The sequence below is a fragment of the Lygodium microphyllum genome, chromosome 27 (assembly GCF_053477565.2).
Source record: "Lygodium microphyllum isolate KBCC chromosome 27, Lygodium_microphyllum_v1.1.10, whole genome shotgun sequence".
NCBI lineage: Eukaryota > Viridiplantae > Streptophyta > Polypodiopsida > Schizaeales > Lygodiaceae > Lygodium > Lygodium microphyllum.
Genome location: NC_141161.1, coordinates 11,234,505 through 11,306,593, shown reverse-complemented (window position 1 = coordinate 11,306,593; position 72,089 = coordinate 11,234,505). Strand labels below are relative to the sequence as shown.

Genomic DNA, 72,089 nt, shown 5'->3' with positions numbered 1-72,089 from the left:
GGATGGGTGACCTCTCAAGAATGGGAGGTACAAGGGTCCCCACCCAATTTATAACTTGGTATCAAAGCTCAGGTTGTTAAGCTTGGGTAGCACTAGGATCTCAACCAAGGTATGGCTTGAGGGGGGTGTTGGAAATGCAATCCATACAACTTGCTAGAGAAAACTAATTCACTATCAGTGCAGTGGCGATATCTTGAGTGAAAGGTGAGAAGGATTGAGCAAGAGAACATGAAGATGAGAGCTATGGCAAATGGAACAAGAGCAAGAAAGAGAGAGACTCCAAATGTGGGAACTCCAACAGTCACAATGTGTGATTGGCCTTTCCTTTATTCAAATGTCACTGAAAGAATAAAGAATGAAGTGACTGTGATGGGTGCCCACCGCTTGTAGTGTGTAGGTATGGGTATTGTCAATGTAGTAACACACGAGCAGCTAGGTGGAGGCACCTTTACCCCCAACAACCTCCCACTTAAAGGCAAAATTGCCTCAATGAAGAGTGAGAAGAAAAAAGAAAAAAGACACTACAACATGTACATAGATACAAGAGAATGAGGAAAGACGTCATCTCATCCAACGTCCATCAACTTCCTAAGGAAGGCAAAGCGCTTTGTAGAGAGGCTTTTTGTGAGCAAGTCTACAGGATTTTGGTCAATTGAGATCTTGAAAAGGTCAATAGACTTGTCATCAACAACCCCACGAATGAAGGGATATCTCATCTTAGTGTGTTTTGTCTTTGCATGGAATACCGAATTCTTGGCTAACTAGATAGCACTCATAGAATCCGAATGCAATGTAGGGATAGCATTTGCAATACCAAGGTCATCAACCAAACGATCCAACCGAATGGCCTCCTTGCAAGCCTCACTGGCTACAACATACTCACCTCTGTAGTAGAAAGGGGCTTGCATTTTTATACCCTGGACATCCATGAAACAACACCTCTAGCAAAAGTGAACACATATCCAGAGATAGACTTCCTACTATCTGCATGTCCTACACAGTCAAAGCCAGTGTATCCCACAACTCCTATATACTGGCTACCATAACATATGCACATATTCCAATGCCTCTTGCCAAGCCATATAGCATGCCACAACACCAACTACAAAAGCAATATTTGGACAAGTGGCTATCATGGCATACATAAGATTTCCCACTATGGATGCATAGGAAATCTTGGCCATCTCGGCCCTCTGCTCATCTATCTGTGGACAATCGACATGTGATACCTTCACATGAGAAGAAAATGAACAACCAATAGGCTTTACATCTTGCATACGGAAGTGCTCAAGGACTTTATGAATGTACTCTCTCTATGATAGATAGGATGCCTATCACACATAATGTGCATACCAAGAATATGAGAGGTCTATCCCAGATCTTTCATCTCAAAGCTCTTCTTGACCTAAGCCTTAAGAGCATCTAGCTCATCATGATCTTTCCCTGCCAAAAGCATGTCATCCACATAGAGTACCAAAATCAATAAAGATCCGTCACGGGCTTTCTTTGTGTATAAGCATGGATAGCACTACGGTTGTAGCCCTGTGACTGCATAAATGCATCGAACTTATGATACCTTTTCCTCTATCTGCACACTAGTTGTTCCCTGCCAGGCTCTGCAAAGCCCTTAAGCTACTCCATGTAAATCTCATCATGCAAGTCTCCATTTAAGAAATCTGTCTTGATATCCAAGTGATACAAGTCCAAGTCAAGATGTGTAGCCAAAGCCAAGACTAAACATAGGGTGGTCATCTTAACCACAAGAGAGAAGACCTCATCAAAGTCAACACCATGCTCTTGCTAAAACCCTTTGCTAACAATCTGGTCTTGTATGCCGACCTGGGGTATCTAGGGGTATTTTTCAACTTGTACACCCACTTGCAAGGCAAACTCCTCTTGGCACTAGGCAAGGAAACCAAATCCCACGTACAATTCTTATGCAACGAGTCAATCTCAGACTGCATAGCCCTCTCCCAGGAGTGACTATCACCCCTGCGCATAGCCTCATCATAGGTGACACGCTCTCCTACATCTGTAACCAAAGACATAATTTATGGAGGGTTCATAGCGGTCATGAGGTCATCTATCTCTAGTAGAACACCTCAATGCAGGAGGTTGTGCTACATGTCCAATATCTTGTCTAACATCCCATCTAACAGTCTTTATCTAACATCTTGTCTAACATCTTGCCCATGAGGATCAGCAAATAACCATGCATATCTCAACAACTTTCTCAGGCTGCATATGCATTTTGTCCTCATGGAACACAACATCATGGCAGATCACTTTTCGCACATGCGGATCCCAAAGATGATATCCCATCTCAACTATATCTCCATAGCCAAGGAAAATGTGTTTCACACTTTTAGGATCCATATTATTGTGTTTATCCTTGGGCACATGGCAAAAGGCCTCACATCCAAAGACATGAAAATGAGCATATGAGGGAGGCTTTCCTATCCATACCTCCTCTGCAACCTAGAAGTCAATACCACTACAAGGTGACCTATTAATGAGATGCACAACAATAGAGATTGCCTCATCCCAAAAATGTTGTGGTAAGCCTACTTGGCTAAGCATGCTACAGACCCTCTCTTGGATAGTCCTGCTCATACTCTCAGCATACCATTCTAGGGAGGGGTGTAAGGGGCAGTCAACGGATGCTTAGTACCCTGCTCGTCACAAAATTGCTAAGGCACGCGAGACATACTCACCCCCGTTTATTGGTTCTTAGGCATTTTAGCCTATGCCGAGATTGATTCTCTGCTAAACCAAGCCAACGCTGAAAGATGACCAAGGCATCAGATTTTTGCTTTATGGGATAAGCTCAATCCTTACGTGAATAATCATTAATAAATGTGACAAAGTACTTCGCACCCCCTAATGACTAACAAGGCATGGGTCCACATACATCTGAATATACAAGAGATAAAGACTCACCCATGCGTGGAATACTAGACTTTTTATGTAAATTCCTAATCTGCCCGACATATAAACAATGATCACACGACTCAAAATGTGAGTAGTGAAAAGGAAGAAGATACTACAAAGTACTAAGCATTTTCATTCCCTTAAGTGATATATGCCTAAGACGAGCATGCCAGAGAGATACATGTGGGATAGAACCCACTGACAAAACATGGTCAATAGTACTAGATACAACTAAGGGGTAGAGGCTGCCAGACTTGGCACCTCTTTTGCAAGAACAAGCCTACCACTATACAGAATCACCAAAGCATATATGATAATTTGCATCATCAAGATTCCTAGCAGACATAAGGCTTTTAGTCAATATGGATACATGATGTACATTATGTAGAATAAAAGTGGTACTAGAGGGAAACTGTAGGGTGACATCACCAATGCCAACAATAGCAAGAGACCGATCATCACCTAAGTTCACAGTAGCAGATACGCTACAATAGGTATGAAACCACTCACGATAGGGGGTCACATGAAAAGACACACCCGAATCTAAGAGCCAACATTGTGCATGAATAGATTGAGCCTTGATTAGCTGAGAGGCATTACATGAAGAGGCTACTAAGATGTAGTCACCATCGGACTCCTCAAGCTGCATGACATTTATCTCCTCAATATTTATGTTGGACTTTGCAAGTATAATGCTGCGATCATTGGATTTCTCCTGCACTTTTTCCTTTCCATTTTCTTTTCCCTTGTCATCATGCATCTTATGGCAATGCAGCTGTATGTGTCTTGCTTTCCCACAATAATGGCATGTAAGATTAGTCCAGCCTTACGTCCCAACGGGACTTGCTACATCCATGTGACTTAGACCGGGACTTCTAAGATTCCTTCCATGATGATCATTATATTTCTTGCTACTTTTGCCACCTCTAACGGATAAAGCATGTGAACTGCAAGAAGCATCATTGTTTTTCCTGTGAATTTCTTCAGTCAAAAGAGCACTCTCTATATCTTGCAATTTTAGTCCATCAAGTTTATTGGTACAAATTGTAGTACGAAATACATCCCAAGACTTAGGTAAAGTGCCAAGAAAAAACAAAGGATGTAGATTATACTAAAACTCAATACCCTATTGCAGCAAATTCTTCATGATAGAATGAAATTGGCTAAAGTGAGCAGACCATGGGGTCCCCTTCTTCATGAGGAGATCCATCGACTATTCAAGCCAATACAACTATGAAGCAAGGCTCTACTTTACATAAAGTTCCTTAATCTTTTCCCATAGATTCCATGCACTCTAATCTTCATCTTCAACAACATTATTATGGACCTCTTCAGAGAGTGATAAAATGATAGTGGATTATTATGGACCTCTTCAGAGAGTGATAAAATGATAGTGGACTTGCATAGTGCATCTAGATCAGCCCAATCATCATCATCCATATTCTCAAGTTTAATACCTTTGTTTCTTAGTGGCTTAATCTGCAATTTCTATACAAAAATTGCCATATTTGAGATTTTCAATAGTTATAATTGGTGCCATCCAACTTGGCAATGATAAACAAAGCCATACCTGTGAGATGGCTAGCCATAATGAGTAAAAAAATAGAGACAGACTATGTAGAAAATAGTATGTTTTACTTAGCAGTAAACAGGTCAAAACCGTTGCCAAAACAAGTTGAAAATAAGAGAAACTACTAGAATGACCAGCTATCCACTAAATAGTACCAAATCTACATCAAATGGACATGATTAAGCTCAATAATACATCATAGTCTGCATAAAATGGCTTGCTGTAATAAATGGCAGCAGTAAATGAGAGTAAACAGTGAGCTAATAGAGATCCAATGACAACAGTAACTACCAAGTCCAATCCTACATCAAGCGGGCATAACAGAGTCACTATGACAGCCAATGAACATGAGCCAAACACCCAAATGTGTCAAGAGAGTCCGTTAGTACAACCAATACATCCCCTAAGTAATAAGCAAGATGTACACACCATTGGTAAAACTTGACAAAGGTCAGTGTATGCTCAATGAATACAGATCAAATCAGCTCATAAGCATCCAAGAGTAGACATAGAAGCATCTACCAAGCAAATATCATAGTCAAGGATGTGTAAGAGATCCTAGTCTCAAATCTCAAGTAATAGCTCAAATGCATAACCTGCAAGCTCTGGGTAAATCCAAGACCATCAGCATAAAGCTCCCACTGGCACAACATTCGATGGAAAATAAGCAACCAAGCTCAAAGATAGCATGTAAATGCATAAGACGTCTCATAGCCAAGACCGTACATCATGAGAGCACCAAGAGCATGTAAGCAGTCAAGCATATGATAGCATCCAAGTACATCATGTACAAACCCAAGTCAATCTCTGACAAGCCAAGAAACATCCAAAAGAGGTTCCAAAGTATCCAAATACAAGCCCAATTGAAGCTCCAAGTGGCAAAGAAGCTCAAACAATGTACGTAGCATGCATCACTGACATATGCTTCAAAGCATGTACCAATTGGTCATGCATAGACCATAGGTATAACCTCTATCACAAAGCATGCCAGTGTAGACCAATGTCAAGTAAGTGCCAATAAATATGGAGCTCAAACAAGGCTCAAAATACATTCCGAAACCATCCAAGTCATTTGCCAACCTCCATTTGCATCCAAATAGTCATAACAAGCATCTAGGTTGGATTGAAGTATATCAAACCCACATATCAATTCCAAGCTCAAGCCTTCAATGCCATGGTTGAAGCATGCTCCTATGCCTCAAATGAGACCTTTGTGTAGTGCCAATGGCCTGAAGAGGTGTTGGAGATGAAGGCCATGTTTTTGACACAGGCTAAGAAAATAGGGCAACCTGCTAAAATCACATTTTTGATGTTGCTGTTGCACACTACTTGATGGTTAGGGAGCTTCTATGGCTCCCAAAGAAGCTTCCCAAGAGGCCTCAATAGGCATAGAAGAGAAGAGCTCAATTCCAAATCTTCATGGGGGGCTGAGCCATGGCTACCCTGTTCTTCAAACCCTATGGATTCAAATAAAGAGTGGAATGAGAGCTCCAACACTTGTAGATGAATGCCCTAAGGTTTCCCAAGAAGGCCCAATGATTGCTCGAGAAGGATGAGAGTGACCAAAAGCTCAAAAGGTGTGGCTATGTCTGCCAAGAGTGAAGACAAGAGTGCAGGTATTTGAATGAATGCTAAAGGAGTTCCTGACCACATTCAACACCTTGAAGAGCCAAGCTTTGATACCATTTGAAAGGTGAGAAGGATCGAGCAAGAGAGCATGGAGATGAGAGCTATGGCGGACAGAGCAAGAGCAAGAAAGAGAGAGACTCCAAATGTGAAAACTCCAATAGTCACAATATGTGACCGGTCTTCCCTTTATTCAAATATCACTGAAAGCTAAAGGAGTTCCTGACCACATTCAACACCTCGAAGAGCCAAGCTCTGATACCATTTGAAAGGTGAGAAGGATCGAGCAGGAGAGCACGGAGATGAGAGCTATGGTGGATAGAGCAAGAGCAAGAAAGAGAGAAACTTCAAATGTGAAAACTCCAATAGTCACAATATGTGACCGATCTTCCCTTTATTCAAATATCACTGAAAGAATAAAGAATGAAGTGACAGTGATGGGCACCCACTGCCTATAGTGTGCAAGTGCAGGTACTGTCAGTGTAGTAATACACGGGCGGCTAGGCGGAGGCGCCTTTACCCCCAACATTGAGACTAGGTTTGAATGCTAGGCCAAATATGGATGAATATTTCCATAATTAGATAGACCAGAGGTCATCCATCACCTTAAGGTTTTGGAGGCTAGATGGCTAGTTCAATTATGGGAAACTTCTAGTTAAGTGTGCATTGGCGTGAGCAATATTGGGATGGGTGACCTCTCGGGAAAGGGAGGTACAAGGGTCCCCACCTAGTTTCTAGCTTACTCTACATTACTTATACTATCTGTGGAGTATTTTGTAAAATTCATCCACCATATTATGTACCTTTAATTAGATTGACATAACTTTGTGGCATTGAATAGCATACTATTGTTTTAGTAGGTGCCTTTAGTATTGGACTTACATATATAAGTTGTGGAAAGTGCTAGGTATTCTATTTGCAAGGAGCTTGCAAGACATTAAAAAACCTTAGCATTCCAACATGTATATCTTAGTTTTACTTGAATCAATGTGTATTAAGTCATCACAACAAGCAAGGGAGGGTGTCTATTACTAACTAAGGATTCACTAGTCCAAGTAGACCATTGTAGTATGCTTTGTGTAAACTAATATGAGCCTACTAAGTCAATGTACAATTGAATCATGAGGGGGTTAAACATTGTTAGCAATAAATAGTTGTGAGAGGTGAATAGCCTTACAAAGGAAAGCACAAGGAGGACCACACCATTGCATTACAAAGTATGTTATGCAAATAGAAAAAGGCTTGAGTAATAAACTAAAACAAAACCCATATTTTCATGCCATAAAGCCAAGTTCTTTTATGCATCTAAGAGTGCATGTACTCAAAAAAGTGACATACTACTTACTATGCAAGAATGGCATCAGATATTTGATAATAGATTAGTAAGAATAGAAAGTGATTTACTAATCCCAAAGGCACCTCCTAATACCAAAGGCACCTCCTAATACCGAGTTATTTATTACTCGTACCAATGCAAGAATGATGAGTCACTAATAAAATTTGATCTTATGTTCCTATTATGAAATTGATGAGCATATGTAATAGTGTGCCCACAATAATATAGGTACTACTATTAGCATATCACAACACAGTCACTGAACGCCCATAAGCTAACCTAATAGCAAGCCCGATCAGATCAATGATACTTTCGATGTTATCGTGTCATCCCACTCCATGAAGCCTTGATAAGAAACCATGTTCGCTAACCTTAGGAAGTCTACAACAACAAGCATACATAGACTTTAAACTCATCATTAGGTATTCTCATCTTTGATGCACAGGTATAGCTACAATGCATGCAATTTCTTTTGATCCTAATGATTTGTTTCATGACAATCACATGCATACTATCTAACCACTATTATCATTGTCTCACCTCACCAGTTATATCCATGTTATTCTTGTTCAGTTTCTAAGGGCCAATTAATTTGATAAATATGAACCCAATAGGTCCAAAGATATGTTACAAGCGTGCTTGTTGGTTGTGACTGCGACTATAATAAGTACTAGAAGATTTAAATGGTTATATAAATGGAACAGTGAGACAATAGTGTGCCATTGGCAATTACATTAGCCCCAAGCATTGAGATAAGTGCTTGGAATTCCATGCTTAGAGCTAGGTGGTGAAAAAGGCCAAGCACATTGTTGCTTGATCACCTTAGTTGGAGGATCTTAGAGGGGCATTGAGCAAGTAAATCCCTTAGCAACAGTGTGAAACTTAGAGGGGCATTGAGCAAGTAAATCCCTTAGCAACAATGTGAAACTTAGAGGGGCATTGAGCAAGTAAATCCCTTAGCAACCTATGAAAGGAATATGAAACTTTACCACACTTGGTTCAAAGAGAATGGGAAACGAGAGGGATGCACCGCTCAACCTCTTTGTCCATAGGGCATAGTCCCATTCCGGTCCCCTAAAACGACATGAATCGGGTTCTAACTTAACAATACCTAAAGTCATCCGATGATAAATACTTTTGAGAAGCCTCCAAGTTCTCTGGGACCACCCAGCCGTAGGACTGATCTGTCGGGGATTCCATCCACCCGCTTCCCTTGATAGCTTTAGTTTTCTAATTAGATCCTACCACATTTATGTGTGACATTTAAAATCAGCTTCATTAATTAAGCCTTTAAGGATACAGAGTTCATTCACGTAATTTACAACACATACGAAAAAACAAAACAAGTAGTCTTTTAATCAAACAAGTTCCTTAACTTATCTTTAAATTAATCTTTGTCTCGTGCCCAGACAGGAGAATTATGTACCCCTTCTGTCCAACAGAAGTACCTGGTCCAAATCACATGGCACCGAAATTTCCATCATTTATCTAGAATAGGATCTTCCAACGTCCCAGACATTGGGCTCACAAGGATCTCCAACTCCATTCTGGAAATGCAAGGGGTGTCCAAAGCTCCACCTGACCCACAAGTAGTCTAGGAGTGAGATGCCATTTCCGTGGTTGGCCTTTTCACCACTCGACCATCGGCCTGTGAATCAAACAGTGCCCTCTCGGGATAATCCGTGGTGCAATCTTGGAGATGATCCACGCATGCAAAATATCATTCCTTAATTAATCCAATTAAAATACAGGCACAATCAAAGCAATCAGCCCTAATACATGACGTAAGTCCTATCATTCCAATGTAATTTAATCAATCTAGCAATAGCATTTATGCCTCTTCTTTGAGTGAAGATTATCTTTTAGCATTTTCCTACTATGCAACATTTTATCTTGACTTTATCTTCCTTTCTCCTAAGGCAAGGAGTTGCATGTCATTGATGTAAAGTTCACATAATCTCTCCCATGTATGTATCGTCTATATGCATTTGTGAACCTTAAACAATATTATCCTCAATAAAGATTAATCAAAGACTCATTGATGCTCAATACTTTAGTATCACATATGTTGCTTATGCTATGCATGGATTCATCATATAGCAATTAGGTGCAATTTAACTCCCTTTGATACAAGCACTTCACAAACTTCATCTTTGAATATTTGAGATGTAATTTATCCTTTTCACTGACCTATTCTAGCACCACAAGGTACGGAGCCTAATGTATCTCTTGCGAGCATTAAAACAAGCATCTATCAATTTGAAAATACATTACTTACGATCGGTACCGCAATTGGATTAATAGTGATGCCTTCGCTCGAAGCTTCGTTGCTAGTTGTAGGATTGTCATCCGCATGCGACATTCTTTGCTTGGAGGCCATCGTCCGCAAGTAGACTCAAGAGATTAAGAAGGTGGAATAGATTCGAGATGGGAGAGCGTAAGAGAATATGGTTAAATCGAGGATCGAGATAGAGGGAAACTGTGTAGCCTCTCGCGGTAACTCTTCTCTCTCTCTCTCTCTCTCTCTCTCTCTCTCTCTCTCTCTCTCTCTCTCTCTCTCTCAATCTCTTGGAGGGGTATCCTCTCTCTCTCCCTCTCTCTTGCAGCTTTTCGGGGTCTCCTTATGCTCCCTTGTGCCTCCCCATGACTCATATTTATAATGAATTAGAGAGGAGGGGATAAGGCTGAGAACAAGAGTGGAGGGGCTCTTAGAAGACTTGGTGATATGATGCTCAGATCATAAATCTGATGGTTGCATTGACTCCAAAAGGGGGGTAAAACCTCAAGTCACTTGCTTGGAAAGCTTTCAGATCACTCCTTCTTTCTCTCCCTGTTCAAAGTGCTATCTATTGCCTGTAGACTGCAATCGTGGCGCACGCGATTTCGCTAGTCACTTTTCTTTTTTTTCCTTTTATAAAATCTCCAAAACTAACTAAAACATTAATTTTCTTTTCTTTTAAATGACTTTTAGTTCTATATTTTTAGGATAATATCTAAAATATACTAGTCTTTTTTGCCCAAAAATCTAATATTTTTGGACCATCCAAACTATACACATTAATACTAGTGATTAATGTGGCTCACAAGTCTTGTTCACGTTGTAACTTCCGTGAAGGGTGGCTACGGTCCTTATCAATATGAGAAAAGTGTCGAATTTACGACACTTGATTTTTTAAATATATTTTTAATTGAATAAAAATTATTAAATATTAATATTAGTTAGGTTTTACCTTAGTTAGTCTTTAGTTAGTAATCTCACTAACTTATTAATTGACTAACTAACTTTCAAACTAACCAACTAACTTTTATTGCGTGGAAATATTACACACATCTAGTTTGTATATAGGTTTGGAGGCTTCCATGGTTGGTGGATACTTCTTTGACTTATTTTGTTAGCCATTTCTTATTGATCACATTGGGTATTGAGTATCAGGATGTGTTGTTAGAAATACATATGCTTCCTCACAAAATGCTATTGGGTTCCTTTCATGCAGCACTCATAGTGAGTCCTCTCAACTCTTGTCCATGTGACCCTCTCAACTCTCGTACCACTTGTAGCCTATGTGAAGGAAACCCTACTTGACACCCCATATATAGTGTGATACTCATTGTTCACTCACTCTTGCTTGATGCTTAACTCTTGGCTCCAACTTCTTTTGAGTGTTCTTGGTGGCTCGCTTTGGGATAACTCTTGTGTTATTTTTTTCATTGTTGAGTTGTTTTCCATTTGTCCTCGGTGAACCTTTTTATGCATCATATTACCTTGTTACAACTAAGCGCATGATCTTGTGATGTTGTAAACACATGCACTCTCTCTTTTTCTCTCCCATCCCAATCTCTCTTGAGCCTACCACAACTAAGTTCTCCTAACCCTATCTCTCCATCTTATGACTTTAGTAAAGGGGCATCTCTTTTTCTATTGCTCTTTTAGCTTACTTAACTACTAATTCCCATGTTTTGAAAGTGTTTCTTCTCCTTAAAATATCAAATTCATCCTTTCTAGATTTATTTTCTAGAGATATCCTGGTTGCTATGACTATATCATCAATGAAGACATTCTATCCTCTCTTTCCTAGTGAAAAATCTCTATAAGCCAACAAAATCCTTATCAGATAGCCCAAAATCCTCTTCATTTCAAAAGGATCTTTCCACTTATAGGTGTGATTATTCCAAAAATACAACCATCTGCTAAGACCATTACTGGACATCAAGTGGCTAAATCCATTTGCAAGTGAGAATGATAGGTCAAATGCTCTTGCTAATAATCAAATATTTGGAAACAACTTGAGGAAACTCCTCATCTATCTATGAGTCTTACCCATTTTTAAGATTCCACCTCCTTCCTCCAAACATTAGCTATGGTCTTTGCTTTTGTCATCTACTCCTTATACATCATTCTAACCTACCACAATATAATCCGTTCTAATTCCCCTTTTTAATGGTGCATCAACAATTCACTTTTGCACAAGTTAAATCAATGGATGACCTTGTTTTAGCCTCTTGAATCTAATGTAATCATGTTATTGCATGCAAAATGATTGCACCAAAGTCCTTGAATAATAGAAGTGAAAAGCATTAGTGGAACACACGCTATGTTGAATACAAATGTAAGTGGTGATAAACTTGCAATTCCATTGAGTGTACATACAAGACCATGCTAGAACATGTTGATTGTCATAACTTATAGGTGTGGACTCATTTTGTTTACTATTTGCAAAGTGATTTGTTTTAAGAAGAAAATACACTCAAAAACCAAATGCTCTCGTCTTTACACACACACACACACACACTCTCTCTCTCTCTCTCTCTCTCTCTCTCTCTCTCTCTCTCTCTCTCTCTCTCTCTCTCTCTCTCTCTCTCTCTCTCTCTCTCTCTCTCTCTCTCTCTCTCTCTCTCTCTCTCTCTCTCTCTCTCTCTCTCTCTCAAAATGAAGATATTTACAACATGAATTCATTAAAGTGCTATTATGTTATTGTGTGGAAGCATGAGAAAAAGTCAAGTCACATTAGCTTTTATCATCTCTTAAAGCAGTGTATTTTGATCCTATGGAAGTAGTGGTATGAATAGTTTTCGAGTTATTTTTCTCAACATATTAGATCTTTTGGCAATATCAAAGAGGATTGTACTTCTCAACATATTAGATCTTTGATAGTGAGGTAGAATTTCATTTTGTAGAGCAAGGAAATTAACACTTGCCCTTTCACTATCAAAGAGCTACAACTACACAAAGCCTAAGTTATGTATCCCTAATTGTCAATTGTCTATGGGCACAATACACTTTTCTCCAAACATTTCCTCTCAATTAGGTACAATGATGTTTTTAAGAATAGTGTATGTGAAAATAGACAAGAGAGAAGAGAGGTAAAGAGACCAAGAGCTCACATGCAAAAGCAATGGAGACTTGAGCACACACAAAGACAGGGTTGAAATCTTCTTCTTCTTCCACAAAAAGGAACTAAGTCTATAACATGATAAAAGACTAATATGAAAGTACCACACACATGTAATAGTCCAGCTATAGAATCACTGGTGTGTCCTCATATTGGTCACCTATTATTCCAGTGAATAATATCGTGCCACATCACCAAGGCATATAGTGGATGCTAGCTCATGTAGAGCTTGACATTTCAACACTCCCGCTCAAGCTCAACATGAGCTCGTGAACTCCAAGCATAGTCCTAAAACATTGAAGCTTCTCATCTCCTAAGGCCTTAGTGATGATCAACAGCTTGATCCTCCATGCTAACATAAACCAAGTCAATATCACTTGCTAGAACCCACTCTTGAATGAAATGGTAATGGATCTCTATGTGTTTGGTCCATGCATGATACACTAGGTTCCTAGCCAATTGAATGCTACTAAGGTTATCATAGTAGATAATGACCTTCTTGTCCACTTACATCCCCAAATCACCAAAAGTAGCTTGCGTAACCAAGCCACCTCGCATATTGCAATTGCAACATCTCTGTACTCTACCTTTGTACTAGACAAGGTAACTATCAATTATTTCTTGCTACTCCAAGTAACAGTAGCACTTCCAAAGGAAAACATAAAACCACTGGTAGATCTCCTGTCTGAAATGCTACCAATCCAATCTGCATCTATGTAACCATGCAAATCTAGTGGTACACCTGCAGAGTAGAATAAGGCATAGTCCAATGTGGACTTAACATGACACAATATGCACCACACTGCATCCAAATGTGGCTTCCATGGAAGCTGTATAAACTGACTCTCCAAAGCAACTGTGTAGTTTAGGTTTGGCCTAGAGATCATCAAATAGATAAGGTTGCTCACAATCTTTTGTACATAGTGACATCCTCAATCAAATCACCCTTATGTGCATTAAGCTTATCATTAATATCCAAAGGTATAGAGATAGGCTTGCAATTAGCCATACCATATTTCTTCAACATATCTAATACATACTGTCTCTATGACAACCATATACCCTCTAAAGTCCTAATTATCTCTATCCTCAAAAAATAGCATAGCTCTTATAAATCCTTCCTCTCAAATTCATCCTTGAGAAGACCCTTCACATTGTCAATCTCTATCTTTGGATCACCAACAATGATCAAATCATCCACATATATAGTAATGACCACAATACCTGTATCATTCTCACATATATAGAGTGAGTGATCAATATGTGCTCTGCAAAATGCAATGCTCACAATATATTCTGTAATCCTGTTATTCCATGCCCTAGGTGCTTACTTCAATCCATACAAGGCCTTATGAAGCATGCATACATTATCTGGATGATCCTCACTCACATAACTAGGTGGCTAATCAACATAAACTTCCTCTTGCAACTTCCCCTACAAGAAGGCATTCTTAACATCCATTTGATGCGTGATCCAACCTTTTGATATAGCCACTACTATGATAGCCCTTATAGTGGCCATTTTAGCCACTAGAGCAAAGGTCTCCTCATAATTAGTAGTATGAATCATATCCTTTGGCAACTAGGCATACCTTATAGTGCTCAATAGACCCATTTGACCTTATAAACTCGATTATAGCCAATAGCTTTCTTTCCTTTAGGAGGTAAGGCACTAACTCTCATGTGTCATTATCCATAAGTGCAGTAGTTTCTTCATCCATAGCATGATCCCAATACTCATTACCCACTGCATCCTCAAAACCCATATCTTACACAACCTTAGCCATGCATAGTGATGAGCTACATAGCTATCATATGTCAATCGTTGTATTGGCTTTCTCACTCTACTTGACATGTGTGGATCTGGATCACTACAAGGTGCTTTAACATCCTCTTATGCCTTCCACACACTAGGTGTTTTAATAAAAAAAATCCCAAACTCCTTATCCAAGCTTGCTCAAAGCCATCTGAATCAACATCAATGTGAGAGAAACCTGATGATGCATGTATCACAATAGGTGAGTCCCCAACTTTCTATTTACCTTTTCTTGATATCTATTATGTACTTGGTGAGTAACTTATGACCTCAACCTGCCACTCCAAGGTCTATCAACAAAACCATGACTAGGAGACTCTTGTGGTCCCCTCAACGACTATGTGACCACTAACCTATTTTCTATACAACCACTTTCATGCTCATCAACCCCAACTATATTCTATAAATAACTATACTAACTACTCATTTCATAAAAAACAACATCCCTACTAATTTGCAACTCACGTGTAATAGGGTTATAACATTTACATCCCTTCTACTCAATAGAATATTCAACAAATACATATTTTTTTGCTTTGGGGTCCAATTTAAAGTGCAACTCATCTCAGGAATATGCAATAAGATCCCAATGCTTTTAGATGAGACATATTTGGCTTTCTACCTATAAACTTCTCTTCAGGTGTCATACCATGTACAATAGTAGTGGGTATCCTGTTCATAATGTATACGGAAATAGAAATTGTGTCGGGACCTAAAACAATCCAAAAATTGGCTCTATGGCACTAGCCGGGCCTCTACTGCTCACCTCAAACCACCCCACACAACCTCACGGCCAGGATCATCTAAGGGGTATACTACCCTAACCTTGAATACATAACTTTACGTTTGTAAGGTTTGTAGTCCAACGGATATCTTTCTATACACTCCTTAGAGGTAGTCCCTACACATATTGGTGCTATACACCACTTAAACACACACAAAGGGAGCACCCCTCGGTTGATTACCGTGGCTCCACTACGGCTCTCCTACACCTTATGGATTAGCCCCAAGATGTGTCATGAATACATAGAATACATTCGAAACAAGCTCTGCTCTTTTGATTGAATCGATCCAAGAGATAATAGATAGACCTCACTAAATATTCCCCAAGGAACCAAATCTCTAACCCTATAACTTAGGGTACCTCGCACTCTCAACATAGGTCATCACTCATACAAACAAGTGCTATGCATCTAGGATGATACCATATGGTGCATGCAATGGAGTTTTGTATGACTACCATGCTCAAACAAGCTTATTCATTAACAATCAGCATTGTAAAAGTGTGAAAATAATTTTTTTCATAAACTTTCCAACTCCCAAATCAAATAGCTGCTTTATAACGTCAAACCTTGCGGGGATTAAATGGGGATTCAAATGGACTCTGATTGATGAACTGAGACTTGTATTGGGTTCTTGGCATCAAACTCCATCAAGAAAAACTCCAGCTCATTGATCCGCAACCGTTTCATTTTGCATGAAAAATTGGCCTTTTATGGCCTCCTAGGTTCTTTTTTGCTTCAAAACAGAATCTAAAAATCCACTCTCAAATTGCTTCAATCCTATAGTAATGAGGCAAGTTTCTTTCTAATTCCACCTCTACAATATGCCTATTTTTCTTCTCAACAACTCCGTTTTGCTACAGAGTATATCTGCATGTGTACTGCCTCTGTATACCATTTTTCTACTAGAATTTTGAAAACTCATTGGAGAGATATTTTCCCCCTCCATCTGACCTTAGGCGTTTAATATACAACCCTGTCTCCTTCTCAACCAAAGCCTTAAAGCTTTTAAAGTGAGTGAGCACCTCACTTTTCTCACACATGAAGTAAACCAATACTTTGCGAGTATGATCATCAATGAAGGAAACATAATACCTACAACCAATCAAAGTTGTAATATTTTAGGGCCCCACACATCAGAATATATCAATTCAAGTGACTTCTTGCATAGATGCTTTTCATGTGGAAATGCATACCTTGCTTAGTTTCCAAATTGACATGTTCTATATACTTTATGCATCCCATCAACTCTAAACTTGGGAAAGCCATCCATAATCTGTTTTGATTGCATGTCTTTTAATGGCTACACATTTACATGACCAATCCTCTTATGCCAAATTTCAATATCAACCACAACACCTAAACCTTGTGCAAACATGGCAACATTTATTCCAGGTATACTTACATTAAAAGTAAACAATCTACTAGCACATTTCTATTTTGCAATCAACTTGCAATCATTTTTTAGATCTTCTATATAATGATCATCATATATGAACTAAACCTGCAATCCTTGTTCTACCATTTGACTAATAGAAACCAAGTTTTTTGTAATATTTGGTACATGCAGTACATCAACCAAGTACTTAGTTTTGCTATCCTACAAACTCAAAGGAACATTTCCAACATAAGTAATGGCGTGAGTTGTATCATCCCCTATCTCCACATAGCCTGAAGACTCTAGAGTGCATATCTCTCTAAACCACTCTCCATGAGAGGTCGTGTGGCTAGAGACATCTGACTCTACATACCATACATCATTCTTTGATGAAGCATAAGCAATCATAGTATCCATAAAGTGTTGCATAACAAACAATTGTTCACTTCTATCATCGTTATTTTTGCTCTCGATGCATAATTACCTTACTACTTTTTTCCATTTCTAATTTTAGCTTTCTTTGTGAAGCAATTTTCAAAAATGTGGCCTTTCTAACCACAATGCCAGTACTCTCTATTGTCACCAAAATGTTTTGCCTATTAGATTCTGCAACTTGCTTTCTTTGGCTTCCCCTTCCTCAATATTGTCCTTTATTTTGTTGTACATCATAACATTGACCATGACCACCACCTTGGCCTCTACAACAACCTCTACCTCTATTAGTAGAGTAAAACACCTGTTCAGACTTGTGTTTACTTTGAGAAGAAGAGGAATCCAAGCTAAGGTTCTTCTCCTCAACTATCAATATAGAAATCAAGTCTACAAAATCAATGATATTATCTCTTGTATTCATAAATGACTTGAAGCTCTTATATTCATCTCCAAGTCCATCTAAGCATGTATGCACAACATGATCATCATCGACTACCACATTAATAGATCCAAGAGCTTCCATAATACTCTTGATCTTCAAGATATAATCATTACTAGACAGGTTCCCTCTTTTCACTTGGTTCAACTAACTTAATCCATAGCCTTCTAGCCTTTGTATTTATTTAGAATAGCCTTGCCAAAATTTTCCATGCAATTAGCAAGAGTTTCAGATTCCTGCAAATAGCCCATCGTGCTATTTGTGACACTAACAGTCAACCAATACATGACTTTACTCTATATATGCTCCCAATATTTCTTAGCCTTTAACTATTCTACAATAGCATTTTGTGCAGGAACTTCATGTGCTATTGCCACGTCTCCATCAATGTAATTCCAAACACCTTTGCTCTTCAAGATATTTGTCATCCTAAACTTCCATGTAGGATAATTATTATTATCAAGCTTCTCACTTAGAATTTGGTTGAAGTTGTTTGACATTTTGACAAAATAGAAAACCTTGCAAAAACTTGCAATTTGCAAGCAAGCTGATACTAGGTGCGCCACAACTAAACACACAGCCTTTTTCATTGACTGTATAATAATAACTGCAATTTGCAATCTATATGCAAATGCCTTTTGTGTTTGTAACCCAAAAAATACATGAAACTTTATAGATTCAAAATCTGTAACATGTGCACTTGTAAATGGTGGACAAAGCGAAAGCTATAGCATACCCAAAAACTGTTGTGGAGACCATTTGTAGGTCCAAATGGAGAAATGACATCAGATGCCAAAATCATTGTGGAAGAGCCCTTAAGGATGTATTTGCAATACATACACTATTCTTCCTGCTCACAAAGTGTCAAAGTAATCAGAGAGTGCAGACTTGCCAACCTCAAGAGCCTCTTATTGCAGCTATAACCTAAGGCAAATCGAGCCAAATGAAGAGCTTCTCACCCATTGCTTGCTTGCTTGCTTTCATGCTCCAACACTTTCACTTGAGCCTTCAAATTTGAGCTTTGTATAGCTGTGGGACGGCTTTGGTACCATGAAAACAGACAATAGGGAAGAGAGGTGAAGAGAGTAAGAGTACACACAAAAAAGCGATGGAGACTTGAGCACACATAGAGATAGGGCTGAAATCTTCTTATTCTTCTTTCTTCTTCTTCCACACAAAGGAACTAAGTCTACAACATGATAAGGACTAATATGAAAGTGCCATAATGTATGTACACATGGTCACTAAGTGTGAACGCATTGGAAAAGAAGAGGTAGCACAATGAATGTACCATAACCAAGGATGGACTACATGGGTGTAGTCCAATTATAGAATAACTGGCATATTCTCATATCGGTCACCTAACATGCCAGTGAATAATATCATGCCATATCACCAAGGTACGTAGTGGATGCTAGGTCATGTAGAGCTCGACATCTCAAGAATATATATTTCAACTTGAATTGCATGAAACTTCTAGATAATAGTTGACATTTTCTTTTTTGGTGCTATTGCTTTTTGAGCAACCTTTGGGCTTGTGTTACTTTTTCAAATCAAGGAATGCATCTATCCTCATGCATGAGAAGGGTAATGGGTTAGCAAATCACGCCTTACTGACACATGCTCCTTTTAAGAAATGGATTGGAAATCCTTGAAGGAATCTTTTGAATTGGTATGTATGTCTGCCATCTATTGCATGTACATATGCATATGGTATAAAATGGTACTTTGTGACACCATTTCATATAATGATAGATTTCCAATAGACTAGAAAATTTAATTACCAAGGTAAGATTGTGAGGATAGCCATTTCCTAAAGAATAGACAAGCAACATTAGTGGAATGTGTGAACCCCAAGATATATCATAATGATGTGCTTCATGTAAATAAAAAATACTTTACATAAGTTTTTGATCAATGAGCTTGTACACTATAATGTGTGAAATATTTTTTGCAATAAAATTCAAAGCCTTGAACAACCTATAAGTTTTTTCATTGAAGGCTTTTTGTATTGGGTTTTAAAAATTGTTTCCATATACATTGGTTTTGCTAGCTTTCTCTTTGTTTGAGCAAGATAGTTACACTCGGTCACAAGTGCTTGACTATGGATTCCAATATGTGACAAACAAGCAATACCAATATGTGAGTGACACAACTTCAAACAATTAATTAAATAATGTTATCACAAGAGAAACCAATATGTGAGTGACACACCTTCAAATAGTTAATTAAATAATATATTATTTTATTGGATTTTGGCTCAAACAACAAGAAAGTTGTTTGCGTATGAGTGTTGATTTGCCAAGAGGTGGTTGGGTGTCTAACCAACAACAAATGCATTCAATGGATGAAATAATAAAGAAAGAAGCCAAAATTGACATTTCAAAATGCAAAGTTACGTATGGCTTGTCATTGAATTAGCAACTTCAAAGATGTGATAGAATCTAAGAAGCCCAACAACTATGCAACATGTGGAGTGGATACTTGACCTTTTTAATGACGAATACATTTTTTTTCTTTAGCATGATGTTTTTATATCAAACTAAGCCTTTTTTTGGCTTTGGCATTATCTCTTTAAAGTAATCGTAATATTATTCACATAGAAAATGTATTTGCTAGAATATGAAATAACAAGAATGGTTTCAAGGAATATGTGCAAAGGTTGCTTTTATCTACCAAATATCCACTTCTTTGGTGAAGTGGAGCATAGCAACAATTTATTTGAGGTATTTAGGGGATTGCTCAATAGGTAGTAGCGCTATGCCACCAATGTGAAAGGATCCTCCATGTTTCTTTTGTGTCCTTATCCACCTTTAAAAATTAGGTGACCAACAAGACAATTAGTTCCAAACATATTTGGATAATATGTATCTTCTATCAATCAAAACGTAAAAGATTACAACATCTTAAATGTGACATGGATTTAACTTTTTGAAGAAAAGTTTCAAAAGCCAATGCTTTGCCTTGGCAATTCTAAAAGGATAGATGAAATCTCCCATTCGAGCACCTGAATACATTCATTAGGCAAGTGTATTCCCATGATCATTAAAAAAAAAAACCTTGTAACACAACTCCATTGTCTTCAAGAGACCAATGCTGAGTCTCTTACATTTGTGAGCCAAGGCTTCAAGCCCAACACCCCCTCTATTTGTAGTATGATACTCCCAACTAATTTGAGGTGGCCTTCTTTTATCTTGATAAGACCATAGAGACCTTTGATCAACTTCTCAATCTTATTCCATGAGGATGGCTAAAGCACATCAAGGAACTAGTATAGACTACTAATGAAGTCATAGCACATTTAGCTATGGTGACCTTACCAACAAATGAGAGTGGGATTGAGTGATTATCTATTCAATTTACCTTCAAACTTGCTACAAAACGATTGAAACCTTTACTTTAGAGTAATGCCAACTCCAATAAGAATTCTAGGTATCTCACTATTTCTCTTGGCTTGACTAGCTTGAAGCCATACTCGAGCATTGACTGCTCAAGGTAGTTTCATAAGAGAAGAAAGAGCTCAGTTTTGAACGAATTCACTTTAGAGACTAGCAACTCTGAGAACTCTATATAGGTCTCTAAATTCCAAAAGCTTGTCCACCAACTCTTTATCTACGATGGATGCATTGTCATCCATATACTATTGAGCAATGCACTAGAAGCCATTAGAAAGGGGCAATCCTCTTGACCTCATCTTACATCCTTTTGTCAAGCTTACTAAATTAGAGAAAACACTAGGGGTGCTAATGGGCACCTTTGTCTAATAGATCACCCTAACATGAAAGGTTTAGTGATGGCCCAATTGATGCTGATTAATGTTGAAGCATTCTTGAATAAAGTTTCTAGCATGCCACTCAAAACAACACAAATCTCATAGAGCAAAGAGTACCCCTAGGATAAATGCTTAGCTAAAGCAATCATATGCCTTCTCATATCCCACATTGACAATGATGAAATTAGATTGAAGGATTACAGTATGATCCATCGAAAAGGTGAGATTCAAACTCACATCATGAATACATCGGCCGTGCACAAAGTGGAATTACTTGGAGGGTATTTCCTTGGAAAATAAAAATTTCACATGTAGAGCCAATGCTCCAATTGGAGGCCTTAGTCCTCAAATGTTATTTAGGCACCAATTTGATTAAGCCTCGATTCCAACTAGTTGTTCCAACTCTTATTACATAGTTAAGCATGGCCATCAAATTTGAAGCACAACTATCCCACAATGTTTGGAAGACCTCCAATGGCAAGCCGTATAGACTCCAAAGCCTTCCAACTTTCATTTTGAAGAAAAAATCTTTGATTTCTTTGGCAATGAAAGGTCTGTCAAAGAGAAAAGCTTGCCAAAGTGGGATCAAGACTGTTATATCACAAAAAATTTCTAAAGCTTCCTATCATAGTCAAACCAAACTCTACATGCATCTTGTATAAAAGCTAATTGGATCTTGAAGAAATGATGTGTCAAATCAAACTAGAGGGGGACCATTGGTACTCCTAGAAGTAGTGACCATTCTAAATATAGTTAAAACAAAGATGTGATAAAAAACTGGGACATCATATAGATAGTAATAAGCAATCTCTCGACATAGACAACATGCCTTTCTTGGGAGGCATAGATCCTATCGAGCTTACTACCCCTCCATGTTGGCCCTAGATGCTTGTTGTGCCAAGTATAGCTAATGCTCGTTCTTGAAGTCACCAAGAAAGCCAAGTCTTCCAACTCACATGCCAAGGCTAGATCATCCCATGATCTTCTTTCTTCAAAGATCATCAAGCATCCCCCATGTGAGTGATTGGATTCAATAGATGCCATATTCCAATCCCCACCAATTACTCTAGCCTTGTGCTTCACATGTAAAGTCCCATTGCCTAGGCTTGATTACATACACATTCTAAGCATATATTGAAGCAATTAGAGCATATTTTTGCTTATTTTGATACTTATTGCTTAGAAACTTCCATCTCCCTCTTTGTACCTATAGTAAGGATCAAATTCTTCCTTGATCACCCATTAGAAGCCAATAAGACTTGGGATCTAAGGGCAAGAAAGCTATTAGCAGTAAGTGGGTTTACAAAATTAGGCGTAATGCATATGGTTCTATTAGTAGGTATAAGGCTAGACTGGTTGCAAAAGGCTATGCTCAAACATATAGCATAGATTATGTTCAATCCAGTTGCTAGGTCGGCAACTCTTAGATATGTGATTGGTTTGGCAACAACCAAAGGTCGGAATTTGCAGCAAATGGATACGAAGAATGTCTTTTCATATGGTGAATTGCAAGAAGAGGTGTATATGGAGCAGCTAGTAGGTTATGACGATTTAGAGCATCCCACATATGTGTGCAAGTTAAAGAAGGCGCTCTATGGGTTGAAGCAAGCACCTACAGCATAGTCTAACAAGATTAGAGAGTATATTGTCAACATTGGCTTTTATGTTTTGATATTGATCGCTCACTTTATGTGAGAAAGGGGAATTTAGGTTTGGTCATCATAGTCATCTATGTGGATGAGATGATTATTATAGGCGACAGTGATAGTGGGATTCCTGAAGTCAAGGAATTTTTGAAGAAAAAGTTTGAGATGAAGGATTTGGGTGAGCTAATGTACTTTCTTGGTATTGAGGTGATAAGATGTGATGATGGTATATGGCTATCCCAAAGGTAGTATGGCTTGGATATGTTATCCAAGTATGGTATGATAGTGTGTAAGCCTCTTTCAATGCCATTGGAGCAAAATGTGAAGTTGAGTCCTGATATTATAGATGAGATAGAAGACCCTACTATGTAGGGAGTTTGATTTACATGACTATCACAAGGCCAGAGAATTGAGTTATGATGTTGGTCTTGTCAATCAGTATTATGCAGATGGCTAGAAAGCCTCATTTGGATGCAATTAGATAAATATTGAGGTATGTGAAGTCCACTTTGCATTATGGAAATTTTTATGAGGCAGGTAAGGATATACAGGTGTTTGGATACACAGATGCAGATTACACTCGTAGCATGTCTTATTGAAGATCTACCAATAGATTCATGTTTTCCCTTGGTATTGCACCAGTTACGTGGAGCAGTAAAAAGCAACCTATGGTTACTTTAACGAGTATAGAGGCTAAGTATAGAAGTGTTGCTATGGCAGCATGTGAGGTGGTATGGTTAAAAAAGTTATTGTGTGATTTGGATATGGAGGGAGATGGTCCAATTGTCATTCACTATGATAACATGAGTAGCATACAGTTAGCTAAGAAACTAGTGTTCCATGCTAGGACAAAACACAATGAGGTGTATTACCACTTTGCGAGAGAGAAGGCACTTGTAGGTAAGATTAACTCGGTATATGTCAGCAGGACTGTAGTTCACATTCTCACAAAGGCATTGGGTGCAGAGAAGCTTCAAAAATTTCGAAGCTTACTTGGAGTTGTAGAGATACAATTGAGCTTGAGGGAGAGTGTTGAGATGGCAAGCTCAACACGTACAGACATTGATGATGGACCGCTAGTTAGATGGGTCCACACATCTACACTTACCATATCGATGGTTATTATGATCCTCACATGGCCACTGACTTATCACTTATTATATTTAGTTTGTTGCACCTGCCTACAAACTGGCATAGTTATAGTGCTAGTCGATTAGGGTAGTCAGTTATACACTATTTGCCTTAGTAGGCCACTTTTCTTTATGTTGTGTCTTATTTATAATTTGTGTATATTGTATTGTATGAGAAAGAAGAAGAAGAAACCGGCAAGAAAACGTTTTGAGCTCCATCTCTCTTTTTATGTTTTTGAGTGAGCTTCATCTTGTGTGTATGGTGTGTGTTTGATGCAACAACTTAAGCAATTTTCCCCACCATGTGATTCTTGACAAAAAAATGTGAGTTCTCTTGGCATTGATACATGCATATTATCTAACAAAACATTTCTAAAACTTCATTTTACTAAAACTTCCTTTTACTAGATAGTGCATCTAGAGATTTTTTAAAAGAGTAAGGAGCAAGTTAGCAGCTACTTGTTCAATATTGATGATGACTTATGTTTCTTTATGGGATTTTTTTTTTTGCTTGGAAAGGTAGGGGGTGTCATCTTTCTCTTGAAGCTCCATGTCATTCTTCTACTTTCTTCATTGATGACTGTGTTGCCATTTTCAACCACCATGCAACCATAGATGAGATTTAAGTCAAGAAATCTCATGAACGCTCTTGCCATGGAGCATAACTAAATTAAGCCAACTATTCCATAGGAAAATGCCTCTTGGAATTGTCTAGAGAGGGGGAGTGGACCATTAGTTTCCATTGAAAGAAGCTTTTTCCAAGTAAGCTGGGAGGTTGAAGGGGGGCCACAGTTTTGTGTAGGATTTGAAGGACTTTGTGGTTTGTTTGATAGTCATAAAGAGGTGGGGAATTGTTTTATGGGCCATGTCACATCTGAATTTGACTAATGCCAATGCCTATTTCATGGCATTTGCATTACTCTAGATGCTTTTGTGGAGATAAGCCATGAGAAGCAAGATAGGCGAAACCTATTTGGTTAGAACTCCAACTAATGCCCCATCCCTTATTAAGCTTTGAGATCAAATTTCTATTAGACTTAGGGAGGTTGGGAAGAGGGAGCATGGCATTTTTCACCTCTCACACAAAGGAGTAGGTTTTGATGGGGTATCCCATCTAAATGGAAAGAGGGTTAAGCCTTTCCTCATTCTTCTTTTTTGTACAAGGTTTATATCCCTTTAAACGAGTCTATAATATGCTTAAGGTCTTGATAAGAGATCTAGTATTTGGTGAAGTATTCCCAAATGTCCTCTAAATTCTCCTTTAATGCTAAGTCTAGATTCCATGTTAAGCTCTTCCTAATGTAGAAGAGGGATGGTGAAACTCAACCAAATGGAGTCATGGGGTGGACTAGGTCATTTAAGAGTTATTGGGCTTTTTAAGTGGAAGTCTCGCCTTACACTTGTCTAGGGAAGCCAAAGACCTTTGACTAAAGGAAAGGCACCTTTGGGGGCGAAGTCATAAAATGAACAAACTTAATCACATGGAGGGGGAGGTCTTTGTATATATTTGGGGAGAGAGAAAGTATAGAGAGAGTGGGAGAAGAGGATGGCTTAGTCCTCATCCTAATGCTCACAACACAAGGCCACCCATTTGATTGCCAATTCATAAGCAAGGTTTCAAGATCAAGAAGACCAAAGCCTCCCCCAAACTTGGGTAGGGTACAAGTACTCTTAGCAACTTTGGGAATTTTGAATTGATTAAAATGCCCTCCTCCCTAAAAGGTTTCAACATAAGTAGTCTAGTTGATAAAGGTAGGTTTGCGGGAAATTCAATCAAGCTAAGAAATAAGTGATAGCAACGATAATGATGTGCTTGAAAGATAATGCTGGAGGCAAATCCCCTTTCAAAGTACTTTTTGGAACTCTAGCTTGGTCTTGACTTTGGCCCATAACCCTATCCATCTTTGGCTAAGATTGACTCCAAAATCCATGGGGATGCCAAAGAACCTAAGATACAATATTCTTTTATTACTTGAGATTTGTTCTCTATCCACCACCACCATGGGTCAATTGAGATGGGTGATTAAGGTAAAAGAGCAGTATCATGGCACCTATGCTAGCCCCTATTGAAAAAACATTAGAATAAAAAATTGAAAACTTACTTTCATGCAAACATTCTAAGTTGTAAGCCAAAGTAGGGAAATAAATCAGGGGCTATATTTGTCAGCAAATGAGGAGATCTACAAGTGCAAAGACAATTGTGAGGTTCAAAAATGGCTCGATAGATGCTGGCAGTACATAGTTATAAGTAGAGAAGGAAAGCCACATCAAAAGTTTGTGCTCCCAAGCAATTATATTTGGTGATTTTTAGTTACTATTGATGAAATATGACCACAAAAGTAAAATGAGACTTGTAATATCATTGGGGTATTGGGTGTTGCAAGTAAAGGCCCCCTTTAGGGTCAGGACACACCTAGGTCTTGAAACCTAGGCCAGAGTCTAGAAATGCTTGGAAAATGGATGTGAGGACATAATACTCAACTTGTGGAAGCTCATCGATTAGCCCTTTTCTCGAGACTTTTCCCAGTCCTTGTAGACCCTCTATTTTTAGAGGGATTACATCAACTCCCACAAGCGTAATTATAAATAAACAAATAAATAAATATATTGATGGAATGCTTTTCTAAAGATTTATTCCCTTTCTAAAAAAAATTATCCTATGAAAGGGTTGTACGTTGTGGTGCGAGGCCCAGACAAGTATGAATTAGAGTGTGGCTGAAGTCTTTTGTTGGTAGAGCCCCTCCACGGCTCTTACTCTTGGGGTTCCAACTTCCGATTCCCGAATATCGGGATCTTTGTGCTTATGCCTAAGGAAGTACTTAATATATAATAATTGTATTGATGATACGTCACTCTGTCCACGTGAGGAGCCACGATGGCAACCGCCGACCACGCCTGCGCCTTTGAAGGCGCCGGGCTTTCCAGCGTTCTCCGCCACGTCAACACCTCTCTCTCTCTCTCTCTCTCTCTCAATCTTTCTGCATCGAAGACCTCTTGACTCTTTCTGCATGCAGGCGCTTCTTCTAGCCTCGAGTTTTCCCGACCCCCCATTGCATGTACAAACCTGTGTTTCACTCCAATGGTTTTTCAAGCCATCAAGTCCAGCCTGCATCATCATCATCATCATCATCATCATTTTCCCATGGAGATCTCGCGTACCAAGAGCTCGGCAGCTGCGGATGCAAGGACTCTGAGCGAAGAGATTGTCACCATCCGTCCAGGAAGGAAGACAGGGGACCCTAGCATCGTCACTGTCAACTGCCCGGACAAGCTCGGGCTTGCCTGTGACTTGGCTCGTGTTATCTTCGAATTTGGTCTCAACGTTGTTCGCGCAGGTACGACATCGGCTTGAGCTTGTCTATTTACGCCGCTCAGCCCATGCTACAAAGATTAATGCCTGCAGCATCTTATCCTTGAACATGCTACTGATTCCCTTTTGGCATGGGACTCTTTTCAATGTATCCAAAGCTTGATCATCTCAATCAACGGAGTAGATGCTATCATTATTGGATTATTACAATAAGTTTTTGATACTTCTCCATGTGGGAAAAATGGCTTTTTCCCTTCAGTCTTCAGCATCATGGGCTTCTGCTCGGGAGGCACTGCATACCTAACTAGCTGTAGTAGGGGGTAGGGGCCTAACTAGGTGTAATAGGGGGCAGGGGCCTACCGCATCCCACCCTGGGCCGGCAGCTCCCTGCCCCCAACCACTCTTAGCAAGGTATGCAGTCCCTCCTGAGCGGAAGCTCAGATTGTTTTAATTCACAATGTGGGAACTATAATGGGACTTTGTCTGAAACTCCTTGTGTATGTTGTTGTCATGTTAACTCTTGCTGAGAGAAGAAGAAACATCTTACAAAATGCCTGCTTTTATTGAAACCAGAGGGATATTTTCTTTTTCATTTAAACAATATTTTGCGATGTCTCTGTTTTACTAGTGACTTTCTCAAGACCTGTTATGCATTTGCAGATTTTTCCACAGATGGGAAATGGTGTCTCTTGTTATTTTGGATCTGTCCAAGAGTAGCTGCCGCCCATACCATCAAGTGGTCTACTTTGAAGAGGCATCTTGTTGCAGCCTGTCCGTCTTCGTCTTTGTTGTGGCTGTCAGCAATCGCCACCACCAAGAAGGAGGAAGCTATCTACCTATTGCAAACAGACTCAGCAGACCGACCTGGTTTATTGAACGGTATGAGCAACTATATGCACCGTCTCCACTCATTCCTTTGCTTTTCTGGTTGGCTTTTTCTGTTTTGTTGTATTATTATATATGCATGTTGGACATGCAGATTTGGCTCTGGCACTTTGGGATCTGGAGCTTGTTATACACAGACTCAATGTCATGACAAGTCCTGATGGCAGCGCCATCAATTTGTTCTTCATCAGTGACAGAAGGTGATTTGATGCATACTTCTAAGTTCTGTCAGTACTGTCGTTCAATCATAAAAAGCTAATAGGAGCATCTGCTTTTAGGACCTCCTTGCACACTAAGAGGAGACAGGAAGATGTACGAGACTACATGACACAGATTTTAGGAGTTCCATCAGTTTGTGAACTTAGACCAGAATGCAAAGATGATGTTTCTGAGGAAGTAGCTAATCACTTACCTCCTTCCATTTTGGGGAGCTTGTTCAGAGAAGTGGCCACAGAAGAAGACCCCAAAGTTTCAAAGCTGTCCTTGACTATAGACAATTCTCTTAGCCCTGGTCACACACTCATCCAGATTGTCTTTTCAAGTCAGAAATGTCTTTTGTATGACTGCTTAAGGGTCCTGAAGGACTTGCATATACAGGTACAGTTGTGAGTGAGCTTGGGTGTAAGTCTTCTTTGTATCCTGTGTATACTCAACTACTCTTTTTGGTAACAGGTTGCTTATGGCCGCCTTTCCACATCTCCCAATGGAGTTGGAGATTTTGACTTGTTCATCACAGAAGAAGATGGGGGCAAGCTTGCTGATCCTAGCAAGCAGAAAATTTTACTTGCTTGCTTGAACTCGGATTTGTGCAATCCTGTCAGGGTGTCAGTAGTGAACAGAGGCCCTGACACAGAACTATTAGTTGCAACACTAGTGGAAGGAAATGGAAGGGGCCGCCCACGTGTTTTAATGGATGTTACCCTGGTTGTGAAGATGCTCGAATTGTGCATCTTCAAGGTGTGCAGTTGACTCTTTGTTCTGTGAATATATGCAATGCAGAGAATATTTGAATTGTGTGATGCAGAAAATGTGCAATGCAGAGAATATTTGAGTTTTTTGATGTAGAACATGTGTGTTCTTTTTATTGCTGATGCAGAACATGTGCAATGCAGAGAATATTTGATTTGTGTGATGCAGCAGAACATATGCAATGCAATGAATATTTGAGTTTTTTGATGCAAACATGTGTGTGCTTTTTTATTGCTGATAGGTTGTTCTAAATGTGCAGGCTGACATTGGAAGCTTCTCTCATGGAGGTAGGCAGTGGCAGCTGTACAGGTTTCTACTGGCAGATCTACCTGGCTCAGCTTTGCTAACCAACAGTCGTATGCGGAGCCAGATTGCCGAACGTGTAAAAAATGTATTGGTGAGCTGAACAGGTTGCAATGAGGTGTCATGTGTCAGATGGTGATTGGCAGCTGGATGCCTCAAGCCTTCTGCTGGCAGAGGTATTAAACTCCGTGCTATAATTCAGATTAAGAGTTACATCCCATGTGTTGATCAGTTGATGGGCTTTACTGTGACTCCAGTTGTGTGGTCAAGTTGTCAACTGGATGGGTTTTTCTGAACTCTGCTGGCACAGCTTTCTTTTTATAAATTGGGATGTGGCTCAACTGTGAATATCCAAAGGCCATCATTAACAAGTCTGGCAAGCAGGGACACCACATTTGCTCCATTACTTATCAGAGGATTACAATCCTCCTGCAGCCTCTTCTGCGTAGCACTATTGTATGACTATGCTGAGGATGAGATATCAAAGGCAGAGGCAGTTGTTGTGAACATATGTGGGAAAGGCAGCGAACCATGTATATACTCTTTGTAACATAACGATAAATCATGAATGATGGTTCCATCATTATATACCCTCTTTTCCTTTTCTAGACCAGCAAGCAGAAAATAAGTTCATTATATAGTACGTGTGTGTGCACACGTGCAGGTACTAAAAGCTCTTGAAACAGCTCATAGAGAACTTGAAAGCAGCCAGGACGCTATTTGGACGTGAATCTGCATATGATTCTAATGTTTCAACCAACCAGACTGTTGCTATCCCTCCCCATGAAGAGCCTACTTTAAGCGATGCCAGTGCAATGACTACGTTATGGTCAACAAAGATGAGGTCTTTGTTTTCGTACCTTATGCTTCTTATACAAGGCCTCTCTCGTGGTAACTTCTTCAAGCTTCTTCTCCAAGAAGCTTCCCCCATTCAACCCAATCGATTACCCAAGAGAATACCCGCAGCCTGCAGGGTTTCTTTCTCATGCCACATCTCCCCCTCGAGCTTGAACGACCAACCCAAGACCACATCTCCCCCTTGAGCTTGAACGACCAACCCAAGACCTTGCTTTGACATGAGTACCTTTACATTAGCGAGAGTATGCACTTGTGTTTTGGTAAAACACTGGCAAAGCAACTTGTTAAGAGACCCAGACCCACCAACCAGCTGCATGTCGCTTGAGGAGAACATGTAGTGCCTTGAACAATATTCCTTGAGCTATTGGCATTTAGGGTACCTCAAGGGGTTCAAATCATAGTCTCTACACCACCTTTCAGCCCTACTAACAACACTCAAGCATGGACTTTGGATCTTTTAAGACCTTTGCAAAATGTATGGTGCTTGGGCACCCCTAGTTGGAGTAAAATAGTTTAATATCCCTTTGTGTAGTTACCCCTCACAATACTAGTCGTGGTAATTCTTTGAGGGAATCCTCCAATTTACCCTCGTACACCAGATTTAAGCATTGTTCAGTGCCCCCAATCCTTATTTGAGTGGGTTAAATGGTAACTAGTATCACATTGTGAAGACTACCATCGCAATGAGTTGTTGAAATTCCATCACACAATTCCAAGAATACCCCCATGGTATTGCATGATACCCTAGGACTCCAAAAGGACCCCCCCCAGCATAACATAGTTTGAATATATATCACCTTTAGGCCAAACAAGAAACCTTAATAGCCTTGTGAAATTGCTGGAGTCCCTTAACATATCTTAGAATACTTGGAATACACACTCAAGTATCCATTAGAGATTGTTGATTGGAAAAGCAAGACATTTGATCGGCTTGAGAGGCTTTTCGACTTGCATTGACAACCTAAGGAATTCTTGAGTTGTGCATAGATAGATCAATATAAACATTAATAGAGAAGTGACCTAGACCTTACACGACAAAATGCCAAAGTCTTGGCCATGTACCTTGACCTCATAAATAAAGCCTTCAGAGACTAATGACCTTGAAGCACTTGGACCAAGAAGCCTTATTTAGCCATCAAGGGCAACTAGGAATTTTTGATTATCAGAAGTGGATCAAGATTTCGATCTCTTAAAGACATAAACCTTCAAGGCATTTTCATTAATAAAAGAAGGTATTAATAAGATGGTACACAATAACATAAATAAACTACCTCAGACTCTCCACATCCAACTTAAGAATTGCGTTCAGAAATCTACAAGAGAGACTAAGAGAATGACAATAGAATAAATCTTAGCTAATGTAGAAGTTGCTAAGGTGTCAAGGAAGAATTGTCATAGAAAGTGTTATTTGATGGAATTTGCTATTTGCAAAAGACTATGAAAAAGTAGTAGAGTAGTTAGAGGACACAAGATGACTCTATCGCCATCCAAGCTAGTGCATTACCAGCTACCGATTTGCTTAGTGGCTTACAATTGGAAAAGTATAGACCCAAAGATGATCCATACATTTTTCTAGAACAATTTCAGTCAGTATGCGAAGTGAATGACCTTCTTACGAGTGATAAAAAGGCACAAGCTTTCATGTTGTATCTAGCAGGAAAAGAACAAAGTTGGTTTAAGAGTCTCGATATGTAGAGAAGGTTATATTCTCTAGCTTCAAGGGCATGTTTTTCAAAAGGTTCTATGAGGTTGGCTATGTAGATAGAATTATATATGTTAGTGTGTATTACTTGATGGTCTCTTAGTTGTAAGCTTTGTTAGAGTCTAATAGAGACAAAGGAGCTTTGATTGTTCTGACCCTTGTGTTAGCATGCATTAAAAATTTACCAAGTTTTTAGTGCATTCACACTTACTGCTAAGTTATCTAGCTCAAGTGCATTATGATTTTATGCTGCTCCAATTAGTATTCATAATAGATAAGTTGGTGATCTTGTTTTGCTACATTTAATGTAGCAATTGGCTTGATTTTTGTAGTTGACCAACATTAAATGAGCATTGGATAACTGCAATATATGCCTATTTACTATGTTAATCAATTTGGGGATTGTGCTGTTATTTATAGCGACCTCCACACACTTGGCAGCCATTCTTTGTACAAATTTCCTACACACTCGGTGAGACTCTTCTCAGTCATCTAGTGCATTCTCCATCATTAGTCTGATGTCGTATAATTACATGGTGTAGCGATTAGAATTTGAACAAGGGGTTGAGAATACACAATAAATATGAGAAGAGTTGAAACTTCTTTAATTCCAAACAAATTGATACAAAGATTACTCTATTCACCCATGCACTTTCATTGTGAAGCTTAGATGGCGATCTAGACATATGATAGTTAGGCAAAGAGCTTAAGACTAGTTGGAAGAACTCTGACTGGGTGAAAGATACATTGATTATGGATTTGGAGGGGTCTTCCTTTTATAGCTTGGGGAGGTAGTTTGGTCAGCATATTCGGCCATATTATTTGACTAGGAAATATTCCCTATTCTAGGGAATCCTACCTTAAATGTCAAGTAAGGGGCAACACCAAATCCCAAAATAGGGATCCCTCATAACTCCCACACCTCGCAACTCAATGCATTGTGCCTTGAGTTGCTATGAGCATAATTACCCTATCATCTAACTGAAAGGCTAGATCCACAAAGGTTATCTTTTTGCTATTCGGTCACATAGACTTCATTGAATATGCAAGTCAAGACCCAAACCAATGTCCAGATTCACACATGGCTTTCTCTCATAATGGAGGCCTGACAACTTAGAGCACCATGGATCATTGGTAGTACCTAATGAGAATGGGACATTAAGCATATCTAACATCCCCCCGCCCTCTGTAAGTGAACTACATCCTCGGCTCAATGCGAAGTCTTTGAAGATAAACTTCAAGCATATCCTTCATAAGAGCTTTGGTGAAGATGTCTGCTCCATTCTCCTACATTGGACAGTAAACAAGCTCCACTATCCCATCCTTGATCAAATCTCGTACATAGTGATCTTGGACTTCAATGTGTTTGGTGCACACATGAAACACCAGATTTTTGGCAATGGCGATGCAACTCTAATTGTCACATCTTGGCAGTCTTGGATCTTCATCTTGCACTCCCATATGCCATAGGTTTCTCCTTAACCATACTACTTTACATGTAGTAAACAAGCTCCCCCATACTCTACTTCGATAGAAGACAATGCCATTGTTGGTTACTTCACATGCCCTATCTGAGTTATAGTTCTCCATAAGAGAACCTCTAGAACCGTATGTGATACCATAGTCAAGGGTTTCCTTCAAGTACTTGAGCACCCACATCCCAACTTTTCAATGATTTTCTTGTGGTTTATTTGAGAATTTTCTCAGATTCCAATATCAAAACTAATATCTAGCATGGTGTTGCATAAATAGATGAGACTGCCAACCAACCTCTTGTACCTCCCAATGCTTGCTAGTGCTAATGTATCCTCAATGGATAACTTCACATTGACCTCTATAGGTGTAGCTATCTCCTATTGAGATGGCAAGCTCAACACGTGCGGACATTGATGATGGACTGCCTGGCTAGATGAGTTTGCACGTCTACACTTAGCACAGTGGTGGTCATTATGATACTCACATGGCTACTAACTTATTACTTATTATATTTAGTTTGTTACATCTATCTACAGCTGGCAAAGACATAGCGCCAGTCGATTAGTATAGTCGGTTATGCACTGTTTGACTTAGTAGGCCACTTTCCTTTATGTTGCATCTTATCTATACTTTGTATACATTGTATAATGTGTGCAAGAAGAAGAAGAAACCAGTAAGTAAACGTTTTGGCCTCCATCTCTCTTCTTGTGTTCTTGAGTGAGCTTCCTCTTGTGTATACAGTGTGCGTTTGGTGCAGTAGCTCAAGCGAATCCCCCCACCACGCAATTCTTGACATGTTATCAGAGCCGCGCCACTGAGAGAGGCTGATTTCGAAGGCTGAAGTAAAGGAGAAGAAGCAAGGTTCGAGCAAGCAAGCAACGGGTAAGAAGCTCTCCCATTCTTCCACTCTCTCTCTCTTGGATAGTGCCTGTGGAGGCACCGGAAGCAGGGTCGAGCAAAAATCTCAGACTGTTGTGAGATTTGGTGTGTGAGCAGATCACTATATATTCTGCAGAGAGGCCCTTTAGGGCTCATCCGCTGTTATTTTTGGCGTCTGAGGCCGTTTCAGGCCCCGTTTTAGAGCCGCAAGGTTGTGGATATCAGTTTCAGGGTACACTATGATTTCAGATGTATTGACCGAAAGTGGGTGCGTAGGTTACATATTGCGAATCTGTAATTTTTGAGGTGTTTGTATGAAGCAAACATAAGGTTTATCTGCAAACAGGTTGTAGATTACCTGTACTGTTGAGCAATTAGTGGAAAAGATTTCTTGGTGTATTATTGTACACGTGTTGTGGAAGATTGCAAAAGACTAGCTTATTGTGTTATATCCTTGTTTGTGATAATGGCAAAGAACAATGGAAATCCCATTATTGAGAAGCTCGACAAGAACAACTACCCTTCATGGAAGTTCCGTGTGACAAACTTCCTTATTGGAAAGGGCCTTTATGAGTTTGTCTCAGGGAAAAGGAGCCAGAGCTAGGTATTCCTCCGACTGCAGATGAGTTAAAAGCATGGAAAGAGTGGAATGTGAAAGACAAAAAGGTGATGTACTGGCTATCTGCAGTAATTGATAATACTATGCTGGGACATATTAGGAATGCAGAAACTTCACATGTAGCTTGGACAAATTTTTAGAGCATGGTTTCAATAAATACAAAGGCATGAAAGATTCAACTCAAGCAAGAGTTGAATGCCTTAAAGAAAGGGAAAATGTCTGTCAATGAGTATGTGTTGAAGGTGAGGAGCATTGCAAATGCTTTAGTAGCGATTGATGCAATGCCGGATGATGATGATTTGGTTTCATCCACTGTGAGTGGTCTTAACAATGAGAAGGCATGGAAATCATTTGTTACTTCAGTATATGTACGGAAGCAATTTCCAGATTTTGATGAGCTGATCTCTCTCATGATTACTGAAGAGATCAATATGCAGGGTGATTTGTTTGAAAGAAATGGTGAACAGGTCCAAGCATTTTACTCGAGTTCAGGAAGGACAGTTTGGTGAAATGCAGGTTTCTAGAGGCAGAGGAAACTTTAGAGGTAGGGGGGAGCTCTAGAGGAAGAGGTGGATGGCAGAATAGAGGCTCTGGAAATTCTACTATTGTTTGTCATTATTGTGGCAAAGCAAGCCATATTGCAGCCCATTGCTATGCAAAGAAGGATGATATTCACAGTGGTAAATTGCATCAAGGAAACTACGCATCATCTTGATGACAGAATGAAGACAAAAATGAGCGTCTGTTTGTTATGCAGCATATGATGAATGCAATTATAGGAAAGGGGACACATGATGATGTATGGTATATTGATTCAGGTGTATCTAATCATATGACCAGTCATGTTGAATGGTTTGGAGAGATGTAGGACTTACAAAACCCAGGTTATGTGCAGATGGGTGATGATTCATGCCACCCAATTTCACATATTGGAAAGGTTCCCTTGTCCTTGTATGATGGCCAGACAAAGAGTTTGACAGATGTATTACATGTGCCATCAATTACAAAGAATCTAGTATTTGTTGGCCAAATGGTAGAGCAGGGATTGCAGGTCCGATTCAATGCAAAAGGTTGTTTTGTAGAAGACTTTAATGATAAGTGCAGGTTGGTCGCGAAAGGAAGTAGAGTTGGCCGAATATTCACCTTAGATGCTGGAATTCTTGCAATGGATGTTGCTATGTATGCTAAAGGAAAAGGAGTAGTTGCAGATATTGAAATATGGCATAAATGTATTGGACATGCAAATGTGCAAAGGCTGAAATTAATGCAGTCCAGAGGATTGGTTACACGGTTGCCTTCTTTTACAGTTGCAGAATTGCATAAAGTCTATGAAGCATGCCAGTTTGGTAAGCAGGCAAGACAACCCTTCTCACATGACAAAGAAGTGAGTAGAAAAATACTTGATATAGTGCATACTGATGTTTGGGGGCCTACACAGAATGTATCTCTTGGTGGCAGCAAATACTGTCACATTTATTGATGACTATTCAAGAAAGTTATGGGTATACTTTATGAAGAAAAAAAGTCATGTGTTTGAGCACTTCAAATCTTTTAAGGCAGCTGTTGAAATAGAAACAGGCTTAAAAGTAAAGTGCTTGAGATCAGATGGAGGGGGAGAGTACCTCTCTAATGAGTTTAGTGGGTTCTTGAAGACTCATGGGATAAAGAGGCAATTTACTTGTAGTATACCCCACAGCAAAATGGTGTTGCAGAAAGAAAAAACAGGCATATTGCAGAAGTTGCACGGGCATTAATGGCTGAAAAGAATATGCCCAAACATTTTTGGTCTGAGGCTGTCCATATTGTTGTCTACATTATGAACAGAACTCCCACAGCTGCAGCTCATGGGATGACTCCTAAAGAATGCTTTACTGTCAAGAAGCCTGATGTATCGCACTTGAAGGTATTTGGCTGTGTTGCATACGTTCATGTGCCAAATGAGCTATGGAAGAAGCTTGATCCAAAGGAAGAAAAATGTGTTTTTATTGGATACTCTTTAGAGTAGAAAGGGTATCGCTGTTATAACCCTGTCACAGGTGAGTTCAGAGTGAGCAGGGATGTTATCTTTGATGAGATATGAAGTTGGTATACACCTGTTGGTGATGTTTTGGATGATGATAATGATCAGAACAGCTATGTGCAGAAAGATAAACAAGAATCACGGAGTCTTAGTGAACCGGAAACATCATGTGATACTACACCTACAGTGAGCCCTTGGTCTGGGAGACTAAGGAGTAGCCCCACATCTTCAGGTGGATCTATAAGTGCTGCAGGGAAGGACAAAGGAAAGAAGAAAGTGATGGATGGTAATGATGTATCTACCAGTCATTTGGGATTTGACGGAGATTCCAGTGGTTCAGAGAGTTTGGATGATGAGCTTGGTATTCCTTTAGTCAGGACACAAGGTGTACAGAGAGCTCATAGTAATGTAAAGGCTCCATTGAGTGATCCGATGGTACACAGATCTAGCAGGGTCAAATAATCTGTTAAAAGTTTTGGTTTTGAAGGTTATGCAACTCACCATTATGCTTATATGGTGAAACTAGTTGAGGATATTGAGGCCACTTGTTTTGAGGATGCTGTTGGTCATACTCATTGGGATGCAACAATGGATGAGGAGATGGCTGCATTAGAAACCAATATGATTTGGGATTTGGTATCCTTACCTAAGGGTAAGAAAGCTTTTGGCTGTAAGTGGGTTTACAAAGTCAAGCATAATGCAGATGGTTCAGTTAGCAGGTTTAAGGCTAGGCTGGTTGCAAAAGGCTATGCTCAAACATATGGCATAGATTATGAAGAAACATTTAGTCCAGTTGCTAGGATGGCAACTGTTAGGTGTGTGATTGCCTTGGCAGCAGCCAAAGGTTGGATTTTGCAGCAAATGGATGTTAAGAATGCCTTCTTGCATGGTGAATTGCAAGAAGAAGTGTATATGGAGCAGCCAGCAGGTTATGAGGACTTAGAGCATCCCACATATGTGTGCAGGTTAAAGAAGGCGCTCTATGGGCTGAAGCAAGCACCTAGAGCATGGTCTGACAAGATTGGAGAGTATCTTGTCAATATTGGATTTTGTATTTCTGATGCTGATCACTCACTCTATGTGAGAAAGGGAGATGCAGGTTTGATCATCATAGTCATCTATGTGGATGACTTGATTATTACAGGTGACAGTGACACTAGGATTGCTGAAGTTAAGGATTTTTTGAAGAAGAAGTTTGAGATGAAAGATTTGGGTGAGCTGAGATACTTTCTTGGTATTGAGGTGATCAGATGTGATGATGGTATATGGTTATCCCAAAGGCAGTATGGCTTGGATATGTTATCCAAGTATGGTATGACATCATATAAGCCTCTTTCAATACCATTGGAGCAAAATGTGAAGCTGAGTGCTGATGTTGGGGATGAGATAGATGACCCTACTATGTTCAAGAGGATAGTAGGGAGTTTGATTTACATGACTATCACAAGGCCAGACTTGAGCTATGCTATTGGCCTTGTCAGTCAGTTTATGCAGATGCCTAGAAAGCCTCATTTGGATGCAATTAGACGTATATTGAGGTATGTGAAGTCCACTTTACATTATGGAATTTTTTATGAGGCAGGTAAGGATGTACAGGTCTTTGGATACACAGATGCAGATTGGGCTGGTAGCATGTTAGACAGAAGATCTATAAGTGGATTCATGTTTTCCCTTGGTAGTGCAGCAGTTACATGGAGCAGCAAAAAGCAACCTACAGTTGCTTTATCGAGTATAGAGACCGAGTATAGAGGTGCTGCTATGGCAGCATGTGAGGTGGTATGGTTGCAAAAGTTATTAGGTGACTTGGATGTGTAGGGAGATGGCCCAGTTGTCATTCATTGTGACAACATGAGCAGCATACAGCTAGCTAGGAATCCAGTGTTCCATGCTAGGACAAAACACATTGAGGTGCACTACCACTTCGTGAGAGAGAAGGTACTTGCAGGAGAGATTGACTTGGTATATGTCAGCATACAGGATTAGATAGCTGACATTTTCACAAAGGCATTGGGTGCAGAGAAGCTTCGAAAGTTCCGAAGCTTACTTTTGTAGAGATAGAGTTGAGCTTGAGGGGGAGTGTTGAGATGGCAAGCTCAACACGTGCGGACATTGATGATGGACCGCCTGGCTAGATGAGTCCGCATGTCTACACTTAGCATGTTGGTGGTCATTATGATACTCACATGGCCACTAACTTATCACTTATTATATTTAGTTTATTACACCTACCTACAGCTAGCAAAGACATAGCGCCAATCGATTAGTGTAGTGGGTTATAAACTGTTTGACTTAGTCGGCCACTTTCCTTTATGTTGTATCTTATCTATACTTTGTGTACATTGTATATTGTGTGGAAGAAGAAGAAGAAACCAACAAGAAAATATTTTGGCCTCCATCTCTCTTCTTGTGTTTTTGAGTGAGCTTCCTCTTTTGTATACAATGTGTGTTTGGCGCAGCAGCTCAAGCAAATCCCCCCACCACGCGATTCTTGACATCTCCTTATACTCGGTCATGCCAAATGCTTTTAAGATCTCCCATGCATACTTCTTCTAAGAGTTGAAGATTTTGTTAGGCTCTTGCCAAGAAGTAGCCCTTGGTTGGGGGATTCGAGGGGGGCCATCATCTCCCTTTGACGAGGATCCAAGGGTAGTGTCCTCGACATGATGGCAAAGGGAATATGTAAAATATTCCATTGACAACTAGGGGATGTTCATAATATAGTCAAACATGCCGACCAAACTATTTTCCCAAGCTAAAGACCCCTCCATAGCGGAATCAATCTATCTTTCACCTAGTAGTCAGAGTTCTTCCAACTAGTCTTATGATCTTCACCTATCACTTGTTTGGACTGCCATCTAGCTTCATAGTGGAAGCACAATAGTGGATACAACCATCTTTATATCAAATTGTTTGGAATTAAATAAGTTTCAGTTCTTCTCATATTTTCTATGTATTCTCAATTCCTTGCTTAAATTCTATTCATCACTATGTCGTGTAATTTTTACATGGTATTAAAGCCCAAGGGGCTCTAAGGATTGAAGAGTATGCAATAGGCAAGGATTTCAGTAGCAAAGAGGAGCAATGTCAATTGGTGCATCAGGTAGTGATATTGCTGTACTGGCAATTCAAACACTGAGGATTCATCCACCAACCTTCCACAAAGGCAAGTAAGATGGTATGAACTACACTTTGTGGAAGTTTAAGATTACAATTATCTTTGATTCTTATGAGCTTTTGGAGATAGTTTTGGGTGTTGAGAAATAGACATAAGCTAAGTCTATATCTTATGTAAGTCGATATCCTATGTATGCATAAATAAAGTAAAAGCTGTGTGAATTGACTTAAAGGTCAAAAGATATCTATCACTTTTGGGAGATACTTTGTGTGTAGATTGATGACAATGCGAGAAAGATAAGAATGAAGAAGAAGAAGAATAAGGATGCTGGAGTCTTCATAGCTTGTGCCATTGCTTCTTTTGTTGCATATCCATATCCATTCTTTTTAGTTGGTATTAGAGTGGGATTGCGTGATCGAAAGATTGGATCAAGGAGCGTGACAAATCGAGGCCTACATTGAATTGAAATCTTGTTGTTTACGATTAAATTAGGTACAAATACTCATCTAATCTATCCAAAACAGATACATGGGATTGTAGAGCCATTGGAGCTTGGATTTTAGGCATTGGTGCTTGCTTTGAATGAATTTTGGGAGCCATGGAAGGCTGCAATTGGATTTATGGTGACAAGGTTTTGATAGTCTTTGGGTTTGGATCAGCATATGTATTGATTGTTAGAAGCAAGGGGCTAGCTTAAGCTCGAGATGGCCTGCTTGAGCAACGAGCTTGCTTATGATTAACAAGCATAGGGGCAGCTTGTTAAAATCACATGTTCTGCTTATTTGAGAAGTAGGGGCCTTATCATGTCTACCACAGTGGAGAGAGAGAAGTGTATTGATTGCTCATGAGTTATAGAGCTCAAAGCTCTAGACTTCAGCATTTGCTATATGAGTATGTACTCATTAGAATCGATGCCATCATTGCATGTAAAAGTTTTTGAAGGGAAAAAAGTGTTAGAAAAATTCCAGGAAAATTACTATGGATTGAGCTTGTCTGGGATTCATTCTTAGCATGAAAAATTGCAAAAAATAGTAGAAAAATTAGTCAATTTTAGACTAGTATTTTGATACTTTTTGGTCATACGAGTATTGTTCGATCCCTATTTTTATAATTTCTTATAGGACAAATGATTTTTTTGAATGCTATTTTGGTCTTGGTTTTGAGTGGTTGATGCTCGGACTTGGTCACATGCTTGGATAATGGTTTGACACACTACATACTATTGGTTTTTTAGAATCTGCAATGTCTAATCTCAAAAACTACACAGATTATGTAAATTGTGGGTGATGAATTGACTAGGACAACTATAGTGTATGGTCCCTCTACATGGTGATTTTTTTGATGGGGAGAGGTCTATGGAACCTCATTACAGGTGAAGATATATATTCGAAACTTCTTAATGAACCTACAAAAGAACAAAAAAAGGTGTACAAGGATTGGACAAGTAAAAACAAGAAGGTCTTGCATTGGATATCTATATGTATCTTGAAGACATTGATTTCACACATTAAAAAGGCTAGTACATGCAGAGATGCTTGGTAAATCATTGAGAAGATATATAGCACTTGCATGATGGCCAGGAAGATATAGCTAAAGTAGAGATTGCATGGTACATGGAATGGAAATAGAAACATTAGTGACTATGTGGTGGAAATAAAACAGCTTCTTGCAGAGGATCTTGCTTCAATAGATACACTAGTTTGATGATGATGATTTGATATTTTTTACTTTAAATGGACTTAGACATGCATACCAGTACCTTAATACTTCCATTTCTATGAGAGGAGGCTCTAAGCTTGATTTTGAAGAGTTGATTGCTTTGTTACTTATGAAAGAGATAAAATCGGGCTTCAATGTATCTAGTAGTGGAAAGAATGCAAGTTAGGATAGTGTATTTTATCATTAGAGAGGAAGTGATAGCTCATCTAGAGCTAGAGAATCATCCTATGGCCGTGGAGATAACTTTACATGTAGTCATAGTACATTTGGACATGGTGATTTTATGCCTAGAGGTAGGGGGAGATCCTACTCTAGAGGCAAAGGATGCTCTAGTCCACAAAGAGATCGTATATGTCATTACTATGGACCATTTGGTCACTTTGAAAGGGAGTGCGTTCATAAGCAAAATGCTATGTTAAGGGGTCATGGAAGGACCTAGTTTGGACACTATGCAAGTGGATATAGTGATGATGGCTATGGTTCTAGAGGTGGTTCATCACTTAGAGGTCATCTCTTTGCTATGGAGCATGTACTTGGCAGTATGACACATCCCTCTAGAGAGGATGACTGGTTTTTGAATTTTGGTGCTATAGACCATATAGCACATAATGCAAAATGGTTTGATAAAAAGCAACAAATACAACCTGAAGAGTATGTGGCTACAGGAGACGACACCTTCCATAAAATAACTCATATTGGCAGTGTTCCTTCAGTGACTAGAGATGGGATAGAGAATAAGCTTGGGGATGTTTTATATATACCTACTATCACAAAAAATTTGGCTTTAGTAGTTGATTAAGGCTGCAAGTAAGGTTCAACAAGTATGATTACTTCATTGAGAAGTTCAACAATGGAAAACCTAGTAGGCTTATTGCTCGTGGTCAAAATAAAGGCATGTTTTTGGATGTAGGAACTCTCATCATATAGAGCTCTATGTATCTTGAGACTGGGCATGGACAATATAAAGATGTCAAACTATGGCATAGAAGGATTAGGCATGTGAATTTGCAAAGGCTTAAACAAATGCAGTCTAGATAGGTTGTTCGTGGGCTTTCGTAGTTTGGTAATGTAAATTATGATCATATATGTGAGGCTTGTCAATTTGGCAAGTAGTCTATACTCTTATTTTCAAAGAGGGGAAGAGTGAATATTTATCCTTTGAATATTGTACATTAAAATATTTGGGGTTCATATTAGAATGTCTTTTTGAGTGGGAAATGTAGGTTCTATATCACTTTCATTGATGATTTCAGTAAGATGACATGAATGTACTTTTTGCAACATAAAAGCAAAGCATTTGAAAAGTTTTTAGAGTTTAAGGCCATGGAAGAAAAGTAAATTGGGGGTTACTTAAAATGTTTGAGATCAATTGATGGAGGATAATATATGTCAAATGAATTCTCTTACTACTTGCGAGACCATGGGATCAAAATGCATGTTATGTGCAAGTACAGATCACAATAGAACCGTGTGGCGAAACAAAAGAACATGATCGTTATGAAAGTTGCAAGGGCTATGATGAATCAGATGCACATTCCATTGACTTAATTGGTTGAGTCTTATTAGGTTGAGGCAATACATATTGCAATCCATATCATGAACATGACACCTACATCTTTGTCTCATCATGTGTCTCCAGATGAGAACATGTATGGAAGGAAACCTATAATTGCATATCTTAGGGTGTTTGGTTGTGTATGTTATGTTCATGTTTTTGATTGTTTGAGGAAAACGATGGAACCAAAGGTTGTCAAATGCATTTTCCTTGGGTATCTAGATGAGAAGAAGGATTACAAATGCAATGATTTTGTCTCACTAAAGAGGTCTACATAAGCATGGATGTAAGATTCAATGAGTATGAGTCTTGGTATAAACCGAAGATTGTAGTTGAGATTGATGCTTATGAGAGTAGTACTAATGATGGTTATGAAAAGCAAATTGCAACAAATAATTGTCAAAGAAATTAGCATACTGAGGATATGTCTGGACCTCAAAACCATGGAAAAAGTAGTGGCAATTATAGTACATGGAGTGGCAGGTTGAGGAGTGCACAAAAGAAGGTGAAAATTGCACAAGCAAAGAATCCTATTGATGAAAGATTTGAGGATGAGTCTTTGGATGATGAGTTTGGCATACCACATGTTAGAACTCCAAGGATAAAGAGTGAAAGGAAGTATGTTTCACCACATGCAAGAATAGTTGAGACATTGTCTGAATTGAGGTGATTGAATAGAGTGAGGCATCGAATGGACATATTAACATATAATGGCTTCATGAAGATGCATTATGCATATATAGTATCTTATGTTCAATATGTAGATCCTTCTTACTTTGAAGAGACAGTTGGAAGCAAATATTGGAAGAATGCTATGGATGAGGAAATGGATGCATTGACAAAGAACAAGACATGGGATCTAGTTGAGTTGCCTTACGGCAAGAAGGCAATTGGCTACAAGCGGGTTTATAAAGTCAAGTGAAAATTGGATGGCTCATTGGAGAGATACAAAGTAAGGTTGGTTGCAAAGGGTTATGCACAAGCATATGGTTTGGACTATAAGGAGACATTTAGTCCAATGGTGGCTAAGATGACTATAGTGAGATCGGTGATACATTAGCTTATATCTATGGCTGAAAATTATACCAAATGGATGTCAAGAATGCTTTCTTGAATGGTACATTGGAAGAGAAAGTATATATGGATTAGCAAGAAGGATATGTGCACCCACAATATCTGCATTATGTGTGCAAGTTGAGGAAGGCATTAAATGGATTGAAGCAAGCATGTAGAGCTTGGTGTGAGAGGATTGACAAGTTCTTATGTAGCATGGGATTTCAACAAAGCATGGTTGATTATTCACTTTATGTCAAACATAGGGAGGATGAAATTATTGTTGCGGTCATCTATGTTGATGATCTTATTATTACACATACTCTTGAGAAGAGAGATTGCTAAAGTAAAGCATGGGTTGTACATGGACTTTGACGTCAATGACCTTGGTTTATTAAGGTACTTTTTGGGCATTGAAGTGATTGATAATCCACATGGAGTTTGGTTAATGCAGAGGCAATACTCATTGGAGATGTTAGAGAAGTATGGAATGACAACATGTAAGCTAGTGGATACACCATTGGATCAAAACATAAAGATGGTGGATAATGGGCAGTACATGGAGGATATTACTATGTTTAGAAAGATGGTTGGTAGCTTGATCTATCTAACCATAATAAGGCAGGACTTGAGTTATTCAGTGGGAATGATTAGCCAATTCATACAGAAGCTATGCAAGTCACATTTTGATGCAGTGAGGAGTTTTGAGATATGTGAATAAGGCAATTAGCTTTGGCTTGTTCTATGAGAAAGGGATCGAGCCTGCATTGTTTGGATACATAGATGTAGACTAGGTAGGAAGTAGCATGGATAGGAGATCCACCAGTGGTTATGCATTTTTATTTGGTTTAGCCATAGTGAGTTGAAGTAGTAAGAAGCAATCCAAATTTGCTTTATCTAGTACAAAAGTTGAGTATAGAGGTATTGCATTGGCAGCATATGAGTAGACATGACTAAGATTACTATTATGTAATATGGGGATAGAGATAGATAGTAGAGTTATCACGTATTGTGATAACATTAGCAACATTATGTTGGCAAATAATACATTCTACCATGCAAGGATGAAGCATATTTAAGTGCACTACCATCTCATCAAAGAGAAGCTTATGGATGGAGAGACAGAGTTGATACATGTCAAAACCAATGACCAAGATGCGGATATTTTTACCAATGCATTGGGTAAAGATAAGTTAGAATAATTTAGAAGCGCACTCGAGGTATTATGTTTGCAAGCTCATTCTGAGATTGAGGGGGAGTGTTGAGAAATAGACATAGGCTAAGTCTATATTCTATACATGCATAAATAAAGTAGAAGTTATGTGTGAAGTGACTTAAAGGTCAAAAGGTATCTATCTCTTTTGGGAGAAACTTTGTGTGTAGATTGATGACAATGAGAGAAAGAGAAGAATAAAGATGAAAAGGAAGAAGGTTGCTTCAGCCTCCATATCTTGTGCCATTGTTTCTTCCGTTGTGCATCCATATCCATTCTTTTCAATCATTGGGGACTAACCCATATTCACAAGCCATCCCAAAACTATCAAATTGTTATGATTCCTCCAAATACAGATTTTCTATGTGCTTGGAAACAAAGGAATGCAGATGCATTGTGCGCCTTTGTTACAAGCTATTCTGACATGTTTTAACCTTGATGTAGCATAAAACCAAGGCATCAAAGGCTTAAAACATACTCAAGAGTTGGTATGAAACAAGAAACCAATCAAGGATTTGGAACCTGGAGAATCAACTAGCATTGGAGATGTTTGCTGAAGGAGAGGTAGTTAAAGTATTCATCACTTGGATTAAGAATCTGTGTGACTAGATGACTAGCATTGGGATACAAAAGACTAGCAAGGAGCTAGCTCAAAGGTGTTTTCAGATTTGTCTACCAAAGTTTGATAGATTGGTAGCTATCCTAAATATTCAAGTGAGATCCTAAGCTTTGATTTTTGAGGAATTTTGTGTACTATTAATGGAGGAGGAGTTGTAGCTTAAAGCTTGAGAAGGTAGCATTAGTGGAGATATTGCATTCTCTACAAATGCAAAACACAAAGGTGGTTTCTCTACCAATGGTATAAAAAGAAGAAGGATGATAAGAAAAAGTTTCAAAGAGCGTGCTTCTATTGCAACAAGAAAGGACATGCAATTGTAGATTATCGTATGAAGAAGGAAGATGAAAAGAATGGCACCTTGAAAACTAAAGGCAAGGAGACAACTAATACAACTAAAGTAGAGTCGAAGTCATTTATGGTGACCATTGAGAAAATGTGTTGCTTGGTGCAAGAAGTATGTACCGTTGACTCATGGATATTGAATAGTGGTATGTCTCGTCACATGACCAACAAGAAAGCTCTATACAATTCTATGTAGCCTCTACAAAAACCCATCATGATGCCAGTTGGAAATGATGTAAAATGCTCTGTTGAGGGTACATATTTTCCTTTGTATGGCAAACTCAAAAGACTTTCAAATGTGTTGTTTGTTCCAAAGATTATAGAAAATCTATTATGAGTTGCTTCCATACTTGATCTCAACCATGAGGTGAGGTTCACAGATAGATGCAAAAGTTCTTGACAATTCCACCAAAGTTTTTAGCAAAAGGAGAAAGAAGGAACAATCTTTCTGAGCTAAGTGCTCTTACATTCATGTTGGTGTGGACACAAGTAAACTTTGGCATGAAACATTTGGGCACATTGGATTTGCAGTGTCAAAGGAGATGCATAAGCAAGGTATGGTTGCTCACCTACTTACAATAATGGAAATGAAGAAACTAGGCAAAGTTGTATAATGGCAGGCAACAAAGAAAGGTATTTCCACAAGAAAGTAAGAACAGAACAAAGGCTCCACTATAGTTGGTGCATGCTGACTTGTGCATTAAAATGCCTACACATGCCTTGGGGGGATCTTCTTATTTTATGTTTATTATTGACAACTGCAGTGGAAAGATGTGGGTGTACTTTCTTTGTGAAGAGTACCATGGATCATTGGTGGCACCTTATGAGGGTGGGGTATTGAGCATATCTAACACCATCATTGATGCTTCGAGTTATGTATAAGAACATATCAATTTACTTTGTATTCAGCTATATTTAGTTCAATGAAAATTTCTTCTTCCATTCTTTGCATTTATTTAAGTCTCTCTCATCCTTCTCTCTCTATATTTCTATTCTTCTATTGCATAGTCTTACATGGTGTCATCGCCAAAAGAAGAACTTAAAGAGGTTTTATGAAGAGGGGATCATATTCTACATGTTCTATGTAGATATGTTGCAAAGAACGCAATATGGATTTTTGGTCCAATAAGTTTGATAGCTTCAATGAGGAAACCTTCCAAACCTTTTGAAGACCAACATTCCCATTAGTTAGAATATAAAAAAGGCCCTCTCAATTATCAAGATTGCGAAGATAGTTGCAAACAAGACAAAACGTCAAAGCATTAACCATCTAAATATTGCAACTCCAAAAGTTTTAGAAGAATGGAGGGGCCTTGTTCATCAACTTCTCTATATATTCATAATAAAGATCCTACTAAAGGACTCCACATGGCCATTCTAGCACCCTTAGTGCACATCCTTTTTATTCCCCTTGCACTACCTGAAAAGGATTGACTTGAGGGCACTAGCTATTCCCTTTGGTCTTGCAAGGTAGAGTGTGTGTTTGGTGCCATTGATATTTGGGAATTTGTGCATACCTTGATACTACATCCAATGGGGGATGATCCTTGTATAAGCTCTACTATTGACCAAGTGACTCTTTGGGATTGACTCAACACTTGAGCACAATCCTTGAGTCTTTATTAAGAGATCGTGCTTGTTCATGTTCATGGGATCTAGACATCTATGGAGGTTTGGAAAAAGCTATCTTCTCTTTACTAGCTAAAGACCTTTACCCAATGAATCAGCATTAAGAAGAAGCTTTGAATGCTATTCATTGATGATTCTCCTTCTACTGCATCTATAACATATAGGATTTAGGGACGAGCTTACATCTCTTGATGTGGCAAGATGATAACATTTGAGGATATGGTCATTGATTCTAATCACTCATCTTCCATCTCCAAAGTATGCTATTCATTGAGGATAACATTTGAAGAAGCTTTGAATGCTATTCATTGATGACTCTCCTTCTACCGCATCTATAACATATAGGATTTAGGGATGAGCTTGCATCCCTTGGTAGGATGATAACATTTGAGGATATAGTGATTGATTCTAATCGCTCATCTTCCATCTCCAAAGTATGCTAGTATTTTACACTAGCTTCCTGACTTCCATAGTCTTTGTGAGGAGCTTGGTCCACTTGTTTTAGAACAAGATGTGTGACACAAGAAGATTTGAACTAGTAGGTCCAGCTCCACAAACTTTTACTATAGGTTCAAGAGGGAGAAACAAGAAGGACAAGAAGGCTAAGAATAAGAAGAAGTTGGATAACATGAAGGGTGATAAGGAAGGGTCTAAGTGCCCATACTATGGGAAAGGAACTTGTCCTATTGCAAAAGGTTGGCAAAAGTATCCCCCCTTTCTTGAAGCTCGATGCTAAGGATTTGAAGGCTACATTGGCTATGACTACTAAGTCTAGCTTTGTCCATATGTTTGAGGTCAAGGACATTGCACTTTCTCCTTCCTTCTCCAATAACCCATGGCTTCTGGATAGTTGTGCTTCATCCCACACCACCTACATCGGGATTGGCTCTAGAACCTCCATTCCAAGGGGGTTACCATCACCATGACAACTTTTTGGTACCAATTCGTGGAGTGAGGACCATTCCCCTTGTATCAAATCATTAAGACTCTTATATCAAAGTTCTATATGTTCTTGATTTGGGATTTAAACTTTTGGTTGTTCATGGTTTGACACAACTAGAGATCCACCACTCAAGATGCAATTACCATTGAGGTTGCATCCATTAGTATTGTGCATTAAACAATACTCAAGAGGGTGGGCTCTTTAAGCTCATGGCACTTGCTATGCAAATATCATTATAGCTTGGGATACTTTGGCATACCTATTATGGCCATTTGAGCTTTGATTCCATTTTGCATCATTAAAATAAAGATAATGTTTCCATTGTTGGTAAAACTTTTGGCCTAGCTAAAAAGAACTTGCTCAATGAATGTGTTTCCTTATGGAAGAAGATGGTGGTGGCACTTCCAAATTTTTCCCATATCTACCTTGTGCCCTAGCTTTATTCAAGGAAAACAACATTCATAGCTCATCCCAAGGCTGCCTCTAAGAGGGCATCCACACTACTTGAGTTGGTTCACACTGACTTGTGTGGTCCTATGTGCATAGCCGCCATTTGGAAGGCCAATTACCTAATGCTTGTAGTTGATGACCTTTCTAGGTATGTGTCACCCTACTCTTTAGAATAAAAATCTAAGAGGCATACTTCAACTTCTATGATTGGAAGGTATTTGTTGAAAAGAAATCTTATTTCAAAGTTTGATGCATACAAGTTGCTCATAGATTAAGGACCTAAACATGTTGTGCAAAAGAAATGGGCTAGGGGTTAATGATGGAGTCAGTCAACAAAGGTCAATAGGCACTCTCAAGCTTGAGGACCCCTAGGTGTTGTGCAAGTGCAGGGGCGTGTATGCGCGTGCGTGCACGCACACACACACACACACACACACACACACACACACACACACACACACACACACACACACACACACACACACACACACACACACACACACACACACACACACACACACACACACATTCTTCTCTTCTTCTTCTTCTTATTTTAATTTTCAACTCTTCCTTTTCTTTTCTCGTTTCTTGAGATGGAGGAGGTAGATGTTTTAGGGAGTGTTTAAGACAAGGTTTACTCATGAGGTAGGTATTCACTACCATGTGAATTTTTAAGGGAGTCATAGATAGGAAGGGGTGACCACAACCTATGCAGCATGTGGCATTCATGTCTTCTAATAGGCCTAGATAGTATGCTGGTAGCATGGTGACATGTAGAATGAGCCTGGTTGTACCATACTTGTCAATACTTATGTTGACATCAAAGAATAAGGGGTGGCCCCTCCTCCTATGCTACTATTTTTTGGATTTAGCATGACTATCAGTAGCTTGAGGTGATTCCATGTGATGATGAAGTTTGAATATAGAAAATTTTGGAGCATATGCCAATATAGCACTGCAAAAGACCACCCATGCCATGTTGCTGGCCTCTAAGATGTGGATCTTTGCCAAGCCAATTGTGCTTCAAATCCCTAAAATCTTATTCGCACTCCTCCAACCTTGTCACTCCAAAAGTCCTCCACTTTAGAGTGCCACAATTCCAGTGCTTTCCCAAGGCTTCCCTTTTTTGTATTATGTGTTCCATTACATTGATAGGAAGTGTTACCTTGAGCTTTCCAGTCATCATAATAAAATCAAATTGTATGGATGTGTCCTCCAACTCAAACCTCCTCAAGGTAGCAATCTCCTTATCCCAACATGACTACCTCTCTCATCCTCTAGAAGTGGGTGTATGTCGACACCTCTTAGGGTGTTTCTTTGCACATTCTCTAAGCTCATTTATTCTTAGCACTGTCCTTTGCTTTGGATCCCTTAGTGTCTCTAATGAAGTGGAGTGATTCCATGGCACGTTGTTCAGGGGGAGTGGTGTCTTCAATGTCTAAGGCATGCCATGCTTATCCATTTCTTGTGGTGAAGGTGACGGTGGTGGGTGTTTTACTTCCATGAAGCCCAATCTAATTAGTCTTTTATTAGAGTGCCCCTCTTCCTTGAGCTAGTGTACCACCTCATTTCTTGTAGGCTATACTTTGGTAGTTGAGGATAGAGGTCCTAACGTGCTCCATAGTGCCTCTTTGTCCATATGCAATTTCCTCTTAAGGCCTTCCATTGTGTCTTCCTCTATAGGTTTCATGGCTTCAATTAGAGTTTCTTTGAAGCTCATCTACTGAATCTTCATTATTTTCTCTACCACCTTAACCCTTTCCAAGGCCACTTTCTTGTCATGTCTTGCCTTTACAAGCTTGCGAGCTAGCTCTTAGATGGGTTCTTCATTCCTTTCTTCTAGTTCAATTTTTCTTTTGGCTTGCTCCAATCCCCTATCTTGCCACTTGGTCAAGGCATCTTAAGTAGCAGATTGCTCCCTCATGTTTTCTAGAGTTCCTCTTTCTCCTTAGTTAGCTCTTTTACCCCTTTGCTCAAGGTTCTATTGGTTTTTAATGGCTTTCTCCTATTGCCCCTCCAATTGGAGCACCCTTTCCTTCATTTGCATGGTCTCCTCAATTCTAATTTGGGGTGGGCTAGGTGGAACCTCAATTTTTGCTCTTCTTTCCCCTCCTATCTATTCTACAGAGTTCCTTAAGGCTTGACGGTAGCCTTTAGCCTCTTGCCTTTCTTTGGCCTAGTGTTCTTGCTCTGCCTTGTGAGATTCCTTCACAACCATTTTGAGGGCATCCTTTTGCTCTGATGGTGTTCCTTTTTCCTCACCCTTTTTCTTTATAGCATCTTCCTTCTTTCCCCCTTTTGTAGTCCCTTTTTCCTTGCTTTTCTCTTGGGCATCCTCTTGTGCCTCTTCTCTATTTTCAGCTTTTTCCTCCTATTTTTGGATAGTCTCTAACTCCACCTAATGTGCCTCTTTTGCTATTTTCCTTCTCTCTTTTTCAGTCTTCTTGTTCCTCAACATATGTATTCTTTTCCTAGTTTGGGTCATCTATGAACCCTCCTCATCATGTGTTTGCCTTTGATTCTCCTATATATTGGATCCTTTCTTGCTTGCCGTTCTTCCCTTTGAGATCACTTCCTATGTTGAGGATGTTGTTGTGTCCTCCTAGGTGCATGTTATTAATTCTATAGCTGTACTTGGGTCATTTAAAGCTTCTTCAACAATGGAAATTAGCACACCTCCAAATGCAACAATGTCAACTCTTCCTATAGCTTTTCCCCTTGCAGGTTTCCTACTTCCCATATGACTTCCTCAAACTATGTAGGCTCACTAAGTAACTTGGCTATTGCATGTATTATGCTTCTTGTATATACATTTAGATCTACATCCTTCAAGTGCCCCATAACCAAGTCTTTAAAAATGGTCAAGGGATCCTATTCATTGGGGTATTGTGATGAGTGCTAGAGAATAACATGTGTATTAACTTGACCTATAATTGCAAGTTTGGGTGAAGGATTGCTTCCAGCTTGATACCATCATTATCCATTTCTTGATTTGTGAAGTTGAACTTTGCCACTGTATCTATTTTCTTCTTTAGTCGCAAATGGAACTTTGGTAAACCTAGAGTTTAGTGCACTCGTTCTACTAAGAGAGGAATTTCCACTTGTTAGAGTCCCTATTTTGTTTTTACCATCACAATCCCTCTCCTTTTTTCCACATCATAGTAGTTTGTTAGGCTCAATACATTTAGAATGGTTAACTCTTCCCCCAAACTTCTCTACATGCTTAGCTAAGGAACACATCTCCACTAGTTCTTGGGTTTTTTGCACCTCATCTATGACCCATCTAAGGTTTTGGATTTGTGTATACCTCAAGTATACATTCCTCAAAATGTCTACATTCATGTTATATTTTTCCCATTCTGCATATGTAAGAGGGACCTTGGCTTCTTGTGCCTTTTACGAACCAACCTTTTGTTGACTATTGCCATTTCTTGATGTATCTAAAAAAGAAGAAGGCATGTAATGAGAGGCTGAGATAGAAAGTTGACCATACGTAAATTGAAAAATTTCATTTTCTTAGAAATTATGTGTTGCTCAAAATATGAGAGAAATGACTTTTATTTCTAATTATTTACTTAACCCCCTTCTCCTTCCCTAAAAATTGAAATTCTTCCTAGCATGTAGGGGGTAGTGCTAAGTGACTTTGTGACTCAAGAGTATGTGCCAATGATGAAGAAAAAGGAAACAAAATAACAAAATGCATGCACAGATTGTGGTTGAAGGTATGTACAAGGAAAAGGAGAACTAATTGAGGATTGTAGGATCTTGATGTAGCAACCATCAATAGAAATGGGGACGGTACTCCATGGCTCTGGAACGATCCATGTCACTTGTTTGTAACCCACGTGTGTGATGTAAGTGTGGATGTCTATGAGAAAGTCTCTGGTCTTGATGCGACTAGCAATGTGAAGCTCTTCTATACTAAGAATTTGGTTAGCAAGATATGATCCTCTAAAGGTCGATTTCATGTGATGGCTAACACTCAGGATGATGTTAGTGCAATGTAGGTGTAACGCCCCTTCCCCCCTTTTTATTTTTTTAAAAAAATTGTTTCCTCCCCTCCGACAGTATGTCGGGGAGAGAGAGAGAGAGGGAGTGAAGTGGGAGAAGGGGGGGCATGCAGCCCAAGTGGCGGCGGACAGCTGCGTCCCCCCTTTATAAAGACCACCCCCTCCCTCCGTTGGCACAGATTCCCCCCCCGTTTGCTGCAAGCGCCACCCCTTGCCTGTCATCCTATCCAGCGGCCCCCCTCCAGCGTCCACAGGCCCCCCTTCACAGCGACGATAGATGATGCCCCCCCTGTGATCGTTGTTAAGAAGGAGGAGAAGAAGAGAAGGAGAGAGAAAAGGGAGAAGAAGAAGAAGAAGGAGAGGAGAAAAATAAGAGAGAGAAGAGGGAAAGAGAAGGAGGAGAAGAAGGAAGAAGGAGAGAGAGGAGAAGAAGAAGGAGAAGAAGAGAAAGAGAGAGGAGAGGAAGAAGGAGAAGCAGAGGGGGAAAGAGAAGGAGGAGAAGAAGGAGAGGGGGAGAGAGAAAGAAAGAAAGAAAGAAAGTTATATTAACGTCTTCTAAAGACCAAAATTGACCTATGAGACAAACTGTAATACAATTGATGAGGTCCAGCTATCCAAAATAAAAGTGCTGAATGAAAAGCTAAAAACAGGAAACTGAAAATATGGTGCTGTGAGTGTGATAAGTGTCGTATATGTGTATGTGCGTATGTAGCTCTGGTACTCTAGATAATGGCTACAAAAGGGGAACAAATGTCGGCTGTGATAGGGGAACAACTATCGGCTGTGATAAAGTGGTGCGATGTGTATATGTAACAGATGCAGGGAGATATACTATCTTGGGATGTAGTAGCAGTCGTCGAAGTCGCTAATAGCAGGTGATCCCTCCTGGATGCAGGATGTGGTACATCGGCGGTGGAGAAAGAGCAAACTGGAGATCTGAGATCCAATGTGTCGAGTGTCGTCAGATCTTAGTCTGCTGTCGATGTAGATCAAGAATCCTCCGGATCTCCTGTCGGTGTGGCTGTGGGGTTCGAAACCCCCGGATCCTCGTGCGGCATCGGGTACGCTGGTCCTCAGCCTGCTGTAGTGTGAGCCCGGAGGTCTGGCTGGAGGCTGGTATAGTAGCTCTCACTCCGTCTGTCTGAAAAAACTGTGTAATAGTCATCTGGGTGGGCCCCTCTCTGACTGGGACCCGCTGTGTGCTCTGCTCTCTGATGTGCCATGCCTCTCCCAGAAAACGGCCAAATGATCTCCGATCCATATCAGTCATACATCCCTGAAGTGAGCTGCTCAATGTGTATCTAGATCTCAACTCTGAGTATGCCGGGCATCTGAGAACAAAATGCTCCTCACTCTCCACCTCTGATCTGCAAAGGGGGCATATCCTCTCCTCCCGTGGGATGCCACTGGCTCTGCCACTCTCAATCATAAGCTGATGTGATGATACCCTGAGCTGTCCAATAAGAACTCTCAATCGATGTGGCATATAGATCTGCATATATCTCGGAATCTCTATGAATCCCTGCTCTGATATGCTCAAGAACTGTGTATAATAATGTGCCATCTTCGATGGCAGTGGCTGTGCAGGGCTGACCCATGTCCTCTGTATATAAATATGCCATATCTCCTGTCTGATGACTCTGTTCCTCTCAGAGAGAGAGAGGGTGTAAGTGGGAGCCTGAGTATCATATAGAAGAGGTGGGAGTCTATCAATGTCCAGCCCATGTCTGTCAAACCAAGCTCTAGTCTGTGCATACCATGATGTGGTATCCCCCGCTCAAGCCATCTCCTGAGATGCCATATATGCTCTGTATGCAATGCGATCTCTGTCCATATCCTGAAATCTGTGTAGGAAGCAGACTGTCTGAAATAATGCCTCGACTAGCATGGGCGGTGTGGCAAGCTCTGCTCGCACAATGTCATGTGGGACTGAGGCCTTGCTGCGAATCAATCTAGATATCATGATTACCTGAGGTCTCTCCATCAATGTCCATACATAATCGGCAAGGCCTGGCCCCCATATAGCTGCTCCATACATCAGTGCTGGAGTGACTAGAGTATCAAAGAGCCACCCCTTGGTGCGGGGCTCTTGGAAATGTGCCTGATGACACTGTCGCTCCATAAGAGCCAATGCCGAGTATCCTCTAGTGAGGCGGTCACGAGCTGCCTGTGTCATCGAGAAAGTCCCTGAAGCTGCTGTAAAGGTGACTCCCAAATATACATATGATCCAGTGACCTCAATACTCCCTTTTACTGCCATGAAAATAGAGAGAGAGAGAGAGAGAGGGAGAGAAAGAAAGAAAGAAAGAAAGTTATATTAACGTCTTCTAAAGACCAAAACTGGCCTATGAGACAAACTGTGATACAACTGATGAGGTCCACCTATCCAAAAGAAAAGTGGTGAATGAAAAGCTAAAAACTAGAGACTGAAAATACGGTGCTGTGAGTGTGATAAGTGTCGTGTATGTGTATGTGCGTATGTAGCTCTGGTACTCCAGATAATGGCTACAAAGGGGGAACAAATGTTGGCTGTGATAGGGGAACAACTGTCGGCTGTGATAAAGTGGTGCGATGTGTATATGTAAGAGATGTAGGGAGATATACTATCCTGGGATGTAGTAGCAGTCGTCCTCGGGGGGGTCACCTTATAGAACATGTAATATACCACGTGAGTTCAAAAGAAAGGGTATTTTTATTATGTTGACTTACAGTTTTCCAAAAACAGAAGGGGTTTATAAATGCACCTCATGTAAAATTTACATTAGGGGTCTTTTTAATTAAAAATTTTCAGAAGCATACTTTTTTAGGGAGACAGGGGGGGGGAAGGGGGGGGGGGGAGAGGGGTGTGTGGGGTGGTAAGGGGATGGATGGAGGGAAGATGGGGGAGGGGAATCAATACTAAAGGCATATATATTCTCATGAGACAAATATTTACAACTAGCATGTGGGAGGGGGGGGATTCTATCATAGCTTTTCATCAATATGAATTTACCTTGTGTTCACATTAAAATCCAGAAAACTTCCAAGTTTGAGGATTATAGGCAACATAGGTGCTTTTGTTGGGTGAGGCAAAGCATTCATAGTTGTTCCCTCTCCTTGCAATTTTATTAGCATTGCCCTTTAGGGCATATGCTAGTAAAATGGTGTGTGGCAAGGTAGTGCATGGCTCCAAAAAATTAGACACACTTTATTCAAGTTAAGTGGCTCACTATCTTGAGTAAAGTGGCCCACTTTATGAATTATGAGTTGTGGATCTTGGAAAAAAAGAGTCCTTAAAATTAGGCATTGGCTACATCAAGGTAGATTAGAAGTATTGGGGGAGGGCAATCAAGAGGTTTCTCAACTCACTCAACCTTGTAAACTATCATGGATAGTGGTCAAAATAGAAGTGGTACAATGGTATAGTAGTAAATCACATCTTAGTATGGATAGCACCCCCCTCTTTGCATAGAAGGCAAGAAGATCATCCAATCATTGTCTTCCACTCATGTTAAGAAGCCACATTTGTAGAATCTAGGCTCAATGATTACGGTTTTTGCAATGAAGATGTCATTGTGCATGATTTTCTTGTTTCTCTTATTGATGCCAAGGAAGATAATGCAGCTACTAAGTTGGATTTTCATCACTTTAGACATCGGCATATTGCCTATATCTTGTAATGGAGTATATCACCTAAATATTGGATCAAATTCATAATCTTCTTCTTCACAGTCATCATCTTCCCCCAAGCGTGCTTTCTCTAGAACATTCCAAATTGACAAGTAGGAAAAGGAGACAAATACAATACAAGTCAACTTTATCCATTGGGCTTGCTTTAGAAACAAGGCACTTAATGGTTTTTGTGAATTTTTTCTCAGTGAAAATTCTTGAATCCCTGCTCAAAACAAATGCTAGGGCTTCCATACGGAGGAAGAAGTAGACCAGAAACTATAGCTTGAGGAGTGTTCACCAAAAATCCAAGATTTAATGTAAAGTGAATTGCAAAATTTTCAAAAATACCCTCAAATTTTAAAGAAGAAGGTTTTAAAACTTGAACCCTTGAAAATTTTTAGTTATAAAAATGAAAAAATACATGTAATTTGATTCAAGAATCCTTCCAAAGTTATAATTTAAAGGTTTTTGTATTTGCTACCAAAAGTATTCATCATGAACACTGAGACTGGGATATTTTGCTACTTGTGACAATTCATGAATAGAACTAACAAAAATTCTTTCATAATTTAAATAATTTTGCTAGTTAAAATGTGGTTGCATAATGCTGTGTGTTACAAATAACGTAACCTTAAAGCTACAAGGATATACTCAAAGTATCGAAATCTAATTGTTTGACATTATTTGTTGAGCTAACGTTGAGAGAGCGAGCGAGCCGCCCTGGACGATCTCCGAGCTCGACAAGCTTGTCCCAGCTCTTCATGAGGCCGAGGCAATCAAATTCAGGAGCTTCAAGCTCAAGAGCGGCATCACCTCCCCCATATACATCGACCTCCATGTCATCGTCTCCTTCCCTGCCTTGCTCGCGCAGAGGTCGCACAGGCCATCTGGTGCACCGTCTCCTCCCTCTGCTTCGACGTCATCTGTGGTGTCCCCTACACCCTACTCCCCATTACCACCGCCATCTCCCTCGCCCGAGCCGTTCCCATGGTCTTGCACCAGAAGGAGGTCAAGGACTACGGCACATGCAAGTCCATCGAGGGCGTCTTCTACCCTGGCCAGTCCTTGCTAGTCCTTGAGGACCTCGTCACCAGCGGCGCCTCTATCCTCAAGATTGTCGCTCCGCTCACTAATGTCTCACCGATGCTGTTGTGCTGATGGACCAACAGTAGGGGGGGCTGTGCAACCCTGCACCAGAAGGCTTGAAGCTTCATGCTGCACTCGAGCTGACTTAGATGGTGGAGGTGCTCGTGCAGCATGGAAAGCTAAAGGAAGATGTGGCTGCCTCTGTGCAACAGTTTTTGGCAAAGAATCAGACTTCCTTGTGAGGTCTAGCACAAGGGCAGGTTCCCCATCCTCCTAAGAGCAGGATGTCTTACAGCCAATGTGCTCTTCTTGCACAGAACGCAACAGCAAAGAGACGTTTTGAGCTCATGGAGAGAAAGAAGAGAAACTTGTCATTGGCTGCAGATGTGAACACAACAGAAGAGCTGTTGGCTATTTCTGAAAAGGTATGTATAAGCTTTTTCATCAAGATGAGGGTGGCAACTTCTTGTCTTCTGTCTAATGCTATGGCCTATTTATATGCCCCTCTCCACTCACTTAGTATTGTTGTATTGGATTACATCCACCTAGAGAGAGGGAGACTGAATGCACTGCTAGTCATCACACATGTTGGTATTTCTGTAGCACTGTACTGTACATCTGATTCTTTCATTTATGGATCCTATTGCCCATTCATCGTTCTCTTTTGAGTTCTTGTTCTTCACTATTTTCATGATTTGTCTTTTATCACTTCCGTTCATTTGTGCATTCTCACATGGTATAAAAAATGACTGTTGTTGCTGCTGTATTTACACTGATTACATGTCTGCAATCTTTGCATTTGCTGCTTCCGAACCTGCTTCATGTTGGGTGACCTGTTTGGCTGCTAATCTGAGTTGACATAACCTGCATTTTCTACTGTGGAGCTTCTTCTACAGCTGCATGACATCATTCCTGAATCATGCAACCTGTTTTCTAATGTTATAGATGGCTGCACCTTGTGTTTTTGCTGCTACACCTGTTGTGGAGGGCTGGGACTGCTTTGCAAAGGCTGATTACAATGTTGCATGTGGTTGTGATCCCTCACTACTCCATTGTTTGGGTTGGTATGTGTGCTTTTTTGATTGTTTGTGTGAGATTGAACTGCGAGCTAACTGTTGAATTCTTGTGTTGTTCAGGATGATTGACCTGAAGTCCCCCATGTTTCTCTCTCTATTCTCTGTTCAGTTAGAACGACAGTGAGATTTGATGGTATAACTTAACCAATAACACAAGCAATCGATCAACGTGAGCTTTTCTGTCCTTTACATTGATTTCAAGTTACATCATTGGAAAACATAGCAGTTCAAGGAAAAACAAAATGTGTGCCTTTTAATTGTTCCTTGGAACTTAAATATACCAACACTTCAAGTCCAAGACCTTCTTGATGCAATAATTTGCTCCACATGAGTACAATCATCTAGCCAAAGAGGAGCATTTCTTCAATGAGCTATTTGATTGGACCTGAGTGTGTGGTACAATTGAAGCCATCTTTACATGTCTTGGTTGTATATATTTATCTGGTGGATGTTGTCATGTGCAGGTTATGTGAGTTTACTATTGTAAAGGCCTTGGTTAGGAACATCACCACAATATTTGATCAAGGCAGTTGCAGTACAAGTTATGAGAGACTCAGGTATTCACCATCACTTGCCAAATATGTAATTAGTAGGCCCACCTCTTAACTACGGGCAGCAAAAGACCACAGCTAGGCTGCGCGAAGATAGTTGTCTGTGCATTAGTTAGTCAAGTGCATCTATGTCTAGTAGGTGCATTTTTTGCATCTAGAAAAGATGAGGCTGTCTAATAGACTACTCACTTTTCTAGATGCAAAAAATGCACCTACTATAGTGGTTGCACTTTTTGCATCTATGTCTAGTAGGCTGCTCATTGGAGTGCTTGCCAAAGCAGCCATTGGACAGACTCCAGAGTTAAAATATTATGTCAAAGGGATATTGGAGAACGTCAAATTCTTCATAGTGCTGTTTGGTATTATAGAACACCAAGAAATCATAGGTTCAAAGGGGTGTTGAAGGGGGAGTCTCAAAGTATTGTGATCATCCATCATTCGTATGTGGATTATTGAACTTGTTTTCCTCTTTGTGGTGTCTTGGGCTTGAGATGTGAACATTGCTTGACCTATTTCAGCTTGTGCAAGGCTAGGATTTTGGCGCAATCTAGACAAACTTGTACTTAGAACCATCTTTTTAACTTGGATCACAATTCAATTGTTATGTTTGGGGTCTTTTAGATGCTAAATATTTTACTTGCAAAGTCTATTTGGATTCTTGAGTAGAAAGTTCAAAAGATTATCAATCTTGTTGTGAGAAGGGTCACTTGTAAGGAAATGCTAGGGCAATAGAGAAGGCACAATTTGTTTGAGGCATATGGCAATACAATCCAACATATTTTGTAGAAAAGGATCATAGGATGTAGGTATCAAAATTGTTGTGAGAGTGCATAATGGAAAGGAAAGTGAACTTGGAGAGAATAGAGGAGGCTTGAAAGAAATTTAAGAGTCATAAGTAATAAATTAACAAAAATTTGAATGACAAGGTTGCAATAGTTAGCCCCAACATGCAGCTCTAAGCATTTGTGTGGGTGCTAGAGGGGGATGAGATAGAATGAGGAGGGCTGGCTGAATGAAGAGTGGATGATGGATCAGTGGAGTGAGGGGGCAAGCTACCTATAAATGGGCAAGTTGTAGTCTCAACTAGTATACCAATCGACTAGGCCCAAAATATTGGCACCTAGGTGAGCTTGCCCATTGACAAAGTGGCCATCACGATAGAAATGAAAAGTATTGGTGCAACTTCCAATAAAGCTTTTGGGACACAAAAGATGATAGACAAACAGAATTCTAGAGCTTCAAATATCCTTGTTTGACTTAAGCTCGGGCTCATAGGTAGGAGATGATGAGACATGATAGACATGATTGCTAATATCCCCTCTTAGATCCTAGATGTGGTGGGAGGCCAAAGAAGATGGAATAGATCCAAGGGTGGTAGGAGTGCCACTATCGATGAAGTCCATCAATGATGAATGTCAACCAAGGAGTAAAAGAACAATAGGGACAAAGGGCCATGGAATAGGCATGCAAGCGGTACGGGATGGTATCTTGATGATGAAGGAAAGAGACCGTCACATGAAGAAAAGGCTTGTGGAGGATTGTAATCCTTGAAGAAGTTCCTCACAATCTTGGGTATCCCTCTCTACTACACAAAGGCTAGGGAATCTAGAGTTGCATCTTTGATATTGTTCCCCTTTGAAAGGGATGGGGGTACGAGGAAACAACCAAAAGATATGGTGGGGGTGGGGTAGAATCTGTTGATGGATGGTACACAAATGGGAATGAAGGGGGCAACGGGAAACTACCTCAGAGGGCCCTTTACAAGAAGGGGCGTGGAGCCTATACAACTACAAATCCTATCAACTTGTCATAAGAATGGCCCTTGAAGAAGAATCTGTAGTGAGTATGGCTTGCTTGGTGAAGACAACTTAAGTACCTAGTCTAGTAAGGCCATGGATTGAGAGAAGATGAAAGCCTAAGTTGAAAACATGTAGGATTTTCAAAATGGAGCTTGAAGATAGATGGTTGGGCAAAGGTGAGGGTATTTTTTCCAACACTTCTTTTGAAGGTGTGAGGTCTTCCCATAGTGTGGATACTTCGAATACCCATTGTGGCTCCCCTTTGTATTTGTATCAGAGTCAGAAGATTACTTTGATTTCTTGGACCTCTTCTTCCCTTCCTTTTGCTTGCCTTGTCCTTGTCAAGAAAAATGATGGGATGGCATGCACTCATACCATATTAGGGAGATAGTAGGGATCGCGGGGAGAAACACAGAATGTACGGCAAACACTAAGATTTAAATCTAAGGGTCAATAAAGGTTGGGGAGTACTCCAAGTTGCAAATGGCCTAGGCAAGCTAATTATGGATGGGCACATTTAATTTTGGGCTGAAATTAATTTTCTAAATGATTTAAATCTAAAAATTAATTAGTGGCTGGATAATGCTAGAAAATGGGTTTAGAAGGCTGCTACTGTGAGAGTGCTTACGACTACAAAGCCCATAGCATCATACAATTTGCTCAACACTTCTTGATCATTCCAATATCTCATCATGGCTATAGGTTTCCTTGGTTTAATCTCTCTAGAATAGGCTTCAAGTTTCTCAGCCATGGTCATAAACTGAGGATTCTACATTACTTGTTACATTACATCGAAGTATTGTTGTGTGTCTAGCTGTGGGATACCGCTTGAACCAGCACTTTGAACACCGTGTTGCAACTATTTGGCCATATATTGTCTGTTCATTAGGTTCTTGGTGATGTAACATGCTCTGTGGTTTTGTCGACCTTTGCCAGGCGATCTTGAAATGCAGAAGTGCTGTAGCTAATGAGTGACCTCATGCCACAATAGAATACGAGTGAACTACTGGATTATACGAAAATAATATGGCCTCTCAGACTGTATAGTCAGGCAACTTCATCAGGATTTGTGATAACAATCGCATGAGCCTTTTCTTGAAGCAGCTCGTCCTCATTTGTGTTAGTGAAATGACCAGCAAACTATAGTGGGTGAAGAGAGACTGGATTAGGTCGATCTTCCCAAATTTCCTTGCAAAGGCTCAGTTGAGTGGAAGCTAGCTTAATTCATGAAAGATCCTCAATTCGGTCAAGCTTATCAAAGTCTTATTCTTCTCAACAAATGGATCATGCTTTCTACCATTATTAGGGAGGTTGAAGACAAGGAAATGTGACTATTGATTAATGCAGTATACACTATTAATAGGCAGTAAAATAGACTGAGGATAGCTCCATTATCCTTGAAATTGTTGCTTGAGGTTTCAAGGGCTCCATAATCTCCATCGTTAGCTTTATTTTAAGCTCCAAAGGCTTAATAAGGTAGTTGCAGCTTCTGGAATCAAATGGAACAGATCTAAGGACTTTTGTCTAGTTTAATGGGCCAAATGGAGAGAACCTCGGGGGGGTCATCCTAGTACTTGATAGGGAATCGAGCTGCAGTCTTTTGGATGGACACTAGAATTAGCTTAGAAAGATTCTGTGAGAGCTAAGCATTGTTGTATGACAAGAGACTTTGGAAATATATGAAAAGATCAAGAGAGTTGAAAAGATCAATGTTAGTCACATTTCTCATCAGTATATCTAAAGAAAATGTATTCCAATCAATGAACAGGAAGAAAGTTCATGCATCCATATAGCACAAGTGTCAAACAATGTGATTTGCAAAGCACTATCCTAGGTTCTAGAACTGGTGAATAATACACATGCACCCTCTAAGAAGCTCAGCAAGAGTTTTGTCAGTAGGGTTCAGCAACAACTCACATGATCATCAGCTCCACTCAGTGCATTTTGTGTTGATTATGCAGGCTCAGCAACAGTTTCGTTAGCAAGCTAGAAGAAACAGTGGAGACAGAAAAGTCTATGAAATTTGAATGCTTCCAGTGTATGGCATTGTGGCAAGAAGGATGGGGATATTGGATTCGGTAGCAAGTTGTACTCTCCAATGGGCATATGTAATGTAGGGGTGAAAATGCAACGAATGTATAATGCAATCTATTTCAGCCCTACACTTAGAAGGATTTTGTACTTTGGAGTATGCAGTGGTATTGACAGGACATATATGTTCATTGGCATTCTTATGGTCACCTACAAGCAAGATTTGCTTTAGTTTTGGATTTGCAGAGGCTATTTTCACTTACCATAGTAACCTACAACTGTTCCCTATTCTCTTCAGTGGTTTGGTATTGGGTATTGGCTCAAATTTGGATGAGAAGTACCAAAAACACTCAAACAGGGCAAAACAGGGTGCTGTCTACTATAGACAGACCTAGAGAATCATTTCCAGAATGGGGTGTAGGTACAAAATAATGCAAAACAGGACTCTTAATTGAAGGTAGACATTGTGTGCTTCGAGTGAAGCCATCAAACACCTCGTTCCGATCAGTATTTCTCAAGTTATGGCCAAAACAATGCAACTAGTTACTTGGGACAGACATAGTAAATCATTTCCAGAATGGGGTATTGAAATATTTTAATGTGAACCAAGAATTTTAATTGATACTAGACATCGTGGGCTTCGAGCAGAGCCATCAAGCACCTCATTTGGATCAGTATTTCTCAAGATATGGCCCAAACTATGCAACTAGGTACCCGGGACAGCTTATCTACATGGGACAGTTTAGTGAAGGATGTCAGGGAAATGAAGTTAGAGGTTGAAAACCTTGTGTCTCTTGTTGATAAAGGTGTTGGACTAGCATCTATGAGTCAGCATACTCATGCTTTTGGATATAATGCTTATGGTTATGCTTCCTATGATGCTCCAGCTCATTGTCATGACAGTTTTGGATCTCCTATTTCTTCCTTCACTAGTGGGAAATATTTTAGCAATTCTGGGGGATACTATGGTCATGATAATGCGTGCCAAAATGAGCCCTTCTCGAATGGTTCTTGATAACCGCAAGATGTTCTTATTCATGATAATCACTATCATGAGAGTTGTGTTTGTATCATCCCTTATTATCAAAGCAATGTCTATGAGTAGAGGCACGATGTTTTAGAGCAGCGGCAAAGTCATTATGGTGGATCTTATCCATATGGTGATTATGCTTCATGCATTGAAGAAAGGAAGTATTCACATGATGTTGGTCAGCAAATTAATGATTATGATCAAGGGGGATATATATGCAGTCCAACATACTTGGAAAACGAGCACTCTTATGACAGATTTTCTTATGTACCATCTTCTTTTGAGAATGATCATGGTGGCCATATCTATGATGGCTATGTTAAAAAATCACATACGTATTCTTCTTCTTGCCATGAAGTTGGACAATACTCTCATGGTTTTGAACAACGGCAAGGTTCTTTTGGGCAGCCATAGTTACTTAATGACTATGTTTCTTCTTCAAGACCATACTCAAATGCTTTTGGACAGCGTACTTATGATAGTGCTTACAGAAATGCCTATAGCTATGATCATCATTATACATATGCATGCACTGGTTATGATTGCTCCAATGGATAGCATCTTAATGGGAATCAGGCTACTCTCTCTCAGCCATATGTAGTAGAGAATGGACAGAACCATACATCATTTAATGCAGGGATGTGTTCCATACTAATTGATGTTGATCATGCATATGGAGATGAGTTGAAAGCTGAAGGAGTGGGCAGCATTGAAGAAAATGAAGAATATGAAGTACATGATAGCTTACAAAATGAAGAAGAAGATGAAGAAGAGGACAATGCAGTAAATGAGGAACAAGATTATGATCAAGAAGGGGATCAAGGAAAAGAAGATGACATTGAAGACACTCAAGATCCTTTTGTCTTTCAAGAAGCATATGATAGTGACAGTCTTGTAGATCTTGTGGTGCCTCATGTGCATCATCATGCTTATCAGTCTATTGATGATGATGATCTCTACTATCACGGTACACACATGTTTGATGAGAATGATGGTGATATTGATGACTCTGAGGTATATGGGGCTAATTATGCAGATTATGGGCAGGACTCTTCTTATCCTTTTGACCCAGGTGGTGGTCAATATTGTGCTGACAGTTTTGATGCTGGTTTTCCTACCCTAGATGGCTATTATGATGGGATACCCTTTGATCCGGGTGAGGATCAGGTTCATTGGGCTTGCTATAGATGACTATTACTTTGGAAATCGTATGATCCGAGTTGATTTTGGGAGAATTTCATGTGGTTGGAGACAGGGGACAATTTGCTATATTAATTTTCTGTGAGAAAATTAATCAGTATAACTTCATTAAACATGGCAAGTTTTGTTATGGGCTGATAGCTTATGTTATGAACTTTGTTTCTAGTGTTCATACGCCCCGTTTGGATACTCCTATTGAAAGTTATGATCATTTTTCTACATCTACCCTATTCAGCCCAAATTTACTGTTTCATGGCAGATCTCCTATCCTATGAAGACCATTTGTTGAAGATCCACTTTTGGAGTTTGTCATGAGTTTTGTATTCTATATTCTCTCCTATTACATGTATCCATCCTTGTATTCATTATAATTTCAGCTTTGAGGACAAAGCTTTTCTAGGAGGGGATGGTTTGTAATGTAGGAAAATTTTCCATGTATCAAGGATACCATTACAACCATAAAATGGGCTGACATATGTAAATATACCCTATAATTAGAGGATTAGGGTTAGCTAGGTTTGGCTAGGGCTAGCTATAAAATGTGAGGCTAGCCAAATGTAGCATCATCTTTGGATCATTTAGAGAATTAATGTTTTGGTAACTTTCTTGTACTTCTTTCCTAGTTTAGCTATGGTTACCAGCCATGATTAATGCAGATTAGTTTCTTTCCTTTCAATTTGTATTGTTGGTTTCTTGTTGATCATCCATGGTTGGTCATGGATCTAGGCCAATTTAGGCTAAGCTAGTTTAGCTTCATTACAGTTATTGAGTGGAATGGCACTTGGGACCTTGTGCCTAGGCATGTTCATGGGAAGGTGATTGGTGTTAAATGGGTCTTTAAGACCAAATACCACAGTGGTGGCACTTTGGATAAGCACAAAGCGCGGCTCGTTGCAAAGGGCTTTGCATAGCGGCTAAGAGTGGATTTCCATAACACCTTTGCACCTATAGCTAGGATGGCTACCATTAGGGCGGTTCTTGCCTTAGCTAGCCATAGTAGATGGCCGATTTATCAGCTTGATGTGAAGTCTACCCTTCTCAATTGCAATTTGAAGGAGGAGATCTATGTTGAGCAGTCTTTAGGCTTTTCCATCATCAAGTGGACATGTGTATAGGTTGAAGGCCCTTTACGGCCTCAAATAGGCTCCATGTGCTTAGAATGAGAAGATATACTCGTTTCTCCAAGGGAAGTTGGGGTATTGACATTCCTCTTCCGATCTCTAGTTGTATATCCACACCTTAGTTGGAGAGCATGTGTTGTTCATGCTTTATGTGGATGATTTTATCTTGATAGGTAACATGTCTAGAAGGTCGCATAGGCACTACATGAGGTGTTCGAGATGATGGATATCGGTCTTCTCCATTTCTTTTAGGTCATAAGATTTACTAGACTCCAAGGGGGTTTTCATCTCCTAGTAGCTATATGTGTAAGAGCTTTTGGCCACATTTGAGATAGATGGATGTAAGGCCATTTCTAATCCTATGGATCCAAACTAGAAAGCTATGGCCTATGCAAATTCACTAATGGTGGATGCTTCCCTCTATAGGCAGTTGATTGGGTCCTTGATTTGGCTTCTTAACACTTGGGTTGATTTATGCTTTCCTGTAGGTTTGTTGGCTAGGTTAATCAGTGAACCCAAGGTGGTTCATTGGAAGCTTGCTATGAGGATTTTGTAGTTCTCGAGGGGGGCGTTTGATCTTGTACTCATTATCCAAAGGGTATTGAAGATTTGCCTTTGGTTCTTACGGGTCGGATGGATTCAAATTGGGTTGGAGATGTTGACCAATGGAGGTCAACCAAGTGTTATCTCTTGGAGTGGCAAAAAGTAGCCCACAATTGCCCGTTGTTTCAGAAAGGTGGAGTATAGAGTAGTCTTCTACTGTATGTGATTCAGTGTCAAGATGTGTGATGATGCAGAGAGAGAGTAGGGTTTGCGGACATAGTGTGTGTACAATAAACACCAAGAGAGAAGAGAAACTCAGAAATACAATAAGAACATGGTGATGTACACTAAATCATGCTATGAGAAGAAAAATTGATACAACGGAGCGGAAGCTCTAAAGATGGCTAGTCGTAAAAGTAATGAAGTCAACATACTTATGTATTATTCTTTTTTATAGCATACAACATTTATCATACTACACAATCCAAATGTATAAGACATGCTTTGGACATGTGGATCTTGGAGTCTTTTGCGTATAGCTCTATGTTACAATGCTATTGTAAAAGTTTCATAATATTAACATCATGTTTGGATATCCATCTTGGATCATTGTGAGAATTCCATGGCTAAAATACTGTAGTATTATGTTTTAATTTGAATTGTACAGAAGGGACCATAAAAATGCACATTCGATTTGAATTTTAGATTTACAGAGGGGATATAACTATTGCCTTCAAAATTCACAAAAGGGGTATATAAAATAGTGAAAAAAATTTAAAAAGGGGTTTTTTAAGTATCCTTTGAACGCACGTTATATAGAGGGCTTCTATAAGGTGACCCCCCCGAGCAGTCGTCGAAGTCCCTAAAAGCAGGTGATCCCTCCTGGATGCAGGATGTGGTACATCGGCGGTGGAGAAAGAGCAAAATGGAGGTCTGATGTCCAATGTGTCGAGTGTCGTCGGATCTCAGTCTGCTGTCGATGTAGATCAAGAATCCTTCGAATCTCCTGTCGGTGTGGCTGTGGGGTCCGAAACCCACGGATCCTCGTGCGGCGTCGGGTACGCTGGTCCTCAGCCTGCTGTAGTGTGAGCTCGGAGGTCTGGGTGGAGGCTGGTATAGTAGCTCTCACTCTGTTTGTTTGAAAGAACTGTGTAATAGTTGTCTGGGTGGGCCCCTCTCTGATGGGACCCGTTGTGTGCTCTGCTCTCTGATGTGCCATGCCTCTCCCAGAAAACGGCCAAATGATCTCTGATCCATATCAGTCATACATCCTTGAAGTGAGCTGCTCAATGTGTATCTAGATCTCAACTCTGAGTATGCCGAGCATCTGAGAACAAAATGCTCCTCACTCTTCACCTCTGATCTGCAAAGGGGGCATATCCCCTCCTCCTGTGGGATGCCACTGAGAGAGAGAGAGAGAGAGAGAGAGAGAGAGAGAGAGAGAGAGAGAGAGAGAGAGAGAGAGAGAGAGAGAGAGAGAGAAAGTTATATTAATGTCTTCTAAAGACCAAAACTGGCCTATGAGACAAACTGTGATACAACTGATGAGGTCCAGCTATCCAAAATAAAAGTGCTGAATGAAAAGCTAAAAACTGGAAACTGAAAATACGGTGCTGTGAGTGTGATAAGTGCCGTGTATATGTATGTGCGTATGTAGCTCTGGTACTCCAGATAATGGCTACAGAGGGGGAACAAATGTCGGCTGTGATAGGGGAACAACTGTCAGCTGTGATAAAGTGGTGGGATGTGTATATGTAACAGATGCAGGGAGATATACTATCCTGGGATGTAGTAGTAGTCGTCGAAGTCACTAATAGCAGGTGATCCCTCCTGGATGCAGGATGTGGTACATCGGCGGTGCAGAAAGAGCAAACTGGAGATCTGAGATCCAATGTGTCGAGTGTCGTCGGATCTCAGTTTGCTGTCGATGTAGATCAAGAATCCTCCGGATCTCCTGTCCGTGTGGCTGTGGGGTCCGAAACCCACGGATCCTCGTGCGGCGTCGGGTACGCTGGTCCTCAGCCTGCTGTAGTGTGAGCCCGGAGGTCTGGTACAGTAGCTCTCACTCTGTCTGTTTGAAAGAACTGTGTAATAGTCATCTGGGTGGGCCCCTCTCTGACTGGGACCCGTTGTGTGCTCTGCTCTCTGATGTGCCATGCCTCTCCCAGAAAACGGCCAAATGATCTCCGATCCATATCAGTCATACATCCCTGAAGTGAGCTGCTCAATGTGTATCTAGATCTCAACTCTGAGTATGCCGGGCATCTGAGAACAAAATGCTCCTCACTCTCCACCTCTGATCTGCAAAGGGGGCATATCCTCTCCTCCCGTGGGATGCCACTGGCTCTGCCACTCTCAATCATAAGCTGATGTGATGATACCCTGAGCTGTCCAATAAGAACTCTCAATCGATGTGGCATATAGATCTGCATATATCTCGGAATCTCTATGAATCCCTGCTCTGATATGCTCAAGAACTGTGTATAATAATGTGCCATCTTCGATGGCAGTGGCTGTGCAGGGCTGACCCATGTCCTCTGTATATAAATATGCCATATCTCCTGTTTGATGACTCTGTTCCTCTCAGAGAGAGAGGGTGTAAGTGGGAGCCTGAGTATCATATAGAAGAGGTGGGAGTCTATCAATGTCCAGCCCATGTCTGTCAAACCAAGCTCTAGTCTGTGCATACCATGATGTGGTATCCCCCGCTCAAGCCATCTCCTGAGATGCCATATATGCTCTGTATGCAATGCGATCTCTGTCCATATCCTGAAATCTGTGTAGGAAGCAGACTGTCTGAAATAATGCCTCGACTAGCATGGGCGGTGTGGCAAGCTCTGCTCGCACAATGTCATGTGGGACTGAGGCCTTGCTGCGAATCAATCTAGATATCATGATCACTTGAGGTCTCTCCATCAATGTCCATACATAATCGGCAAGGCCTGGCCCCCATATAGCTGTTCCATACATCAGTGCTGGAGTGACTAGAGTATCAAAGAGCCACCCCTTGGTGCGGGGCTCTTGGAAATGTGCCTGATGACACTGTCGCTCCATAAGAGCCAATGCTGAGTATCCTCTAGTGAGGCGGTCACGAGCTGCCTGTGTCATCGAGAAAGTCCCTGAAGCTGCTGTAAAGGTGACTCCCAAATATACATATGATCCAGTGACCTCAATACTCCCTTTTACTGCCATGAAAATACTTTGTCTGCATATCTGAGCTGATGTATGGAATATAAGAACCTTGGTTTTACCAAGGTTCACTGTCATGCCTCTCTGTATGCAAAAATCATCCAATGCTAATAAATGCAGCTGTAATCCCTGAGCTGAGTCTGAGACCAACACAATGTCATCTACATATAGTAAGATATGAACTGTGGCTCCACTGAGATCTATACCTCCACCGGCTCGCTGTTGAATAGACTTTGCTATCTCATCAATGTATAGCCCAAATAGGGTCCGTGAGAGTGGGCATCCTTGTTTCACACCAATGGTGCTCACAAGGGGATCTGATATACCTCCCGGACATCTGACTCTGCCAGTAACCCGCTCATATAGTGCATAAATACCCCACATCATGTCATCGTCCACCCCCAGATCAAGTAGACGTCTGAAAAGCCTCTCTCTCGGAACCATGTCAAAGGCTTTGCAGAAATCCACAAAGCAACAGTACAATCTCTGTTTCTTCACTCGTGTCTGGTTGATCAGACAACGGAGAGTGAATATGTGGTCTATGGTAGAAAATGCCCGTTTGAACCCTGCCTGTCCGGGTGTGCGCATGCACTCTCTCTCTGCCAGCGTGCTGAGCTCCTCCTCCATCACCATGCCATAAAGTTTGGCCAAGACTGGCCCAATCATGATGGTCCTATATGTGTTAGGGTCCATAGGATCCCCTGACTTGTGGATAGGTACAATGGTGTGCTCTGTCCACGAGTCAGGGAACCCCTCAGACAATGCACGGTTGAAGAGGTGAGCAATGAGTGGAGCCAATGTGTCTCTGCCATATATAATATGCTCTGCTTGAAGATCAAATTGGTCTCGAGCGCGGCCATGCTGTAACCGTGAGATAGCATGTTTCACCATACTA

General features: G+C 40.1%; 1 protein-coding gene and 1 pseudogene across 2 annotated transcripts; both read left to right on the top strand.

Annotated features, from left to right (window-relative positions):
• Nucleotides 1–27,150: 27,150 nt before the first annotated feature.
• LOC148012057 (ACT domain-containing protein ACR9-like) lies at nucleotides 27,151–30,356 on the top strand. Its single transcript, XM_087669613.1, has 6 exons — nucleotides 27,151–27,583; nucleotides 28,219–28,437; nucleotides 28,538–28,643; nucleotides 28,722–29,040; nucleotides 29,116–29,400; nucleotides 29,672–30,356. The coding sequence occupies exons 1-6, from the start codon at nucleotides 27,328–27,330 to the stop codon at nucleotides 29,816–29,818; spliced, it is 1,332 nt and encodes a 443-aa protein (XP_087525739.1). The 5' UTR covers nucleotides 27,151–27,327; the 3' UTR covers nucleotides 29,819–30,356.
• On the top strand, nucleotides 29,829–66,956 carry LOC148012056 (uridine 5'-monophosphate synthase-like; annotated as a pseudogene). Its single transcript, XR_015689010.1, has 7 exons — nucleotides 29,829–29,891; nucleotides 30,026–30,248; nucleotides 58,261–59,079; nucleotides 59,600–59,684; nucleotides 59,791–59,899; nucleotides 60,195–60,287; nucleotides 64,042–66,956. The product of XR_015689010.1 is annotated as a uridine 5'-monophosphate synthase-like (transcript).
• Nucleotides 66,957–72,089: the final 5,133 nt, after the last annotated feature.

Bases quoted from the DNA above. Each gene is read 5' to 3' on its own strand.
- LOC148012057 (XM_087669613.1), top strand. From the start codon at position 27,328: ATGGTTTTTCAAGCCATCAAGTCCAGCCTGCATCATCATCATCATCAT. The intron at 28,644-28,721 runs GTGATTTGATGC...ATCTGCTTTTAG, and splicing joins TTCTTCATCAGTGACAGAAG to GACCTCCTTGCACACTAAGA. The intron at 29,401-29,671 runs GTGTGCAGTTGA...CTAAATGTGCAG, and splicing joins TCGAATTGTGCATCTTCAAG to GCTGACATTGGAAGCTTCTC.